Source organism: Lathyrus oleraceus, chromosome 6 (genome assembly GCF_024323335.1).
Source record: "Lathyrus oleraceus cultivar Zhongwan6 chromosome 6, CAAS_Psat_ZW6_1.0, whole genome shotgun sequence".
Classification (NCBI taxonomy): domain Eukaryota; kingdom Viridiplantae; phylum Streptophyta; class Magnoliopsida; order Fabales; family Fabaceae; genus Lathyrus; species Lathyrus oleraceus.
This window is the reverse complement of record NC_066584.1, coordinates 198,825,264-198,897,352: the sequence shown is the minus strand read 5'-3', so window position 1 is coordinate 198,897,352 and position 72,089 is coordinate 198,825,264. Positions and strand designations below refer to the sequence as shown.

The 72,089-nt window shown below is 36.9% G+C and overlaps 1 protein-coding gene and 1 long non-coding RNA gene across 7 annotated transcripts; one reads left to right on the top strand and one right to left on the bottom strand.

Annotated features, from left to right (window-relative positions):
* Window positions 1–19,985: 19,985 nt before the first annotated feature.
* LOC127091404 (amino acid transporter AVT1A) lies at window positions 19,986–50,029 on the top strand. 6 transcript variants are annotated; one of them, XM_051030037.1, is made up of 12 exons: window positions 19,999–20,407; window positions 20,510–20,733; window positions 20,843–21,057; window positions 21,197–21,220; window positions 21,321–21,501; window positions 21,589–21,802; window positions 21,893–22,028; window positions 22,115–22,138; window positions 22,250–22,391; window positions 39,280–39,323; window positions 46,575–46,637; window positions 49,671–50,029. In XM_051030037.1, exons 1-12 carry the CDS (start codon window positions 20,217–20,219, stop codon window positions 49,761–49,763), a joined length of 1,551 nt encoding a protein of 516 aa, XP_050885994.1. In that variant the 5' UTR covers window positions 19,999–20,216; the 3' UTR covers window positions 49,764–50,029. The 6 variants fall into 6 exon arrangements, with proteins under 6 accessions (XP_050885995.1, XP_050885996.1, XP_050885993.1 ...); XM_051030034.1 differs by having other exon boundaries at window positions 19,991–20,733; XM_051030036.1 differs by lacking the exon at window positions 22,115–22,138 and having other exon boundaries at window positions 19,990–20,733; window positions 22,276–22,391.
* Window positions 39,941–46,082, bottom strand: LOC127091406 (uncharacterized). The gene is made up of 3 exons (XR_007791919.1): window positions 45,876–46,082; window positions 45,657–45,772; window positions 39,941–40,452 (listed from the first exon to the last, which is right to left on the bottom strand). It is a non-coding gene; the product is annotated as an uncharacterized LOC127091406 (long non-coding RNA).
* Window positions 50,030–72,089: the final 22,060 nt, after the last annotated feature.

Below are 72,089 nucleotides of genomic sequence, written 5' to 3'. Positions count from 1 at the left end.
AAATGTATCAAGATTTGAAGAAGTTGTTTTGGTGGGCTGGTATGAAAAGAGATGTTGCTAAGTTTGTGTATGCCTGTTTGACTTGTCAGAAGTCAAAGATTGAACATCAGAAACCGGCAGGTATGATGCAACCTTTGAAGATTCCTGAATGGAAGTGGGATAGCATTTCCATGGATTTTGTGACGGGATTGCCGAGGACGGTGAAAGGTAATGAATCTATTTGGGTGATTGTGGATCGGTTGACTAAGTCGGCGCATTTCTTGCCGATGAAGATTAATCACTCTTTAGAGAAGTTGGCAGAGTTGTATATTGAGGAGATAGTGAGGCTGCATGGTATTCCATCCAGTATTGTGTCTGATAGAGATCCCAGATTTACTTCTAGATTTTGGGAAAGTTTGCAGAAAGCGTTGGGAACTAAGTTGAGGTTGAGTTCAGCTTATCATCCTCAGACTGATGGTCAGACCGAAAGAACTATCCAATCCTTGGAGGATTTGTTGAGAGCTTGTGTGTTGGAGCAAAGTGGTTCTTGGGATAGTTACTTGCCGTTGGTGGAGTTTACTTATAATAATAGTTTTCATGCTAGTATTGGTATGGCTCCATATGAAGCATTGTATGGTAGGAGGTGTAGAACTCCATTGTGTTGGTATGAATCAGGTGAGAGTGTTGTACTCGGACCTGAGATTGTGCAGCAGACGACTGAAAGGGTTAAGATGATTCAGGAGAAAATGAAGATTTCTCAGAGTCGTCAGAAGAGTTATCATGATAACAGGAGAAAGGCACTTGAGTTCCAAGAGGGAGATCATGTGTTCTTGAGAGTTACTCCGACGACAGGTGTGGGTAGAGCTTTAAAGTCTAAAAAGCTTACTCCGAGGTTTGTGGGTCCGTATCAGATTTTGAAGAGGGTTGGGGAAGTGGCGTATCGGATAGCTTTACCGCCGTCGCTTTCTAATCTGCATGATGTGTTTCATGTATCTCAGTTGAGAAAATATATTGCGGATCCTTCGCATGTTGTTCAGTTGGATGATATCCAGGTGAGGGATAATTTGACCGTTGAGGTGTTGCCAATTCGGATAGATGACCGAGAAGAGAAGACCCTGAGAGGTAAGAAGATTGCTCTAGTGAAAGTTGTTTGGGGAGGTCCAGCTGGTGAGAGCTTGACTTGGGAGCGTGAAGATCAGATGAAGGAGTCGTATCCGGCTCTATTTGCTTGAGGTATGTTTTCGAGGACGAAAACTTCTAAAGTGGGGGAGAGTTGTAACACCCCAAATATTGTTAGAGTAATTTAAATATTATTTAATATGATTATTGGAAGGTAAAAGGAATTATTAAATAATATCGGGAATTATTATTATTATTATTATTATAGGTGTTATTTATTTTAATAATAATTAAATAATAAAATAAATGGAATATGAAGAGTGGAAGGGTAAAAGTGAAAATTTGATAAGAGGCCAAAGGGAGAACTCAGAGTGTTTTCACGTATTTTGCCTCAGAGTCAGAGAAAGGGGGAAACGCTGAAGAGGAAGAGAAGAAAGAGGAAAAAGGCCAAAGATTGCTCAGAACTTCCTTCAATCCAAAGAGGTAAGGGGTCTGAACCTTATTAAACAATAATATGCTGAAAATGGTGAAATATTGGATGAACGAAATTGGGATTTTAATCGAAGGAATTCGTAGAAATTATATGCAATGATGTTAGGATTTGTGAAATCGAATAGGAGACTAATTGTATTAGATGATATGAGTGATTTTGTGCGAAATTTGGACTGTAGAATGATGAATTTGGATAGATCTCGTAGCAGAGAAAGCCATTGCAGATCTGGAAATCTGGTTTCTGGTCATACGCGTATGGCACTAGGCAATACGCGTATGGGATGGCTGGTACGCGTATGGCACTAGGCAATACGCGTATGGATGAGGAAGATGATGTTTTGAACGTGTTTTGGTCTCTGTTGGTACGCGTATGGGAATGTGGTACGCGTAGCATACGCGTATGGACATGGCAATACGCGTATGGAATTGGTCAGGCGTGGGCAATACGCGTATGGGCATAGGCAATACGCGTATGGGCAGAATTGTGGTCTTTCCTGGACTGTTGTTGAGCAGTTTTTATTGTTTAGGCTGAGCGAGGTAACTTAGCTGATGCATGGTATACGAGGGATCATTTCCCGTTGCTTTGAGTGGTATAGATATTAGTAGAGTGTGATAATACTGTGTTTGATTATGTGGCATGATGTGATATGCTTTTGTGATAGAATGTGTTAATGATGATGATAACATGACTATATGATGCTGTTGTTGCTATGTTGATTATGATGCATGCTTGGTGTGCATGCATTCATGAAAGGCCGATGCCTAGTGATGAACGGACTGAGTTCCAATGATGTTGTTGACTCCGGGCTTGTTGAGAGGCTTGGTTCCTTGCGGGGAACTCGGATTCTATGGTGATGAATCTGGGAGTGGTGATCCTGCAGTTGGTCACAAAATGGGTATACCGAGTCGTGTTGAGTCATGCATGGGTGTGTGCATTGCAATTGATATGTTGTTTTGTTGATGTTCATGAATATGTTGATTATGATGATTATGATGAGCTGTGTTAGCATCTGTGAAATATATTTATGTTTATACTTCTGTCGTTATATTATTATTTAATAATGAAATTCTCACCCCTTCTGCATGTGTTTATGTTCATCTATGATGAGCAATGTGCAGATAAAGAGGAATAGCTATTGTTGAGGTTTGAAGAATAAGTGTAGAGTTATTCTACAGGGTCGAGTCAAATGCTCTGGTCATGTGACACCGGGGTTATGGGATTCGATAGATAATTGATTATTATTTAAGTTGTTTATGATGACTAACATGTTGAGATGTTTTGTTGAGATAATGTTGAACCATTATTATGAATTGTTATATGATGAATGATAATATTAATATTGTTGTCCGCTGCGAAGTTTTAATAAAATAAATAATATGTTTTATGTTGTGATGCGATAATTGTTATGTTATAAGAAATGTAAACTCTTCTACATGTTGAACTCTGATAATCTATTTAAATATGTCGTTTGGGTAGAAGGGTGTTACAAACGAGACAGTAGCTGACTTTTCTATTCTGTTTTTTTTTTATGTTTTATCATAGCCATGCATTATTCATCCTATCCTATTTATTGTTGTGATATTTCTCCGGTGTAATCTTCGATTGCACCCTGATTTGGTGTTCTGACATGTTTCTTTTTTTGAGTTTCGTAAAGGTTCACATATCCCAGGAAAAGGTTATTGGCTAGGTATTCCACTTTATTTGTGGGATACCCTTGTGGAGTTTCACCCTAAATTAATTTTTTAATGTATTAATTTCTAATGTATTAATTTTTTAATATATTATTTTTAATAATTTTAATGTGGAGTTTCATCCTAATTATATAATTAATTGTAAAACTTTGCCTTTGAATAAGTGATCTTGGACCTCTCTTTGTTGCCTTACGATTACGATATTACGGTCATGTCCCGCGAACGTGGGGATACCCTTAGCAAAGACCCTTCGGTTAAATCATCATAAAATAAATTATAGTCCCTCGGATGTTGCCTTCGAATATACAACTTTGTCCCTCGATGACCCTCCGATGTTGCCTACGGTTAAATGATGATAGTCCCTTCGAATGCTAAGGTATCCTCATAACTGTTGCCTTCAATGACCAATCGATGACCCTACGATGACCCTTTTACATCCAAAGGATAAAACTACTTATTTCTCAATAATAAGGACAGTTTTACCCTCATAAGGATAGGAAATGTCCGTAAAGACCTTGGGTCGGTATAACTCTTAATTGCTGGCTCACAACCTAAAACATTTTTCACACCTCACACCTTTCAAAATACCTTCAGAAAATCACCACTTGGTATACATTCATACTAGAATCATTACCGAGTTATATTTTTCTAAACAATTTTCAAAACTAAACGAGATAATCACTTTGTATACATTCATACAAGAATCATTACAAAGTTAAATTCTCTTTTCAAAACAATTTTTTTAAACAATTCACAAACGCTTTTTTTTAGACAAAAATAATATAAGTGATCGAGCAATTAAGAGCCCATGGATAACCATGGATACAAAGGGTGCTAACACCTTCCCTTTGTATAATGTACCTCCCGAACCCAAAATCTAAATTAAGGTCTTTCCTGTTCTTTTCCACCTTTCCTTATTGGATAAAAGAAAAGTCGGTGGCGACTCTTGCTAACCGCGACATTGCGATAAAAAACACAAAAAGTCCAGTTCACCGTATGACAGAACTGGCGACTCTGCTGGGGACCCTAAATATTTAAAAAGAGAGGTTACCTTAAAAACAAGATCACTTATTCAATTTGTCTGATTTATTTTTAAGGGATTGCTTGGGTATGTTATGCTTGAGTGAAAGATCCTACACCCGGATCTAGTGTACCTTAGGTAAGTAGCAAGAGATCATCGCGACTGTCCGGCGTATACTGGAATGGTCAAAATGATGGCTACGGTTAATGTGACACTTTGGATGTCCTGATGTTCCTCATGTTAGTTGAGGAAATATTTGGCATTCGCGTGGTGTCATAAAAGCATTAACCAGACCTTTAGAACCCTAATTGACTCATCCTGGCCATTAGAAAGTAGTGAGATAACTGGCTTCGGTTCCGACTGGAGTTGGTTGAGACTCGATACTACACTCTTTGAGATTGGACTTTAGGGAAGCTTCGGTCAACCACTTGGTGTTGCACTGAAGTGGACTTAAGGAAAGGTCAATGATTTGAGATCCTTCTAGAACCCGGTTACTATTCTAAGACAGGTTGAACCAACCAAACTTCAGTGGGGAGGGTATTTACCTATGAAACTCACGCAAGCCTTAAAACCTAGGAATGATTGTTGTGTGACTTGCTTGTGCTTGTTATTTATCTGACATCATAACAACATAACATCATAACATCATGGCATTGTACTAACCATTTCAAGGATTTAGGGATTTAACTCTGCTAAAAAAAAAAACAGAAAAAACAAAAACAAAAGCAAAAACAAAAGAGAAAAGAAAAAAAAAAGCTCTTTTTGTTAGTTTATGCAAAGTTAAATCCCGAAAGTCCTTGAAAACATTTCATACATTGCATTGCATCGCATAACAGGTATTCTAAAGGATCAGTGTTCTCACGATTTTCCTGGCAAACAGATTCCAGCAGATTCAAACAGATTGAACAATGGCTCTCGAACAAACTGTCAAAGATCTCCAGGCCCAGAATGCTCAATTCCAGGAAATGATGCTGAGCTTATCTAAGGGGCAGGAAGAACTGAAAGCTCTTTTGATGGAGAAGAAGAAGGACCAGAAACCTGTGGGTTACATCAACCCGGGGAGAAGGCTTAAGGGACAGGTTACAGGAGTCAAGATGAGAATTCCGAAGGATTCAGAAGAAGAGACCGAGAATGATTCGGAAGATGAGAATCCTAATCTCGTCAATTCTGAGGACGACGACGAAGATTATGAACATGAACAGTACTCTCCGAAGGATGATAAGTACAAGTTGCTGGAAGAACGTATGCTAGCTATGGAGGGGCAGAAAGTGCCCGGTCTGGATTTCGAAAACTTGGGTCTGGTCTCTGATGTGGTCATTCCCCGCAAATTCAAGGTTCCCATTTTCACTAAGTATGATGGTGCCTCTTGTCCTCAGATGCATCTAAGGGCTTATGTGAGAAAGATTCAGCCGCACACTACTGATAAGAAACTGTGGATCCATTTCTTCCAAGAGAGTCTGTCTGGCACACAGTTAGAGTGGTATTATCAGCTTGAGAGCTCTAACATCCGCACATGGACTGATTTAGCAACAGCTTTCTACAAGCACTACCAGTATAATTCTGAGTTAGCGCCTACTCGGCTACAGCTACAAAATATGACTATGGGCTCTAAAGAAAGTTTCAAAGAATATGCTCAAAAGTGGAGAGATTTGGCTGGCAGAGTCAAACCCCCTATGACTGATCGAGAGTTAGTGGACATGTTCATGGGTACACTGACTTGCCCATTCTACAGCCATCTACTGGGAAGTTCCTCGTCAGGTTTCACTGAACTTATCTTGACAGGTGAACGGGTTGAAAGCGGCATTCGAAGTGGAAAGATACAGGCAGCTACTTCTGCAAGCACCAAAAAGTCCTATCAGGGAAAGAATGAATCAAATGCTGTGTACAGTGAGAGGAAGCATAACAAGAAGAATCGTGACCATACTGTTGGGGCAGTTACAATTGCCGCACCGCCATCTCAGAACTTCCAACACAGACAAGACAGGTCGAGAAGACAGTTTACCAAGATCAATATGACTTTAACCCAAGCACTGCAGAGTATGTTAAAGGCCAATTTGATTACCCTCAGAGGCCCTCCTGCAAATCCCAACACTACTTCTCCTCGTTATAATCCCAACGCCAGGTGTGCCTATCACTCCGATAGCCCCGGGCATGATACGAATGATTGCTGGTTGTTGAAGAACAAGATTCAGGATATGATCGACGCTGGAGAAATTGAACTTGATCCTCCGGCGACCCCCAATGTCATCACAGCACCTATGCCTAATCATGACCAGAATGTTAATGTTGTGGACGACAATTCTCACGTTACTGACGTTGCTGATTTAGCATCTCCTCTCCTGATCGTTAAGAAGAATTTATTGCAAGCTGGTTTATTTCCAGGTTGTGCTGAAGATTGCGATCTCTGTGTACTCCGACCCAATGATTGTTTGAAGTTGAAGAACGGCATTCAACGGCTGATGGATGATCGTACAATTCTATTTGAAAGGGTTCCTAAGGTGGACAACTCTATTGAAGAGGTATCTGTGATTGCTAGGTCCAAAGCTCCAGTGAAGATTACCGCTACTAGAGTGCCTGTGAAGATTACCGCTGAGCCCAAAGTGGCTCCCCTGATTATTACCGCACCTGGCCCCGTGCCATATTCCTCCAGCAAAGCTATTCCGTGGAACTATGGAGGCGACGTTTACATCCATGGCATAAAGCAAGTTGGTAGTTCTGCTAATCCTAATGATATTGTGGGGACTAGTAAAGTTACTCGAAGTGGAAGGATCTACTCCCCAGAAATCTCACCTCCCGCTCCCGAAATTCGAGGAAAAAGACCAGTCAATCCTCCTCAGTCAGAGACATCGGTCGAAGTTACTTCTGAAGATGTTGCCAAACAGGAAATGGAAGAGATGCTGAAAATCATCCGTAAGAGCGATTTTGATGTAGTGGAACAATTGGGGCATACTCCGTCTAAAATCTCAATGTTGTCTTTATTGTTATCTTCTGAATCCCATGCCAATGCGTTGATGAAATTCTTGAAGACCGCTCATGTGCCTCAAGAAACATCCGTCGATCAATTCGAACATTATGTTGCTAATTTGACTGTTGACAATGGCCTAGGCTTTTCCGATGCTGACCTGACACCAGCAGGAAAGAATCACAATAAAGCTCTGCATATCTCCATCGAGTGTGAGGGGATCACCCTGGCTCACGTGTTGATCGACAACGGCTCTTCCTTGAATGTGCTCCCGAAAGCTGTACTCGATAAATTTGACTACAAAGGCATTGAACTGAAACCTAGTGATGTTGTGGTGCGTGCTTACGATGGTGCGAAGAGTGTTGTCTATGGTGAAGTGGTTCTCCCTATCAAGATAGGACCTCAAGTCTTCAACACTACCTTTCACGTGATGGACATTCGTCCCGCCTACTCCTGCTTGTTGGGGCGCCCTTGGATCCATGGGGCAGGTGCGGTAGCTTCGTCACTTCATCAAAAGCTGAAGTATCCAATAGCAGGCATGGTTGTCACTGTATGTGGAGAAGAAGAGTATATTGTCAGTAGTGTGCAAGCCTTCAAATACGTCGAGATGGATGGTGAATTCTTTGAGACTCCTTCTCAGTCATTTGAAGTGGTTCCTCCACCCAGTCCTGTCCTTAAGCCAACTCCCCTTGTGCCCAAGGTTGTTCGTGCTCCCCCTGTCATGATCTCTCTGAAAGATGCTCAAGCCGCGATTGAAAATGGTGATCGTGCTGGTTGGGGTCAACTGATCAATGTACCGTACAAGTCTGATAAAGCTGGCCTGGGGTTTAACTCTGGAAAGATAGTCAAAAATCAGATTAATGCTGTAGAAGATGCTGATAGCGATTGCGACTTGGATAGCTGGATTTTCCCAACAATTGGTGACGGACTCAACAATTGGAAGACTGAAGACATTATCCCGATTTCCTTTAGTCAGGAGTAATTGTTATTGTTTATTCTAGAATTGCAAATTTTAATCAAACTTCTTAAAGCATTGTGTCTATGCCCGAGGCACAATGGCTAATTTGTTAGGGGTTTGTCATTTTCATAAGCATATTTATATTCAATAGATCAATGGACTTTTTGCATTCAAATATTGCGCTCTTTATCTTTCCTGTCATTTTTCAAACAAGCTATGTTTCTTGCACACACTCACGTAACAATTTGCCGATCCATATCCACTCTGGATCCTGTTGGTAATGACTCTGCTACTGTTCATTATGACTTTGAAAATCCGATCTACCAAGCCGAGGATGGAAGCGAGGAAGATTGTGAAGTCCCTGGAGAACTTGCCCGACTACTGCAAGAAGAAAAAACTATACAGCCGCATGAGGAATCAATTGAAATTGTAAATCTGGGTACTGAAATAAACAAGAAAGAAGTCAGAGGTTTCTTGGGGCACTCGAATTACATTGCCCGATTCACTCCACACTTGACTGCTACCTGCAAACCCATCTTCAAATTACTGAGACAAAATCAAGAGATGGTATGGAATGATGAATGCCAAGAAGCTTATGACAAAATCAGGAAATATCGCCAAGAACCTCCAGTTCCGATGCCACCAGTTGAAGGAAGACCTTTAATTATGTATTTGACCGTGTTAGAAAATTCAATGAGGTGTGTTGGGGCAACATGACGAGTCTGGTCGAAAAGAGCATGCCATATACTGCCTTAGCAAAAGGTACCGACTGTGAAACAAGATACTCACAGCCCGAGAAAGCTTGCTGTGCTTTGGCCTGGGCTGCTCGCCGACTAAGACAGTATATGTTGAATCATACCACCTTATTGACTTCTAAGATGGATTCTATCAAATACCTATTTGAGAAACCTGCTGTCTCCTGAAAGAGTTATCACTGACAATGGTACTAATTTGAACAACAAGATGATTACTGAACTCTGCACGCAGTTCAAAATAAAACACCATAACTCTTCTCCGTACCGGCCAAAGATGAACGGCGCCGTGGGGACTACTAACAATATCAAGAAGGTCATGCAAGAAATGACAGTAACATACAAAGACTGGCATGAGATGTTACCATTTGCTCTTCATGGTTATCGTACTTCCGTGCGAACTTCGACAGGGGCAACTCCTTTCTCTTTAGTCTACGGAATGGAAGCCGTTTTACCCGTGGAAGTTCAGATTCCCTCTCTAAGAATCATGAAAGAGGCGGGCTTAGATGAAGATGAATGGATTCCGACTCGACTCGATCAGATAAATCTGATTGATGAGAAGAGACTTGCGGCTGTTTGTCATGGGCAGATATATCAGAAATGCATGACCCAGGCATTTAACAAAAGAGTTAAGAGACAGGTGTACCAACTTGGCGACTTGGTAATCAAACGTATCATTCTACCACAAACTGATCCCAGAGGCAAATGGACTCCCACATACGAAGGGCCATTTGTGGTTAAGAAGGTATTCTCAGGTGGAGCCATGATACTCGCTACAATGGATGGTGAAGACTTCCCACATCCCGTGAACGCGGACATAGTTAAAAAATACTACGCATAAAAGAGACCCGCTAGATCGACGTATCTAGGCAAAAGTAAGGGCATCCCGGCGAACCAAAAGGGTTCGGGCAAAAATTAGGGATATATAAAAAAAAAATGTACACCCGGCAAGTCGAAAACCTGAAAAGGCGGCTTGGGCAAAAAAGGGTATCCTGGTGGACTGAAAACCTGAAAAGGCGGTCCAGGAAAAAATTAGGGATTAAAGCGTATGACTATGTCCCGTTCTCAGTCAACTTTCATCCAAGTTCGAGGGACTGACCAAGCCAATCACTTCTATCCGACAGCAAGGGATGAGATGCTCGAAGACATAATGACAGTAGTAGGCTTAAAATCAATAGGACTTCTTCCACATAGCTTTCTCTTTGTTTTCGACAATTTCCTCTTACTAGGATTTCTGTCTCCTTGTACACAAATTGCCTGTTTATAGGCCTCCTTTCAAATTCAATACAACCCTCTTTCAAAAAAAAGATACTTTTGTTTTTACTTTTCTGTTTTGGTTGCGTAAATGTCCATTGATTTAATTTGAATTAATATGTGCATTTGAATATGACTGATGTTTACCAAAAATACATGCATAGAATAGCAATAGCAATTACTACCCGACTTCAGGATCAAGGAAAAGGTCTAATCATGCTTCCAATGAATCCGCTACCAATTCTCTTCCCCAGCAAGCCTTTTTTTTTTCCTCAGAAAATGGCAGTATCCCCAGGCACAGCCAGTTACTCCCCAACAGAGGTCGGCGTCACCAGACAGATTGATCATCTCATCCATCCCCAGCCAGGCTCTGTTGAATATTTCCACCATCAGACAGAAATCAAGCATCCCCAGCCGAGAAAGGGTCATCGACACAAATGTCTCAAATCAGTAGATGGGGATTTATTTTCCCCAGTAGAGTCCCCAAGCAGAACTTCTCATACGCATAACTCATTCATTACATCCTTTCACAGCATACGCATGCATACAACATTCACATTTATTTTAGCATAACACGAAACATCTCATGCATCATGACATAGCATGAAGCTAACTTTTTCTTTGCAGGTTAATTATCCTCCTGATATAGTCAAAGTAGAAGGTTCATTCAGACAGACACCTTTATCAATCACATTCAAGATTCAGATACATATTTCAAATACAGTTCATGGGAACATTCATTCTGACAACACTTCGATATCCTCCTAACGATGGCATCTTTAAGCCCATCCCAGACATTTATTGCAAGTACAACATATACAGGTTATCAGATACAGCCTAACGTACGGTTCATTCTGATTCAGCCCAACATATGACTTCTTCAGCAACTCCAATGCGGTCTAACGTACGACCCATTTGGACCTTCAAATCCTCAGATGCTGCCTAGCGTACGGTACATTCAGGGGTGTAGTCTAGCGTACGACTACTTTCTTTTTCAGATGCAGCCTAACGGACGGCTCATTCTACAACTCGGATACGATCTAACGTACGATCCATTCTGAACTTCAACAACCCCAACGCGGTCTAACGTACAACCCGTTTGGATCTTACAACCCTCAGATGCTACCTAACGTACGGTACATTTCTGAAGTGTAGTCTGGCGTACGACTACCGCTTTCATCATCAGATGCGGCCTAACAGACGACTCATTCTGCGACGGTCTAACGTACGACCCGTTCGGATGTCCATCCTCTCAGATGCTACCTAACATACGGTACATTTCTGAAGTGTAGTCTAACGTACGACTACCCCTTTCATCATCAGATCCTACCTAACATACGGTACATTTCTGAAGTGTAGTCTAACGTACGACTACCCCTTTCGTCATCAGATTCAGCCTAACGTACGGCTCATTCTGCAACTCAGATACGATCTAGCGTATGGTCCATTCTGATCCTTTATCCCCAACAGCATATGACACACTCCGACTCCCCAGCGAAGTCGGCAGCCTAATGGATGACTCATTATACGGTCTAACGTACGACCCAGTGTGGCACCCATGTCTTCAAATTGGCCTAATATACGGCGCGATCTGAAGCTTTCGTCATCAAACCTCCCGGATGGCATCTTTAAGCCCATCTCCATCAAGACCAACTGTCGATTCTCAAGTGCAAATTTTTGGGGCATTCTAGTGTTCAATAATCTTCCACCTCCAGACCACAAATGGCATACACGCCATCCTAACTCTCTCGGTTCAAGAATACTGAACAGGGGCAGCTGTCATACCCCAAAAATTACCCACCATTTTTCCTAAAAAAAAAAAAAAAAAAAAAAAAAAAAAAAAAAAAAAAAAAACGAAAGAAAAAAAAAAAAAAGAGATTTTTTTTTTAATTAATTAATTAATTAAATAATTAAAATAAATAAATAAATAAAATATAACAAATTATTTTGGACTTGGGTCTCCCTCATTCCAAGCCCATTACCCACGAAATTAGTCTATAAATACTGAAGTTTCAGTAGGGGGAGTTACACTTGGAGTTTACACTGGGAGATTCACTGGAGAAAGAAGGAAGAGAAGCAAAACACTCTGAGGTTTCCTTGGAACAAAACCTTGAGGAAAAAGAAAGAGAGAGAACAGAGAAGGACGGATAGAAACTTTGGCATAGGAACCCTGCCTACCCGGAGAATTCAGAGTAAAGAAACCCTGAAGGCAGCCCATCTGCACCGAAGCCATCGCCGTCCAATTCCCGCTGCCTAACTTATTCCGATACTACAAGTGGTCAATCCCTTCAACCTTGAATTGGCAAACAGGTTTGCGTATCTCTATTGTTTATACTTTCAATTGGCCATATCTACATATATAATGCATCATGATTAAATGTTGATATATAATTTGCTTTCGTATGGGAATTTAAATATGCCTGACTACCCTGAATGTTTGACCATGTTATTCCTGTGATAAAATGCCATAAAATTCAAAGTTCCTAACATGGGGCTGTTTTCAAATTCAAAATCCTGGCCTTCGCTAGGCGAGGCAGAGGCGAACGAGACAGTAGCTGACTTTTCTATTCTGTTTTTTTTTATGTTTTATCATAGCCATGCATTATTCATCCTATCCTATTTATTGTTGTGATATTTCTCCGGTGTAATCTTCGATTGCACCCTGATTTGGTGTTCTGACATGTTTCTTTTTTTGAGTTTCGTAAAGGTTCACATATCCCAGGAAAAGGTTATTGGCTAGGTATTCCACTTTATTTGTGGGATACCCTTGTGGAGTTTCACCCTAAATTAATTTTTTAATGTATTAATTTCTAATGTATTAATTTTTTAATATATTATTTTTAATAATTTTAATGTGGAGTTTCATCCTAATTATATAATTAATTGTAAAACTTTGCCTTTGAATAAGTGATCTTGGACCTCTCTTTGTTGCCTTACGATTACGATATTACGGTCATGTCCCGCGAACGTGGGGATACCCTTAGCAAAGACCCTTCGGTTAAATCATCATAAAATAAATTATAGTCCCTCGGATGTTGCCTTCGAATATACAACTTTGTCCCTCGATGACCCTCCGATGTTGCCTACGGTTAAATGATGATAGTCCCTTCGAATGCTAAGGTATCCTCATAACTGTTGCCTTCAATGACCAATCGATGACCCTACGATGACCCTTTTACATCCAAAGGATAAAACTACTTATTTCTCAATAATAAGGACAGTTTTACCCTCATAAGGATAGGAAATGTCCGTAAAGACCTTGGGTCGGTATAACTCTTAATTGCTGGCTCACAACCTAAAACATTTTTCACACCTCACACCTTTCAAAATACCTTCAGAAAATCACCACTTGGTATACATTCATACTAGAATCATTACCGAGTTATATTTTTCTAAACAATTTTCAAAACTAAACGAGATAATCACTTTGTATACATTCATACAAGAATCATTACAAAGTTAAATTCTCTTTTCAAAACAATTTTTTTAAACAATTCACAAACGCTTTTTTTTAGACAAAAATAATATAAGTGATCGAGCAATTAAGAGCCCATGGATAACCATGGATACAAAGGGTGCTAACACCTTCCCTTTGTATAATGTACCTCCCGAACCCAAAATCTAAATTAAGGTCTTTCCTGTTCTTTTCCACCTTTCCTTATTGGATAAAAGAAAAGTCGGTGGCGACTCTTGCTAACCGCGACATTGCGATAAAAAACACAAAAAGTCCAGTTCACCGTATGACACCTGGGTATTGGGCCTTTTACCTCGAGTAACTCCCACCCCCAAATCAGAGAAACACAGCCAGCACAGCAGATGAATGAATGAATGCAAACATTAATGCACACATTGAATGCAAACAGTAAATGAAATGAATGCAATAAACAACAGCAAATAGCAACCAAAGCCCTAACCTAGAGAGCGCTAGGAGAGACTCGCTTAGGAAAGAAGGACCAGCACAGGTCAACTTCTCTATCCCCAGCAGAGTCGCCAGCTGTCGCATTACGCGAAAAACCGGCGGGAAACAAGAACAACAGAGCCGCCACCGTGCGTTATTTATCCCAAAAGAGGGAAAGGAAACGCTCAGAGTAAACCTGGAAAAAGCATGGTCTCGCGACCAAAGAGAATGGGATCGGGAGTCGGTTATGCGAAGGGAAGGTATTAGCACCCCTACGCATCCGTCGTACTCGACGGGATCCACGCACAATAGGAAGGAAAATGGTTGCTAAAACACTGCTCATAAACAATCATCTATACCGACTGAAAGAGACACAAGAGACAAACAAGACTGACTCGGCAGGACATCGCATCCTGGGCCTACTTAGTCTATCAAGCATAGACATCAGAGTCAAAGTAGTTCGGACTGGGGAAACGACACATGCTCGCTAGGATGTCTCATCCTATGCATACGTATCTCCTCGAACGAAAGAGAATCAGAGCATTCGTAGCTCGGCTAAGACGCACCAGACAAAACAACACAAACACGGGAAAACATGGAACCCGAATGCCAATCGCTGGACTTACATCAACTTCCAAACCAAACACACACAAGAAGGCAAACGTGGAGCCCAAATGCCAATCACTGGACTTACATCAGCATCCGAACCAAAACACACACAAACACTGGAACCCGAATGCCACTCGATGGACTTACATCAGCTTCCAAGCACACAACAAGACAAAACAAAGACACAGGCGCCCAGAGAGATCTGCTCATCTCCTGCCTACGTACCTCATCTGGTATGAGGATCAGGGCGACGTAGTTCCCCTACGGAGGGACACAGGATTAGCCTAACCAGATGATAGGGGGAAACACAACTAGGGAGACTACGACTCGAGCCTAGCTGTTATCATGCAAAGTTGTCCCTAAGTCAAGGTTTCTAGCTAACTTGCACAGGAAGCAAGCCTATCCTATTCAACAGAAGCAGTAAATCAAGCATTCACAAGTAGCACACACTATATGCACACCAAAGGGGCTCAATCAAAGGGTAAGACTGCAAGAGCAAGTCATCTGTACAGGGGTAGTATTAGCTCTTAACCTTGCCATTGAGGGGCTAAGGTGAAGTTGATGAAAGGAGAGTGAAGATAAGACTTCACAGCTCTTATCCCTGGTCAGGGAGAGCTTCAGACAAAGGAGCGTGGGTTCAGAATGTGGGAACCCTTCTACACTCGAGACTCTGACACAACTGTACATTGTACAAGATCTTGGGTTTGTGTCCCAATGCATCAACACAGTGGTGTGAGCAGAGGGACGACTCAACAGAATAGTGGGAGATAGATTGCATATCTCTTTGATCCACCAATTGCCTTAATCAAGGTCTTTACCTGCTTGGCACAAAAAGTAAACAATCACAAACATTGCCTCTTAAGGAGGACTTCAGACAGGTGCCTGGCCAAGTAACAGGCCAGGTCTTCCAGACTACATGGAGACAAGAATGTTATACCTCAGTGCAAATTGCTTATCAAGCAAAGCAAAGCAATATTAGCAACTAATGTACCTGAAATCAATCAAATATCATCAGTATACCAATCACAGAACTAAACAGCAAATGGTTCACAATTGACTATAAACAGACAAACACAAGCCAATGCACCAAAGTGCAAGTCAACTCAAAGGATCCAAACATCCTACAAAACAAAACAAGTTAGTGTACAATGTCAAATGATATCTCAATCAAAAGTGAATCCACCTCCTTAAGGTATTTGGCCTCTTAACCTGAAAATCACATTCAAACATGAGATACAAGACCACTAGGACAAGCCTAGGGTCAAAAGGAAGGAAAAAAGTCAAAACAGCAAGTGAAACATGATAAAAATCAACATTAATCAAATACAAAGAGAATCCAATTGGTCTCACATCTAAACTATGCACTAAATTTATTTCATGCACAATTTAAGTCAAGCTAGGCAAATGTGAATCATATATGAGCAAACAGAATGATCTCACTCAAACAAATACCTAAACAGCTCAATAAATTCCACAAAAATTCCAGCCTAAACAGGACACATTCAATGAACTACATATCAATTTTCATGCCATTTGGACAACAGGAAGTAGGTCAATGAAAATCATAAAGTCAGCAGAAATCCAAACAAGTCAACACATGGTAGCAAAATGAGCATCAACTTCAATCAAGTGTAAAACAGTGAGAAGAATTAAGAAATGAATGGGACCAAAGCCAAATTAACAAGGAACATGTTATGAATCACTCCATCAAATTTCACATTCATATGACATGGTATGAGCATTTCACAAGACATAGAAGACAAACACTCAAACAAAGACCAAAAATGTCTAAACAGCAAACAAAAATCTCAATTAAATGGAAAATGAATCAACAATTCATACAAAATTTCATGGTGAAACTAGACATATACAAGACACAGCATGCAAAATTTGAGATCGATTGGAGAAGCATAGGCATGTCAAATAAATTCATGAAATTGACCTAACCTAGTGTGACACAAATTGTCACACTCAACTTGCACACATCATAACTACCAAACCAGAGATCCAAAATTCACAAACTATACATCAAAATAACCAGCAAGGAGTCAAGAATTAGCATGTGAAATTTCATTCAATTTGGATAATGTATGAGTATTTCATGTTAAAAATGGTGAAACATGCACAAAATGCACACAAGTCAAAGATCAATAGGCAAAGTCAAAAATCCACCAAGCACAACTTGAGTTATCATACCTATAAAAAACTAGAGAAAATTATGAATCTAACAAAAAAACTCCCACTAAATTTGGATGAAAAATGGATTTTATATGATTTTTTGAAGTTTTATGAAATTATTGAATGTTTATTTAAGTTTTTAATAAATTAAATGGATTCTGGTGGCAGTTTCGTAATTACGTGAGCCAAGGTCCAAAACGACACAGCATCATTTATTCGCTGGCAGCGTGGGATTGGTCCACTTGAGCGGTAAACAGAAAATTTGAAATGGCAAGCGCATGAACGGATCAAACAGCATTTTTCCAGAAAATTCTTCGTGTTCATCCGCGTGCTTCAACTGTTCTTGAGTCCAGAATTGGTTACGAACGATTTGACACCAAAACACGCAAACGATATACCGTTGGAACCGTATGAGTGCGTACATCACAAATATGCAAACGAAATTGTCCAGAAGTTCATATACAGCAAGAATCGATTGAAGGAAGTTTTGACATACAATCTTTAATCCTAGATTTCTCTCTCAATAATTGATTAAAATCAAAACTACAAGCATCTTAGCACTCTACAACGAACGATCTACAAGAAGCACATCACAATTTGGCAAACGGTTAGATTCGAATTCCAACCTTGATCGATGGCAGTTGATGAATCTTTGCTCCTTTTGATCTAATTCGCGAAAACAGAAGTAGTGTTAAGCTGTAGGAGGTGAATGACGAAGAAACTTCAGCTCAAACGTGCAAGAATCCACATAAATTCTCAACTGCCATTGGAGATGATGCTTTCAACAGTTGGAACTGGCCTTGATTCTTGCTCCAAATGCTTCAAACAGAAGTTATACAAGACCTGCACATGAAGAATTCACCAAGCAATTGCAACAACATTCACGAATTATTGATGAATTTGGAAAAAAATGTGAAAGTTCAAAGTGAAAAAAGTGAGAGAATTGTGAAAGTTTTCTGTTTGGATCTGAAGAAAATGATTAGTGCTGATACAAAACAGTTGTAATTATCAATATATACCAAGGCTTAATCCCAAAATTAATCCCAATTAGCAAAATGGAAGGATTAGTGTTAAGTGCAATTTTCAAGTGTGTGGCCAAAATGCCCTTTCATGATGCAGCTGATTTTCTGTCCAAACTTGGTTCAAACAAGTCACAAATGACATTTGGAAGGTGTTGCAAAAAGTCCCATTTCAAAATTCCATGTATTTCTCAAATTGGACCATTTTGCCCTTGGATTTTAATTGTTGCACTTGAAAATTGACCTTTTTATGTGAAGGATTTTGGCAAAATGTGATGATGGATTATGAAAGTACACATCAAACGTGGTTTGCTCAAAGAAAAACCATCCAATTTGGCCATTCCATGTGAGAGTTATGCCACTTTGATTTCGGGCATTTTTGGAAAATGACTGGACCATATCTTGCCAACCACACATGGGAATTTCAAGTTCTTTGACTTTTTGGAATGGTAAGATCAAGATCTTCAACTTTCATGTTGGACAAAATTCCATTTGAAGCTTGTATGATGAAGTAATTTTGAGGAGAAAAACTTTCCATTTTGGGCAGCTGAAATTACAGGTCACCTGCTATTTTAGGAAACTTCTTGTCTGACCTCCAAATCTTCAACCTTGGTCTTTGATATGTCAAATGAGACTTATATGGACATGAGTGAGGCCCTTCAAGCCATCTCACACCTTCCAATCCATAAAATCAGGCACAGTTGACCACAATTGACCTTCTATGGTTCCAGCTGAAATTCAGCTTGACTGATGACTTCTGAGCATCCAATCTTTGTCCAAATCACTTCACAATGATCCTTAGACCATATGAGCTTGATAAATCAATCCCAGGGCTTTGTCTCAATGAAAATAGCACTTGCTTGCTTGCTTGACTGATTCTCCTGACCAGTTTGACCTAATTTGTCAACTGAGCTTGCACTTGGGCAAATGGACAATGCAATGTTATGCAGTGGACCATGTTATGTTAATGACCTAATGTGAAATGAATGTACAAAAGGTAGGGTGCAAATTTGAGGTGCTACACAACCATGAGCATCCTACTGTTATATATAATGGTAAAAAAAATGAACTTATAATTAGAGAAAATTGCTAACTAACTTAACGTAGTTATTACTAATTAAATAGTTCATATGGATTCACTAAAAAAAAATTTAAATAATAATTTTTTACAAAAATAATACGAAAATGACTATAATTTTAAAATATTTATCAATATAACCACTTTAAAAAAAACACAATTTACTATGACAACATGCATCAATCACTTTGTACTTAGACGTCACTGCAATTGACACATGCATATAAAATGTAGGAGCATGCGTCATTGCAATTGATGCATTTATGTGGCTATTTTTTTTTTACATGCATGCGTCATTTACAATGACACATATTTCTATCGTTTATATGAATACGTCAATTGCAATGATGGATGTTGTTACATTTTGCAGGTATGCACCAATTGATGTATACTTCCACAAACATGATTAGTTTGATAAATAAATTAAAAAACAATTATTTTAGTATATAATTTAAGAAATTGATTATTTTAAAAAAATGGATTAACTAACTCCAATAAAAGAAACATAAAGTAAATTATTTGTTGTTATTTCTTGTTATAAAAAAGAGAGAGAGAGCGCGCGCGCTCTCCCCAGTGAAACATACTGGGAGTACCTTTGAAGGTCAAAAAGCAACTTCATTCAGTAAGAAAAATAAATAAATTATTAAAATAATAAAATCTGACATTAACATTTATTTGACACATTTTGTGACTTGTAAATAATATTTTGATGAATATTTGAGGAATAAATGTCTTTGTTCTTGTTGTCCTGGAATAATTTTTCTATCCTCGACATATAGATTCATATTTGATGCAGAGATACTGTCGAGATAGTATGTCCAAGTAACCAAGCTGTCGCATAAAGTAATAGGAATTTAAAACTATAAAATTGAAAAACTTTTGATAATAATAATAGATCCAATGAATCAATACAATTAGAATACGCAAGTGTCACGTTGTGCATATATTTCCAATCTTGTTCTGTCACCTTCATCTCATCCCCATTCTGGATATTTCTGTGATTTCATATACGATAACAACCCATTCACTATCTTTTCCTTTTCCTTTTATTGGCCTTCTCTTCTCTCACATGCTTATGTCCCACTCACATCATGCCATTGCCGCATCATCAACAGTTTACCAATATAATACTAATAAAACCATACGTATAGACATTATTGCACTCACTTTCTTGTATTCTCTTTCAGTTTTTCTTGTGCAAAACCATGGCTAGCAGCAATAAAGAGAAGGAGGAGAAAGACATTGAGTTTATGTTTAATGAGGAGGATGTAGAGGAGGAACATGATATTGAAACTGACGGTGGTAGCAGTGATGATAATTATGATGACGATGATGACGGAAATCATGCATTTCAACCTCACTCTTTCACTTCCAACCAATGGCCTCAAAGTTACAAGTATAATCTTCTTCTACCATTTTCTTTTTTTTTTGTTTTTGTTTTTGTTTTGTTTGCCTTAACTTTGAAAACTTACTACTGCATGCTTCTTAATTATGTCAGAGAGACTACAGATTCTTACACAATTGCTACAGCTCCAAGTTTTGGATCCATTCTAAAAGGACCAAGTTTTATTTATTCAAGTTTTGGCAATCGTTCAAAGAGTAACTCAGACATAGATGGAAAATCTCCCTTTCTATCAGCTTATGAGAAAGATTCCATGCAAAATCTTGCTGGAGAAATGCCTCTTGGTCATGGTTGCAGCTTCACTCAAACAATTTTCAATGGTATGTAATTTTATTTGACATGTGCATGTTCATTCGCTATGAACATTGTAAACTCATTTGCTTGAATAGTTGCTTATTTCAATTTTAAGGTGATGCTATGACTTTTCAGGGATTAATGTGATGGTTGGAGTTGGCCTTATATCTGCTCCTTATACAGTGAAACAAGCTGGTTGGGCGAGCATGTTGGTGATGACACTTTTTGCAGTTGTTTGTTGTTATACAGCCATGCTTATGAGACAATGCTTTGAAAGTAGAGAAGGACTCACTAGCTACCCAGATATAGGAGAAGCTGCGTTTGGTAGATATGGCCGTGTCTTTGTATCTGTGAGTTTTTCTATTTCTTTACTGAGAATGTGTATGCACGGCTGTTTGTTGGCTGGTAGAAAAGACAATAGAGTTTTACTGAGAATGTTTTGCTATCAATGAATTATTAATGATTGTTTATTATTGATGTTTTTTGCAGATCATTTTGTACACTGAGTTATATGTAAGTGCTGAAACTAATTTTATTTTTTTTACATTTCCTTTGGATCCACTTTGTTTTGTAACTCTGCGCTGCATGTTTAAGAATCTTTTCGCGAGTGCAGTCATATTGTGTGGAATTCATCACCTTGGAAGGAGATAACCTCACTAGTCTGTTTCCTGGAACATCCTTAGATTTAGGTGGTCTCCATTTAGATTCCATGCACTTATTTGGAGTTCTTACTGCACTTATTGTTCTCCCTACTGTTTGGTTGAAGGATCTCCGAATAATCTCGTATCTATCAGGTTCTCTAAATTCTAAAGGAGATTATTTCTGTTTTCAAATTTTACAACTTGCATTATCCTCATTAGAACTTCAATTTTGATTTTCAGTTGGAGGGATTGTAGCAACAATATTGATTATTATTTGCGTGGTATCGGTTGGGACAACCGTTGGATTCCATCATACTGGTCAAGTGGTGAATTGGAGTAGCATTCCATTTTCTATTGGTGTCTATGGGTTTTGCTTTGCAGGACATTCAGTTTTTCCAAATATATACCAGTCTATGGCTGACAAAAAACAGTATACCAGAGCATTGATAACATGGTTTGACACCTAACTTAGATGTTATTGTAACAATATATCAATTTGTTCTTTGTGAATCTCTGATTGCTGAACAGATTTCTTTCTGTACAGTTTTGCTTTGTGTATATTGATATACGGAAGCGTTGCAGTCATGGGATTTCTCACATTTGGCGACAACACTTTGTCTCAGATAACATTGAATATGCCAGCAGGTGCATTTGCTTCCAAAGTTGCATTGTGGACAACAGTAAGTTTCAAATTTTGTTGGTCTCAATTTCATTCTAGAGAACAAATTATTTATCCCTGGCGTTGTTTTCCTTGATGTTTTTTCAGGTAATTAACCCATTCACTAAATATCCTTTTTGCATAGAATGAATGTTTACTATATAGCAAACAATTAGAGATGGTTTAATCCAATTAATTTAGCAATAAGTTGAGGTTAAATTTTCCTTAATAATTAACAAATATGCTTTGTTGATGAATCCACTGGCAAGGAGTCTGGAAGAATTGCTGCCAGAAAGAATTTCAAGTACTTATTGGTGTTTCCTTCTTCTAAGAACAGTACTTGTTGCATCTACGGTTTGTGCGGCTTTTTTGATTCCGTTTTTTGGTAAGTCTTAGCCTTCTTTACTCTGAAATACATTGACTATATTGTTTCTCATTTATAGTGGTTTTTAGGCAGGGATATTATGATATTACGTGTTCATATTCATATATATAGTTTTATCAGAATATCATTTTGTTTTGCCTTATTTCATGAAGCTCTTTTGTTTTGCATATTTAAAACCAAAACTGTCAACCCAGTAAAATTTCTTCCTTACAAAATGGGAATCTAGCTATTATGGATTAGAGGCAATATGCAATGCGCATGATTATCATAGATTAGTGATATGTGTGTTAGCTTCATCTATTTGAGAAACTGAGAAGTCACTAGTGTCAAAGCCCTTTTTTCCAGTTTCAGCACTAGATTTTGTAACTGTGCTCCAATTCAAATTCTTCCTAGATACTAAGTTTCCTACACCGAGTACATTATAATCATAATAAGTCCTTTGCACGGCCAGCCTCATATCAATGGTCAGCATGCCCAATCCTTATTTGAATAACTAACTTTTGCTCTTACAAATTAGACATTTTCCTGGAGCACATTTAATATATTTGTACAATAAAACCCTGTGTTCCTTGCAAGGAGAGTGTATTAAGAGATGGTGAGGCACATTTCCTGTATTTCATGATATATATAAAAGTAGGATATTACAAATTTCCTAAATCAATTTCATTAAATATTGTGAGATTTTCCACACTCTTCCTCAAGGTAGTGAATAGGTGTTCTACATTTTTAATTTGGACAAACACATTCAAAATTGTTGGTGATTTTAGTATCACCCATGATTTTAGTAGTAATGAGATTTACTCTAGGCCGATGCAATTATGCGTTAAAGCTTGGAAACGAGTTAGGAGTAGTGCGGAGTGCACGCTCGTAGAGCCAACGTGTAATTGACTGCAAGTAATTGAAAACTGGGTTCCAAGGGGCGAAGCCGTTATTACCGTTTTTGTTGAAAAGGTATGACTTTTGAACGTTTGAACCTTCCCAACCGTTATTACCGTTTTCTTGAAAAGGTATGACTTTTGAACGTTTGAACCTTCCCAACCGTTATTACCGTTTTCTTGAAAAGGTATGACTTTTCGTTTTCAGTTTTCGTTCTCCTATAAAAGGGGGAAATCTGGCCTCGGTTTAGGGTTACACACAAAAACCATTCTACGTTCCAGAATCTTTCTTTTGCCAGAAACATTCTTTCTTCAAGAATTATCCCCACAAAGATTTCGTGAACCCAGGCATAAATAGGGTCGAAATACTTTGTTCGGAAAGTGAACGAACACGATTCTTCGAAGATTATCCAGGATTATCAATTAATTATCTAACAAACGAACAAAGTATTCATCTGATAATCATGGCTGGAGGAAACACCGTCAAGGAGATGACCAGAAATTTCGGAAAATTGGACAAGTTTCAAGGACAAGATTTCAGGCGTTGGCAGAAGAAGATGCATTTCATGTTGACAACGTTGAAGGTGGTGCATGTCCTATCTACACCGATTCCAGAAATTCGGGAAGATGACACAGTTGAAAATCTGAGACGCAGATCAAAGTGGGAGAACGACGACTACATATGCAGAGGGCACATTCTTAACGGTATGTCTGATCCCTTATTTGATATTTACCAAAACATAGAATCTGCAAAGGAATTGTGGGATTGTCTCGAATCCAAGTACATGGCAGAGGACTCATCCAGTAAAAAGTTTCTGGTGACTGATTTCAACAACTACAAAATGGTTGAATCAAGGTCTGTCATGGAACAATTCAATGAACTCCTCCGAATCCTTGGACAGTTCACACTACACGGATTAAATATGGATGAAACAATATCTGTCTCAAGCATCATAGACAAGTTGCCTCCTTCGTGGAAAGATTTCAAACACAATCTGAAACATGGAAAAGACGAACTGTCTTTGATCCAACTTGGAAGTCACTTGCGCATAGAAGAATCTCTAAGAGCGCAGGAGGATAACAAAGGAAAAGGCAAAGAAATTGTTGGACCCTCGGTTAATATGATCGAAGAGGGTGGTAGGAACGGTAACAACAAAAACAAAGGAAAGAAGCGTGCTTTCAAGGACAATAAGGGCAGTTTCGGTGCTAACAAGAAACCGAAATTAGAATGCTGGAAGTGTGGTAAAACAGGCCACTTCAAGAGGGATTGTCGCTTCGTTAAAAAGCACGATAACGAGAATGCAAGTGGTTCAGGAAAGGGGTCTAAGGACCAATCCGAAAACCAAGGATGATGCTACCGCATGGTGGATTGATTCTGGCGCCACTACACATGTTTGCAAGGATCGTTTCTGGTTCAAGACTTTTGTTCCAGTGGAAGATGGTTCTGTCCTCTACATGGGAGATGATCACTTCGCTCCCGTTGAAGGCAAAGGAAACGTGGTGTTAGAATTCAGTTCCGGAAAAACTATTACTTTGTTTAATGTTTTGTATGTTCCTAAATTACGAAAGAATTTAATTTCTGGCCCTGTATTAAATAAGCTTGGATACAAGCAAGTGTGTGAATCAGATAAATATGTATTATCAAAGTCTGGTGTGTTTGTAGGATTTGGATATTATAATAATGGTATGTTTATGATGAATTTGAATGGAGTTCCTAATGATTCTGGTTCTGTATTTATGTCCTCTTCGAATATTATCAATTCTTCGTTATGGCATGCTCGCCTAGGACATGTACATTATAAAAGAATGCATGAAATGTCTAAAGATAAATTAATTCCTAATCTTGATAAAAATGTAGAAAAGTGTAAAACTTGCATGTTAACTAAGATAACTAGGCAACCATTTAAAAGTATAACAAGGAAATCTGTCATTCTTGAGTTGATACATAGTGATTTATGTGATTTGCATGCTACTCCATCATTAGGGCATAAAAAATATTTTGTCACTTTCATAGATGACACATCTAGATTCTGCTATGTCTATTTGTTGCACGCTAAGGACGAAGCCTTAGATAAATTCAAAATTTATAAAACTGAAGTTGAAGTGCAACAAAATGTGTTGATTAAAACATTACGCACAGATAGAGGTGGTGAATATTATGATCCTGTGTTTTTCCAATCCGTAGGAATCATTCATGAGACTACGGCTCCTTACACACCTCAACAAAATGGTGTGGCTGAAAGGAAAAATAGAGTGCTAAAAGAAATGGTGAATGCCATGTTATCTTACTCTGGTCTGAGTGAAGGATTTTGGGGAGAAGCCATGTTAACGGCATGCTATTTGTTAAATAGAGTTCCCAATAAAAGGAACAAAACTACCCCATATGAACTTTGGTATAAGAAACGACCCAACCTGACATTTCTACGTGTTTGGGGTTGTAGGGCCGTGGTTAGACTCCCGGACCCAAAAAGGAAAACTTTGGGTGAAAAGGGTGTAGCTTGCATCTTTGTTGGATATGCCGAGCACTCCAAGGCCTATAGGTTCTATGTTATAGAGCCTAATGACTCGATCTCTATTAACACAATTATAGAATCGAGAGATGCCATATTTGATGAGAACTGTTTCTCCTCTGTACCTAGACCAAAGGACTCTATACCTATTTCAGATGAATCTCTAAGAGATGATCATTCAAATGATGTGCCAAGTCAAGCACTTGAACCCCGTAGGAGCAAAAGAGCTAGAAAAACTAAATCTTATGGATCTGATTTCCAACTATATTTAGTTGAGGGATCAAATGATCAGATTGACACTCAATATTATTATTGCTATAGTATTGAAGAGGATCCAAGAACGTATGATGAAGCTATCAAGTCTCGAGATTCTGCTTTTTGGAAAGAAGCAATTGATGAAGAGATTGGCTCTATCATGGAAAATAATACTTGGATACTATCTGATTTACCACCAGGTTGCAAACCATTGGGTTGCAAATGGATCTTCAAAAAGAAGATGAAAGTCGATGGTACAATTGACAAGTTTAAAGCTAGACTAGTTATCCAAGGCTTCAGACAAAAGGAAGGGATTGATTATTTCGATACCTATGCTCCTGTTGCCCGTATCACTACTATTAGATTGTTGATTGCCTTGGCGGCTATTCATAATCTAGTGATTCACCAAATGGATGTCAAAACAGCATTTCTGAATGGTCATTTGGAAGAAGAAGTGTATATGAAGCAACCTGAAGGTTTTGTAATGCCTGGTAATGAACATAAAGTGTGTAAACTAATTAAGTCATTATATGGGCTAAAACAAGCTCCGAAGCAGTGGCATCAAAAGTTTGATGAGGTTGTTTTGTCCAATGGTTTCATTCTAAACCAAGCTGACAAATGTGTATATAGCAAATTTGATACATCCGGTAAAGGAGTTTTCATTTGCTTATATGTTGATGACATGTTGATCTTTGGCACCGACCAAAATCAAATTGATATAACAAAGAATTTCTTGTCATCAAAGTTCTCCATGAAAGATATGGGAGAAGCGGACGTTATTCTAGGAATTAAGATTAAACGGGAAAATAAAGGGATTGTAATTACGCAATCTCATTACATTGAGAAAATGCTCAAGAAGTTCAATTGTGAAAGTTGTTCTCCAGTAAGTACTCCAATGGATCCGGGAGAAAAACTTATGCCAAATACAGGTAAACCTGTAGATCAACTCGAATATTCAAGAGCTATAGGCTCTTTGATGTATGCTATGATTAGCACTCGACCGGATATTGCTTATGCGGTTGGAAAGTTGAGCAGATTTACGAGTAATCCTAGCCGGCATCATTGGCATGCGATAACTAGGGTATTCAAGTACTTGAAGGGTACAATGAATTATGGATTGTCATATATGGGATTTCCTTCGGTGTTAGAGGGTTATTCGGATGCTAGTTGGATAAATAATGCTGAAGATTCATCCTCTACAAGTGGATGGGTGTTCTTGCTTGGGGGAGGTGCTATCTCATGGGCTTCCAAGAAGCAAACATGTATAACTAGTTCCACAATGGAATCTGAGTTTGTAGCATTAGCTGCTGCTGGTAAAGAAGCAGAATGGCTAAGGAACTTGGTATACGAGATTCCGATATGGCCTAAACCGATATCACCAATTTCTATCCGTTGTGATAGTACTGCCACATTGGCTAAAGCTTATAGTCAAATATACAATGGAAAGTCTAGACATTTGGGTGTCAGACATAGTATGATTAGAGAATTAATCATGAATGGGGTGATATCTATAGAGTTTGTTCGGTCGCAACAAAACTTAGCTGACCACTTGACGAAGGGGTTAGCTAGAGACTTAGTAAAGAAGTCGGTAATTGGGATGGGATTAAAGTCCATTTAAATCTATTAGCTTTGATATACCCAATTCCCTTCTAATATGACGTTAGAAGCAGAATTCAATGTGGAAAGATCATAGTTAAAGATTGGAGCAATTATATTTATCTTCCCAGGGTATGTGCTCAGACCTGCAAGTGATGGTTAGGTTGAAGTATATCTTCTTAATGGTTCTTTTGAAAAATTGTAAATGCAGGTACAAGATTAAAAGAATCACCTATGTAAGCATGAAGTTTTGCCGCTTCAAGAAGTTTGGACTTGGCTTCCTATATGCTTATTAATGGATAAGGACACATGGCTTGTAAAGTGTCAAGTATGAATAGTAGAGTATTGTAAGAAACATATGTGTACTATATCTTCTGACATTCAAATGGATTGACGGGTTCAATCGCTATGACACCCAGATTTTCGAGTGTTTGAAATGTGTATTTGTACTAAAATGAAAATTCAATCGCAAGACATTTTCGTTTATGCATCTGTTTGATTGTAATATACCCTTATATATTTTATTGTATATATTAAGTAAATCAAGGATTACACTAAAATGGGGGGGATTTGTTGGTGATTTTAGTATCACCCATGATTTTAGTAGTAATGAGATTTACTCTAGGCCGATGCAATTATGCGTTAAAGCTTGGAAACGAGTTAGGAGTAGTGCGGAGTGCACGCTCGTAGAGCCAACGTGTAATTGACTGCAAGTAATTGAAAACTGGGTTCCAAGGGGCGAAGCCGTTATTACCGTTTTTGTTGAAAAGGTATGACTTTTGAACGTTTGAACCTTCCCAACCGTTATTACCGTTTTCTTGAAAAGGTATGACTTTTGAACGTTTGAACCTTCCCAACCGTTATTACCGTTTTCTTGAAAAGGTATGACTTTTCGTTTTCAGTTTTCGTTCTCCTATAAAAGGGGGAAATCTGGCCTCGGTTTAGGGTTACACACAAAAACCATTCTACGTTCCAGAATCTTTCTTTTGCCAGAAACATTCTTTCTTCAAGAATTATCCCCACAAAGATTTCGTGAACCCAGGCATAAATAGGGTCGAAATACTTTGTTCGGAAAGTGAACGAACACGATTCTTCGAAGATTATCCAGGATTATCAATTAATTATCTAACAAAAATTAGGGTTGTTGAGTCTCTTTATCATGATATATGCAAGTGTATTTTGGGATGACACGTACGTGTTGTGCATATCACGCAATTGTCAAGTTTTTATTTGATCAAGTGTTTGTCAACTTCAATATATTTGATTTTATCGTATTTCACTAGGTTATGAGTTATACTAATTATTGATTTATTTTCATACTAAAGCTTCATTGGCTCTTCCCATTTTATCATTAAATATTCTAGGATAGTTTTTAGTCAGGAGATTTCACATATACCTTGTATCGTTGCTCGAAATTCTACTTTAGCATCAGAGCTCGCTACAACACTTTGATGTTATACTTTTTCAAGTTGCAAAATTTCTTCCAAAAAAGGTACAAAGTCGTATTGTTGACGTTCTATAAGACCTTCTATCTATAATTGATTCTGCATATTCAACATTTGTATAGGTTTCAAGCCTAACATTTGCATTACATTTGAATTGAATTCCTCTTTCAAGGATTCCTTTAAGATACTGAAGATGAACACTTATGAGTTCAACTTGTAAACGATTCTCTTTCGAGCTATGCATAATCTGACTGGAAAACTTACTATATAGATAATATCTAGTATGATGTGAGATAAGTATATAATCCATCCCACTAACTTTTGATACATCTCTTTGTCTACTTCAACATCTTCTTTTGCATTCCCAAACTTTTGGTTCAGATCGTCTGGAATGTTGTCAGGCTTACGGGCTAATTTTCTAGTCTATTTAAGTAGATATGTGACATACTTTTGTTGAGATATGAAAAAACCCCTTCTTGGAATGAGCTACCTCAATTCACAAAACTATATTTTGACTTACCAAAAGCCTTGATTTCAAATTCATTTGGATGGAGGATGATAATATTTATATCTTTTTCAAGTGAAAGAGTATCCTACAAAGACACACTTAAAAGCTCTAGGGTTAAGTTTTCCCCTATCTAAATTATGGGTGTGAACAAAGGAAACACGCCCAACTATTCTTGGTTTAAGATCATTTTTTGTTGACAAATTTGTATAAAATGAGGATAGGACATTTATGAGATTTTTTTATCTCTAGGTAGCCTATTAATGAGGAAGGTTGTATTGATGACAACTTCTCCCTAGAAGATTTTTGGGACATTATTTTGAAATAAAAAAGCTCGATTTTGATTAAGAAGCTGCCTATTTTTTCTTGCCACATAACTTTGTTACGGTATTTAAATACAAGAAGAATCATGGATAATCCCCTCTTAAAAACTAAAAGAATAAAGAGAGTGGAAAAACTGGAATTTTCATACAATCATGGAAAATATAGTTACCCTTTGAATGATTCTACGTGCCACATACCTCGTTAGTTGAACCAATAGAAAATGTAGTTTAGTTTAGGCGAATGGGCCTAGGCCTAACACGGAGAATGATTCGGGTGCTTTAAGCTCCCATTTGATTCAAGAAACTTATGGCGCCTTGTTGGGCACTCACACCCTCTTGGTACCATCGTCTTTCTTGTGTCCTTTGAACTATTCCTTATAGGGCCCAATAAGATTACCCCAGTCCCTCAAGCATGATGTCATGGAAATGGCGAAGGGATTAATAAGTATGGTTCCAACCTCTAAAAAAGAGGGGGGGGGGGTGCTAGACGATTCACCCGAATGGGATGATGACAAATGCCTTAAGCACGCTTGGGGCGAGTCCCTCAAGTGAGGCTTTGGGCTAGTCTCTCAAGCGGGGCATAGGGCGAGTCCCTTAAACAAGGTTTTTTATGAGTCCCTTAAGATTCATTTTTGGTAGCACGTGCAACATTAAATAACTTTAGTGATGTGATTGCATCGAAAAAATAAACGGTTGAGGACCCTACATACATCGGGGAAGTGGAGAGCAATCATTGGTGTGACTAATGATGTCACCATTACTTAATCTTCATAGTTCGTGCTTCTATAAAAGAGGTAATTTCGTCCCATTTTCAAGCACACTTTCATATTCTCATTTATCAGAGCAAGTTGTTGGTTTTCTCCAAACTCAGAGTTCTTTTTTCTACTCGCCCACATGTATACACCATTTCCCTTCTCTTCATACTTTTCCTTTTCAATCATGGCTACTATTATGGAATTAGACGATAGTGGTAAGACGATAGAACCATCTAATGGTAAATAATGGGCTGAGATGTATTTGCATTGCATGAAGAACTCTATGTGAGTGGATGAATCAATCAACGATAAGCCTTTAGAAATGGGGTGTTTGGGAGTTATAAGAGAACTTTTAGTCTTGATAGCCATATTGCAAGTGCAAGTGATAGTATATTGTTTCTCTTTTCCCTTATGCTTTCTTAGGCACCACAAAGCTACTGATAACGTCTAACTCTTCCAAGAAATCAGGGGTTAAAGACTATGATTTGACGTACAATAAGCAAGGAAAGGTGGATGCCTTCCGTGAAGGACTGAATTTATCTGAAATAGACGATAAAGAAGACGTCACCTTGGAGCTTTTCTCCAAGGGTGAATGAGTGTTCATTGCGCCCCGTAAGGACTTAGAGGGAAATTTCTTCTACATGTGCATTCCTATTGTCCAGGACTTATGGGTAATAATCATGTTTACTGCATGAAGACATTGAGATACTCACCACAATCAACGTCACCCATACTTCTTTTTTGTATGAAAATTTCCAGCAAGGATGGATGGATCATCGTGTGCTCCTACCTCGTAGGGTTCTTTGCACCCCCACTCGAACCACTATAATAAATGAAAGGAAATGTTCATGAGAGTGAGGGGAAAGGATGATCGCTTCATAGTGATGTATGATGAACATAAGGCGTCATTGAGCAGGAGAAGACCCTTCACGCGCGAAAAAATGTCGCTTGTAGCGAGATGTGTTCAAATGATCCCAAGAGCCATGTTGGTGGGCTGTTGAGAAATAGTAAAAGGAAAAGAGATAGAGGACCCATTAAATTCGTTCGCACGACCAAAGGTTATAAAGTCTTCCATGGATGACCAGATGGGAACTCCTACTTCATTCCTCCCTTCTAAAAAAACTTTAATATCTACCTACTATTGACGTTGATACACAATAGGATTTTATTGATTTATAGGGGACACCCAAGAAAGAGGAATCTTCCTCTACTCTCAATGTATATTCCCTCTAGGATGCTGACTTGAATGCCATTTGACTCGTGGAGACGCACCTAAAGTTTTATGCCCACTTATGGCAGAGCACATTGGAAATACTCAGATGGAGAACTCGTTAGAGACCCATATGTCGAGGGAATTTGCTAGAGTGGGAGATGTTAAATTCCTACTCCTAATCCGACAAGAAAGTCGGCAAACATAAAGTCCAACTGAGCACTAAAAAAAGAGACTAGTGAGGCCAAAATCTCAATGAAGTGTGTTACTAAGGAACAAGATAAGATGAAAGAGTTTGAGAAGGCTAATGGTAATGAAGTTAAAAAGCTGGAAGAGAAGCTTGCCCAAGTGACGACCACAATAGCCATTTTGAAGGATTCTACTCAAGTGGAAATCACTACAAGAAATCGCTCCTTGAATATTTGACGGATGCTTAAAATGAAATCTTAGCCTTTAAATACGAGGCCTTTGAAAAGGAAAAGTCTCAGGTGGAGGTTTTGAACCCCAATCTAGATCTTAGTGCATTTGATCTTTTCTCGTTAAGGATTTCCATCTTGTGGACAATGAGTATAGGGAACCTTAAGAGATTACCTAGTAGCCAAAGGATAATTTAGGTTCTCTAGTTCATGTCAAGGAGAAAACTCCAGGGAAAGAGAATAACTAGGCCTTTGGTTTTGTTTTGGTAATGTTTCCCATAGTGGGTATTGTGTTTGCTCCCTTAGTGGATTTTGTAACCCCGCCCGCCTAGGCTTTTAGTTGTTTCGTCCTTTGAGTTTTATGTAACTCTCTCCCTTTAGGATCTTATTATTACAACATTTTATGCCCTTGGGCGACTTTCTTATATTTGCATTTGTTGCATATCTTGTTCATGTGTGTTACTCGAGAGAGCCTTTAAGGCGATCGAGTCCTCTTAGAAATAACTTAGTAAGAATTTCTTGTTTATAGCTCACTATGACACGACCTTAAAGGGAGAGCATAACTCCCTTTTGAGGATCCGACACATAACTGCCACATGGGCCGCAAGGATACTTCATCGAAGTTATAATATTTGATAGCCTTGTGGGCGACAAGGACATTTGATCTAAGTTTTAGCATTCAATAGCCTTGTGTGTGGAAAGGAAACATCATTGAATTTTTAGCATTCAATGGCCTCATGGGTGGCAAGGACACTTCATTGAAGTTCCAATATTAAATATCCTCGTGGGTGACAAGTCCATTTTATTGAAGTTCCCGCATTCAATAACATCATGGATGGGAAAGATACTTCACCGAAGTTCTAACATTCAATAGCCTCGTGGGCAGCAAGGACACTTTATTGAAGTTCAAGTATTCAATAGCCTCGCGGGCGGAAAAGATACTACATCGAAGTTTAAGTATTCAATAGTCTCGTGGTCGACAATGATACTTCATTGAAAGTTCCAACATTCAATAGCCTTGTGGGCAGCAAGGACACTTCATTGAAGTTCCAACATTGAATAGCCTTGTGGATGGCAAAGACACCTCACTGAAGTTCCAACATACAATAGCCTCGTGGGTGACAAGGGAAGTTTATTGAATTTCCTACGTTCAATAGCCTCATGGAAGGCAAGGATACTTTATTGAAGTTACAACATTAAATATCCTCATGGACGGCTAGGACACTTCATTCAAGTTCCATCAGTTTGTATATATCATGTCAAATTCAAACAAAGATGTACACGAATTCATAAAGAAGATGAGGTGCCTCCTTAGAAACCATTTTCCCGTGGAGGGGAAAGAGTGTTACACATTATAACAAACAAATCACGTCCTTAAATAAATTATACAGCCGACGAAGATGAGATCCCGTTTTAATCAACCAAATTTATATCATAATTAACAAAAATATGATATTAAATCTAACATGCTCCAAAGGATCACTTCTGCACCTTTACCTAATAAGTCCTTGCTCTTCTGAAACAATGTCAACAACTTCTCCTCTTCAGCTCTTGTAGCGTGATTTCACCCAGAGACATCATCTTCTTTCTCCTAATGGTGTTCCTGCAGTTGGTGAAGATGCAACTGACGTACAGAGAACCGCTCACAAGGATGCCAAGAAGAAGGATTGCAATGAGGAATTTTACATCGGCGGTTGATGCGACTAATTTTGACATAATCACTCATGTTGAATTAACAAAGGAGGCATGCGATATTCTTATCAAGTACTATGAAGAAGGTGAGAAAGTCAAGGTTGTCAAGTTAAAAACATTGCAACGATAATATGAAGTATTGTTGATGGAAGAAGACAAAAAGATTGTAGGCTATGTGTCGAAGGTGCAGAAACTCGTCCATCTCATGATGGGTTATGGTGAAACCCTAACTTATAAGATGTTACTTGAGAAGGTAATGCGTACGTTAATTTCTCACTTTGATCATGTTATCGTAGCTATTCAAGAATCCAACAATCTTGAAAGCTGGAAGATTTGGTTGGTTCGTTGGAGGCGCACAAGATTAGTATTTTCTAAAGGAAATGAGTTCAATACTCGATACAAGCACTACAGGCTCAGTCATGGAAGAAGAATGGTGGTTCCAACAAGTTCAAAGGCAAAATGACTAAGGGCAAGAATTATTGGTTGAATCCTCACAAGAATAAGGTCGATGATAGAGCTTCTGAATCCTCGAAAAGCTCAATGAAGGTTGTTTTGTCGAAAAGAAATCCAGGAAGTCTTCCGTTTCAACTATACCAATGAGATCCTCCTCCATACTTGAAGTTGTACATTCAGACGTATGAGGTCCTTTTGAGGAGCATACCATTGGTGGAAACAATTATTTTATTTCGTTTGTCAATGAGTTTACTCAAAAGCTGTGTATCTATGTGATCAACAGAAAGGATGAAGCATCTGAAATCTTTAAGAGATTCAAGATGCTTGTCAAAAACCAAAGTGAAAAGAAGATCAAGGTGCTGCAAACAGATGGAGGTGGCGAATACACATCCAAGATATTTGAAGCATTTTATGCATAACATGGTGTTGATCATGACGTAACTACTCCCTATACTCCTCAACATAATGGAATAGTAGAAAGAAGAAGCAGGACCATATTGGACATGGCGAGATGCATGTTGAAGCAGAAAAATTTGGCAAAATCCTTATGGGGTGAAGCTGTTGCGACTGTTGTTTATATACTGAACATGTTCCTTACCAAGAAGCTGAAGAACAAGGTTCCTGAAGAAGTGTGGAGTGGTAAACGATCATCAGTGAGTCATCTGAAGGCTTTTGACTCTATGTGTTACAAACATGTTCCTGATGCAAAAAGAAGGAAGCTTGATGACAATAGTGAACCTATGATTCTGGTAGCATATCATAAGACTGGAGCATACAGTCTATTTAATCCAATTAATCAGAAGATTATGATTAGTCGAGATATTGTGATTGATGAAAATTCTGCCTGGGATTAAAATTCTAGTCATGCAATTGACAAGCCATTGATGAGCTATGATTTCGTGAAGCAAGTAATGATGTCGAAGTCAAATATATTGTCGATATTCAAGTTGAACTCGAAGTTATTGCTGACATACCTGACACAGACGAAGTCAGAGAGATTATAGTCAGCATAAGTCAGAGACCTCAAAGAACTAGAGCTTGTCCAACAAGACTTCAAGACTATGAAGTGGTTGGTGATGATGAAGTCACAACAGATGGAGAACTAGTTTATTTTGTTTTACTCGTAGGTGCTAAAACAATCAACTATAGAGAGGATTTAAATAATATGAATTGGAAGTTTGCTATGGTCAAAGAGTTACAAACAATCGAAATAAACAACACATGGGAGTTGGTTGAATTGCCAACACCTATAAAAGCTATCAAAGTGAGGTGGGTGTTCAAGTTGAAACATAATGTTGATGGGTCGATAGAAATACATAAGGAAGGATTTATAGCTCGAGGATTTCTTCAGCGAGAAGGACTTAACTACTCTGAAGTCTTTGCACCTGTCGCAAGATTGGAAATTATTCGACTAGTGGTGGCCTTGGCATGTGAGCAAGGCTGGTCGAAATTTTACTTAGATGTGAAATAGGAATTTTTTAATGGACCTTTAGATGAAGAGGTGTATGTCACACGACCTCATGGTTTTGCAATTTATGAGGAAGCAAAGAAAGTATACAAGTTGCACAAAACACTATATGGTCTCAAGCAGGCACCTAGAGCATGGAACAAGATATAACAATTATTTTCTTATATGTTGACGACTTGCTAGTAATTGAAAATAGCTTGAAGAACTTGTTAAAGTTCAAAGAGCTGATGAAGAAGGAATTTGAAATCTCAGATCTAGGAAAGTTATCGTACTTCCTGGGCATGGAATTTCAAATGTCGAAGAAAGGTATTATGCTACATCAAAGAAAGTATGTCAAAGAGATACTCAAGAGATTTAGGATGGATGATTCCACTCCTGCATCTTCTCCTATCGAATCAAATTTGAAGTTGGAGAAGCATGGAGAGGAAGACAAAGTCGATGCAACTTTGTCAAACAAATTTTCGAATCTCTGAGATATGTGTGCAACAGTCGCCCTGATATATGTTTCTCAGTCGAATTAGTAAGCAGATATATGAGTGAACCAAGGGTGTCACACATGAAGGCTGCAAGAAGAATCTTGAGATGCTTAAAAGGATCGACAAACTATGGAATTTTATTTCGATGAGACTCTTAAAGCAAAGAAGTTATGGTTACTTTTTATCCAGATGCTTATTGGTATGGAGATAAGGAAGATCAAAGAAGCACTACTGGATATTTCTTTCAAGTATTTGGTTCCTCAATCTCATGGTGCTCGAGAAAGCAACCTGTGGTGACATTATCATCGTGTGAGGCTGAATATATAGCAGGATCCTATGTTGCATGTCAAGTAATTTGGATAAGATCTATGTTGGAAGAGATCGAGATCGAAGTGAAAAAACTTATGGTATTGCAAATCGACAACAAGTCAGCCATAAATCTTGCGAAGAATCCAGTTTTACATGGAAGAAGTAAGCACATAGAAGCTAGATTTCACTTCTTAAGGGAGAAGGTGAATCAAGGTAAACTTGAAGTAAGACATTGCTTAAGTGAAGCACAATTCACCGACATTTTCACCAAAGGATTAAAGATCGACAAGTTCCTAATATTCAGAAAGAAATTAGCAATAGTTCAAATCGACAATGATTAGTGTGTTTCAACAACTTGGATTATCAGGGGGTATGTTGAGATATTATATATAATCCAAGTTGAGTTGTGTGGCCCAAACCCAAAGCTAATAAGGGTTTAGGGTTTGTTACTTAGTTTTTTATTTTACTTAGTAGTTAAGTCACTTAGATATATATAAATGACACTTTGTAATTCAGTTTTATTATTCATTCAATTCAGTAATATAATCCTTATTTTTCTTATTCTCTCTCTTTCTCTTCTCACTAAAAGTGTCTCACGCACTAACAATTTTGAGGTTTCCCATGTAGTTTCCAACTTTCCTCTCTGGAATGGTGAGACTTATTACACAAAGTACACCAAATCTCAGAACCACTTATATATTTGTTGATTATCCGTTCCTATTATCAACACTCTTAGTCTCCTCTTCTCCTTCTACTCTTTTTGCTTCTCACGATAGATATAACTTCATTAAAGTTTGGACCATTTTACTTCCCTAAGATTTGAATTCTTTGCCAATTTCAGAGTTTAAAACCACCAAAAAATCATATGACATTGTTCAATTAACTCATTCCGAGTTACTGCATCTGGAAAACACTTGAATTTTATGACCCTATAATGGTCAAGTTCCATCCCCTGTGTCTTGAGTTGGAATATGAATTATCGTTTGGGAGTGTGTTTCATTTACAACATCTTTGGTATTGGTGTATATTTTATTTACAACATCTCAAATCTCCTTTGATGTACTAAGAAAGATATTGGTGTCACTTATCTTTAGAACCATGGAACTCCACAACCATGCCATATCATGGATTTTTCATCATCCCATTTGGTGAAGTAGGGATTTTCCTCCTTAGGTGCAAGATTTGTTTAGTACTTCACTTTTCCCTTTTCTTTCAGAATTGTATGAATGAGTTGAGACCATTTGAGATAATTTTTCTCATTTAGTTGGCAAAATGAATATTATGCAGTTTTGAGGCTTGACATCTCCTGTGTCAGTCTTAGAGGGTTTATTAGAGTAAGTATTAGATCCAAACATTGTATGATCAGAAAAAATATAGTTACAAACTCAATTCAACCACTGGAAACAACAATAATAGTCAAAGAAAAATGTGTTATACATGCACAAGAAATCACACCAGCAAAGAAGATTGGTGTCTAAGTATTTAGGTTGTGCCGCAATGCAGGCTTCCATTTTTAGGTTTCACAATAGACAGAGGCACCTAGAACAGATGCCCTAATACCATATACATAAATTATTTTGCATGTTATAAACATTGAAAAAATACAAGGAATATATACAGTATTTTTATGATAATTAGGAAAGTCAGTATACTCATGTGTTAGAGTGTTGTGAAATGTAGTTAAATATTTGTTTTAAAGAGAGTGAGTGTTTGGGAGGTCATACGACAAAAAATGTTAGTGTCTTTTGCAACACTTTGAGATCAGAAGACTAAATTCTTACCTCAGAGATAACAACAACAAGTGCTAGTATCACTTCCCTTAGTTCTTACCTTATTTGTATCTGTCAAAACTATATTATAGGCTCATTTGCAGTACTACGTTATTTTTTATTAAGAGATCCACATCAAACAATATTTGACTTGCATATATGTTTATAAGTAGTAGTCGATTTTGTAGGAATGAGATAGATATGACTTAAAACTTTAAGATGATATAAGAGCTTGAATATATGTCTATAAGTAGGGGCAATAATATTGAATATAGTAGAGCTTTGTTACAAAAAACATTTGATGTATATATCTTAAAGTCGGGTGGCTGAAATCGAGGAATGTCTAAGGGATTTTATGTGACACAAAAGTACCGCTTATGTTGAAGGGAAAATTTTATCAAACAATGGTAAGACTTGCAATGTTGTATGTGACATAATGTTGGACAGTTAATAATTAACACGATAATAAAGTGAGTAGCATATATGGAGATGTTGTGTTAGATGTGTGGTTAGACTAAATGTGATAAAATTAAAAATAACAATATTAAAAAGAGGGTTAGAATAACACATATAATTGAAAAGATAGTGGAAAATAAACTTAGATCGTTTGAACATATAGAAAGAAGGTCAAAAAATTTGTTGTAAGGAAAGATTTTAATAATAATAAATTATATAGAAACACGATATTAACTTAGATTATGACCGAATCTGACCCAGGTAATTGATCAATTTAATGGGATAAGACTTTATTTGTACTTGAGTTGAATTGTGCCAAGTCATTGAGAATAATATGACTTGAATGCCTAATCCAATATTTTTTGATAATTTCAGGACTTGTGATGGCTTTGATCGGCTCTCTCTTCAGTATGCTTGTGGTAAGCAATTAGAATTTTGTCATGTCTCTTTTTATTATAAAATTATAACGTGTCTTCACCTACCAACTTTGCATTCATAGGATAGTTGCTTTATGACCCGGTATATTAGAGTTTGTGGTCTAAAGTTTGGCGTACCAAAATGTAACATTAAGCCACCGTCCTTCTTTGCTAGAACTACTATTATGTGATTATTCGTCCTTCCCAACAGTCGCCGATAGAATGATTTTTATAATGACAAAAATAAAATATATAATCATGAAAAAGGGAAATTAAAGGTCAACCAAGATATAAAATAGCGTATAATCAGTTAATACAAGATGTATCGAGTTCATACTGCTGAAAACAAAAAGTATAATAACAAAGCAAACAAATAAAGAAAAAATCTCAAATATATGAGATACACCAACCAATAAATATGCAATAGAAAAGAGAAGAAATCAAAGCAATAAAATTCCACTCCCAATCAAGAGAACACATACTAGATCTCACCACACAAGAAACCATCATAAAAGAGAAAACCAAAGAAATAAAATCTCACTCTCAATCACGATGTTGGTGTTATTACATCTTACGAATGCAGAAGTTTAATTAAGAGAAAAATAGAAAGAATGGTGGAGTGAAAGGGAAGAAAAAAGAGAGTAATGAATATTGAATGAGAAGACTAGTATGTTATTTATAAGAAAATTAACATACTAAACTATTAGACTTTTACACACAGACTCATTACACAAGCTAACTTAGAGAATAATCTAACTTAAATAATTGAGCATAACAAACAGACTCAATTCGACGTGCTAACAATCCTAGCATACTCCAACTACAACATGTGAACAAACTTCGACGACATGCTAAGATCCTGTCAATTCTCGAACCAAGAAGCTATCATTCGACCATACTAGAGTTTGATCCAATATCTCACAAGTCTCCATATTGGAACAAATTCTATAACATCAAGGGAACAAACTAGCTTTCTTTTTTCTATGTCGGTTAAAGCAGTGTCCATGCCTTCGGCTCCCTTCAACGCTTCTAAGCAACCTTGCTGAACCAGTAAGATTTTCATCTTCAAGTGCCACAGACCGAAATCGTTCACTCCAGTGAACTTTTCAATATCATACTTTGTTGACGACATCTTTTCCACGTTCACCGCACCAATTTGTTGTGAAAAAGAATGTCAGAATTACGAAGTATGATTGGTTTCTTGATCAGAAAGAAACCCACAAGGATAAAAAAGAAGAAAACAATTAGAACACAATGAAATTTATTATAAATTGTTATCTTTACTTTCTCTTTGAAACAAGATTACAAGTGTTACAAAATGGAAAATAACCTCTTTCATCCTAATTAGGATTTGTGTTATGCAATGATGAGAGACTAGTATGTTATTTATAAGAAAACCAACGTACTAAATTAATGGGCTTTTACACACATGCCCATTACACAAGTTAACTTAAACAATTGAGCATAACAAACACACACAATTCGACATGCTAATAATTCTAACATGCTTCGACTATAACATGTGAACAGAGTTCGACGACATGCTAAGGTCCTGTCGAATTGTCAAACAAAGAAGCTACTCGTCGACCATACTAGAGTTCGATCTAATATCTCATAATATATATATATATATATATATATATATATATATATATATATATATATATATATATATATATATATATATATATATATATATATATATATATATATATATATATATATAATATATATATATATATATATATATATATATATATATATATATATATATATATATATATATATAAACACATTTGAGTAACTAACTAACTAACTAACTAAACTTGAATTAATATACACCATATTCCCTTAATTCAAACTTTCACCAAGTGATACACATGAGAAGCTTATACTTCAGACTCTACGCCTTTTTTCAGACTCCAACCACTCTTCAGAATGTGTTTCAGACTCCAACCATGCTTCAGAAGCTGCTTCAGAGGCTAGAGGTTCAGAAGTAGTTCCCACCTCTGACTCCTTCAAAGGCTGATAGTTCAGAAGCCATCAAAGCTTCTGGGGCCAAAATGCTTTATCCTCAGAATCCTTTAGAGGTTATCACTTCAGAGGCTAGGTTGTTCCAGCCTCTGACATCTTCAGAGGATGATGATTCAGAAGCCATCAGAGCTTCAGAGGCTAGTAATCCAGAAGTTGTTCCAACCTCTAAATCAAATGCCACCATTCCCATGTCTATATTCAGCTGAGAAAAGTGTTCGCCTTTTACAGTCTTAGTCAAGATATCTGCAATTTGGTCCTTGGTAGGACAATATCTAATTGCCAATAATCCTTAGTTCACTTTCTCTCTTATGTAATGAAACCTTGTTTCAATATATGCTTGGATCTTCCATGAGAGACTCGATTCTTTGCTAAGTTTATTGTAGATTTTTTATCACAATGAGCTTGATTGATACTTGAATGTTTACTCCAAGTTCATTCAATACAACTTCAATCCAAGCATCTTCACAAGAAGCTGAACAACTAGAAATATATCCTGCCTCACAGCTAGACAGAGTCACAATAGGTTACTTCTTGGAGATCCAAGAGATTGGAGCTCCTTGAAACTCGAAGACATAACATGTGGTACTTCTCATGTTCAATCTATCACCACATCACTCTATATCAGAAAATTCTATCACCTATTCTTTGCTTCCCTTTCTTCCATACGAGAAAAATACACCATGCCTCAAGGTTCCTTTGGTGTATTCTAGGATTCTTTTTCCAGCCAGCAGATGAGACTTTCTTGGATCATGCATGAATCTGCTCAGTACTCCTACAACAAATTTGATATTCGGTCAACTATTGCATAGGTAACTCAATGATCCAATCATTTGCTTGTACAGAGAGACATCTACCCTTTCTTAATCATTATCTTCTTTCAACTTCTGACCTGATTCAAGATGAGTCACAACAGTATTGCAGTTCAACATGTTGAATCTTTTCAGCAAGTCGGTAGCATACTTTGCTTGATGTAAGATTATTCCACCTTATTTATATAAAAACTCCATACCAAGGAAGTAGGACAAGTTACCCAGATCTAACATCTCAAATTATGACTTTATTATACCATTGAGGTCTTCAATTTTCAGTTGAGATTCTCCAGTTATCAAAAGGTCATCCATATACAAACATACGGGCAATAATATTTCACCTTGCTTGTATTTTGCATACACACCATACTCAATGAACATTTTTTAAAGCCATGTCTGATGAAGAAAACATCAACTCTCTAGTTCCATGCTCTTAGTGCTTGCTTCAAACTATACAAAGTCTTGAATAGTCTATACATTATATTCTCTTTTCCCTTTACTTCAAATCCCGGAGGTTGAGACACATATACCTCTTCATTAAGAGGACCATTTAGAATGAAGATTTTACATCCATGTGTAATAAATTCCACCTTCTACTGCAAGCTAATTCTACTAGAAGTCTTAAAGTCTCATGCCTTGTCACTAGTGTCAATACCTCGGAGTAATCCAGACCTTGTCTTTGAAGGAAATCTCTTGCCACAAGTCTTGCTTTGTGTTTCACTATTGTTCCTTTTGGACTCAACTTAACTTTGAAGATCCACTTCACATCAATTGACTTTTTTCTTTTTGGCAGTTGAGTTAGTTTCCATGTGCCAAAATTTTCAATTGAATTGAGCTCCTCCTTCATTGCATCTTTCCATAATTTGTCTTACATTGCATCCTGATAATTCAGTGATTCTGCACCTGCTAACATTGTGAAGTGTATTATTTCTCATTCCTCATCCACTGTATTGTCAGGCACAATTTCATAATCATTTAGCCTTGAAGGTATCTTTCTGTTTCTGGTTGGTCTTGCCCTTTGAGTAGAATCCACTGCATCAATTGGAGTCTCAGTTAAGTTTGGATTCATTTCATCATAATCAAACTACATTGGAGCCTGCATTGGAACCAATATTATTCTTTCTCCACCTTGGTTCGAATCCCAAGATTTTGCTTCTTTGATGATTACATCTCTACTAACCACCAATCTCTTAGTAACTGGATTATATAACCTATATGCTCTAGTTGATCGATAACCAACTAAGATCATAGGTTCACTTTTATCTTCAAGTTTGATTCTTCATTCATCTGGCACATGTCTATAGCATAAGTTTAATTGAGAGAAAGATAGAGAGGATCTTGGAGTGGAAGGGAAGAAAAAAAAGAGTAATGAATATTGAATAAGGAGAGATGATTATTATTGAAAGAGAGATGTTATGAAATTAAACTAATTAACTAAGCTTCAATTAATATACAACACATGAGAGCACATACTAGATCTCAGCATTCAAGAAGCCACCATCAACATAAATAGAGTTCTCTAGGATAAATACCAAGAACACTCCGTGACAAGAACAAGGTCAAAACTATCAACAACTATTGATTTAGACTAATGATATAACTTTCAAGTCAATCAGAGAAAGTACAATATTTGGTCATATATCTACCAAGATACCATTTCGAAGCCAATAATTACTTTTTCCTTCCACATACTTCACATTAGTTGACGAACAATAAAAAATCATTTTTCGGATTTCCAAATCGACCAAACAACGAAATGAAATATCATGGCAATTCCATCCTAACCCTAGAACTAGCCCAAAGATCCTTAGGAAGAATCAACAACCACTTAAAAATCTTATACCACACATTTGAAGTCACATCACAAGTTACACACAAATGATATACTGATTCTACCAACCCCATACATATAAAACAAGAAACCCTAAATAGTTAAATTAAAACCATAGGCTTAAATAAATTCTCTTTAGTAGTGATCTTATCTTGTAGAAGTTGCCAAGAAAAAATTACCATTTTAAAAGGAGCTCAGCATACTCAGATGAGAAAGAAGTCATGTCGACGTATTGGAAAGAGAGAGCAGTATGGTGATTTAGCTTTAATAGGGCATAAAAATCCGAGGCTACCAAAAACACATCATTTTTAACATGTCTTCATCAACACATATCACTATCCAAAGAGAGAGTTGAATCCCAGATAACTGAAAGCAGGTTAGTAATCATCTCATGTTCATAAACAAAAAGAGATCTCCTCCGTCTCAGATCCCAAACTAGAACCCCATCCTCTCACATAACTACCTAACCCACAAACCGATCATGTTGATTAGAGATATTAATAAGCCTAAGAAACATGATATTGAGGGAGTTGGACCCAGAAGCACCTGAGATCATCACCCTTCACCTCCATTTTCTCAAAAGTGCCAAATTTACTAAGCGGGGATCCTAAACACCATCCCACCTTTTTGCTTAGGTTTGTAGGCATCTAACCACTTAACTCAAAAACAATAGATTCAATCTTCCACCACCTTCAAAAGAACCTTCTTTGTATTCTAACTAACTTCTTCTAAACCATAGTAGGCATTTTCGTTGATATAACGTATGTGTTACTGTAACTGATCTCATCTCTATCAATGATAAACAACTCCATCACACTAGCATGCAGGTTGGCAAGTCCATGCTCCACAACCTTGATACTCTAATAGAGAAACATGCACAAATGACTACGAAAAAAACTCTCAGCCTCGCTCGTGTTAAGGATAGGCAACAAACAATTTTGGATATTGAGGAATAGGTAGCGCGACTGTTCAGTTGCAGAACTAGAACTGTTGGTGCAAGTCTTTAAGGTGGTGATGCACGTTGCTTTGGTGCGATTGCACGGGGTGAACCTATAAAATTAGCACTCCAACGTCCAAATTAACTTTTAAATAATAAAAATATAGTTAGTTATGAATTGAGAATCATACTGCTCGAATTGTGGTATTTATATTGTGGGCGAATTTGAGTCTCTCTTGCATTGGGCCTAGGGCCGACAGAAAACAAATATCATTGTGATGTCGTTGAATTGCGGCAAAGAGATGCCAATCATTTTTCAACCTCTTTCTCAACGAAAGGAGATTCAGTGTGTCTAACGGAAACATAAATCGAGACAAGCTGGTTCTTTGGATTGCCACCGTTTTTCACTACCAAGAAGTCATCCCTATCCTCCAAGATTAGTATGTCGCCAACATCATCACGATGATGGAGTTGATTCAGCTCCTTATCAAGATGGAGTTTCCAGAGACAATTCCCCATGTCCTCATTACAGGACAAACATTTTTCTCAATTTCTATCATGTGGTTACTCTAACAATGATGAAGATATTTCTTATCGTAGCCCGTTTAATAACATGATCAACAACTACTAAAGTCATTTTAAAAACCTCAACAAATATAATCAAGCAAAATATCTTATCCTAACGAACAGGTCAAGAATGTTGAAACTGAAAAGACTGTTATAACCTGGTTTAAAGGCCTCAAGAAGATCTCCATAAGTTCTTGAAGATAGTTGGATCGCCAGTTAAAATGGAACTTCATTGCCTCAACGAAATAACCTTAGTATAGGGCGACTTTAGGTGCTATCACTCAAGAAAAGGGTGAATTTCTAAGAAAGTACGTACATAAAAAGATTTAATAAGGTAATGCTTGTGAAAAGACATCGATGGTAGAATGAAGATGTACCTCTTAGAATCGTGACTCCTGGAAGGAAGAAAATTTGTTGAGAATATTTTCTTGTTAGAGCCAAGAAGCCTCAACGACTTCCTGGACAAAGCATGGTTCTACATCAAACGAGGAGAAACTTATATATGCCAAAGCTTATAGAAGTAAACTACAAGAAGAAAGGTTCTGAAAATGCAAGGAAGATAAGCCAAGAAAGGACAAAGACTCCCAAAGTCCACCGACATGATTCAGATAATAAACTCCACTTAAAATATATATTTATGTCAGAGTTTTGGAAGATTCAGATAATAAACTCCACTTAAAATATATATTTATGTCAGAGTTTTGGAAGCACTTATACTGGTGAAGAAGAACCTATGATTCATCACCCCATTTCAAATTCTGCCAGTGGCGTCTGTCTCTTCAAATAATACCGCTTACATCCCCAATGAGATAAAGGCAAACTCTTAAATTCTGCATATTTAGTATAAGGATAATACTTGTTTGGAATAACATAAGCATATTTCTTTCTTGACTCTTTTGCCGTATATATAATAAAACTATTATCTATCTTTATAATATAACGGTATTAGGAACAAATTTGACATGAACTAGATTTGTCTATAGTCCATTGTGCTTTCTTTTATTCTACCTGCTCCAGTTTGTTACATGGAAATTCTATGAAACTCGTCTAATTTGGAGAATGGATAACTTTTGCAGTCAGTGATTATGCCCAGTTTATGCTTTTTAAAAATTGTGGGGAAGAAGGCTACAAATACACAGGTAATAATTCTGCTAAATACATCCTTTAATATTCATATCACTGAACTGTACTATATATCATGAAGCTTTTCTTATAACATTTAATAGAAGTATAACTTTAGATGGGTGATACTACTGAAAAACTCATAGCATAGATTATAAGCTTATGACGAAAATTCTTAGATTGAAATAACTATAACAGATAGGTCAATCATAATTTATTTATTAATTAAAATATAAACTTTTCTCTCTCCTTAGTATCACAACGACCACATGAATTCAATAAAAAGAAAATTAAATTTTAAAATAATTTTTTTTTCTTTTTTATTGAATATTTTTAAAAATATAAATTTAGATGTGTTTCTATAGAAGTATTTATCTGAATAAATAAGATTGTGTCTTATAAAATCATTACCTTTATAGTATGGTTCATGGTATCATAACAGAACGATGAATTTGGATTTTCCAGAGATAACTATAGAGACAAAATAAAATGAGAAAAGGAAAATTTGATTTTTGAGGGGGAAGAAAAAACAAACTAGAAAAGGAAAAGAAAATGACAATAAAAAAAAAAATTGAGTCAATTTTTTATAAAAAATAATTAGAATTGAGCTTAGATTTCATCTTAAAAGCTAGTTTGTAAGATAAGGTTCTTCAACCATATTTATATATAATTCAAATTTTAAGATGATATCAAAATCTATTAAAAAACATATCGATTTTTAGAGATCCTCTACACATTTCAACATTAAACGTTAGACAATCTTGACAATTTCTAACCATCTGACTTGTGGTAAACCAGGACACTTATATACATAAGCAACACTTTAATGCACACAATGTTGTGCGTAACATCTAGCTCCCAATCCACTCCTCCTGTTTTTTTTAAGTAATCTCGACATCACTCTAAAGAGGGGCCTCCTCGATACTCGAGATAAGTGAAGTGGAATGTCATAAGTCATACAATATTTTTAATGCCCATCAGCTTAATCTAAAATGAATACATGTTGTGAAATTGAAAGGTTCAATCACACCAAAAACTTTGATGTGTAGGGAGACAAAGAACAATGACAATCAAAATAAATGACCTTCAACAAAAATTATTCTCTGTGCAATAAGACATCAACTTAATTTGACAAAGGAAGATAGAAGACAAGAAACACAATAAATTGTTTATTCAATTCGATCAAACGATCTACTCTGAGGAAGATAGCAGATATGTGATCCATTATGCTTGCAAGAGTTGTTACAAAAGATTACAACTGAGTTATAAGAAAATAGTCACTGAAGTTCCTAAGATCAAACCTTTTTTTCTATCCCAAATGTTTCTCAATCTTTCTAATTCTCTCTATATGAATCGCACAAGCTCAAGGTTCATAGAAGTGTTTACCAATCCCCTTATAATGCATTATTATAAACTATCCACACTCATTTGGATCATCGCACGAAGCTTTTTTTATTTTGCAATGTCCTCAAACTGAAGAATAAAAGATGGTGTAGATAGTACTCCTTATGCAAGTGGGTTTGAAGCATCTTATATGGCATGGTTTGTAGTAAATCGGACTTAGCATATGGAGTTAGTATAGTAAGTTGGTTTATGGTAAATCATGAGAAGATTTGAATTGGGTGATGAAATATATGAATGGTTCATTAAAGGATGGATTAAAATACACAAAGTCAGCTTAAGAGAAAGACGCTTCAAAGGGCTTTGTTGATGCAAACTATTCAGGTAATATGGACACTAGAAGATTCTTATCAGATTTTGTGTTTACGTTATTTAGAACAACTATAAGTTGAAAGGCAAATCAATAATAAGTGGTTACGTTATTCATTGCTCAAGCATAGTATATTACCCTTGTTATTCATTGCTCAAGCATAGTATATTACCCTTGTTTAAGGTGGTAGAGAATGTATAGGGTTTAAAGGCGTGATTGAGGAGTTAGGAATTATTCAAAAATGTATAAAGACACGTTATTATAGTAAGTTGGTTTATGGTAAATCTTGATCATAAGAAGATTTGAATTGGGTGATGAAATATATGAATGGTTCATTAAAGGATGGTTTAAAACAAAGTCAGCTTAAGAGGAAGACGCTTCAAAGGGCTTTGTTGATGCAAACTATTCAAGTAATATGGACAGTAGAAGATTCTTATCAGATTTTGTGTTTATGTTATTTAGAACAACTATAAACTGAAAGACAAATCAATAATAAGTGGTTATGTTATCCATTGCTCAAGCATAGTATATTATCCTTGTTTAAGGTGGCAGAGAAGGTATAGAGTTTAAAGGCGTGATTGAGGAGTTAGCGATGACTCAAAAATGTATAAAGACATATTGTGATAGTCAAAATGACATTCACTTAGTCAATTATCAAGTGTATCATGAAAGAAAAAAATACGTTGGCATTCGGTTGCATTTCATAAGGGATGTGCTTGAGTCGAAGGAGATTATGGTTCAGAAGGTGGCTTTAGAAGATAATTCGACAGATGTGTTTACCAAATCATTGCCTAGATCAAGGTTCAAGTATTGTTTGAACTCGATAAATTTATTTGAAGAGTGATTCAAATTTTGGAGAGAACAACAAAGTGGTTGGTGGTTAAAATAGCATCACTGTCCATTTTTAGTCAAAGTGGAGAATTGTGGAAGTATGACTCAAAATCTCAAGTGATTTAACATATTTTACCAATTTGTACGTATGACACTGGATCAAGCGTTGAGCGTATTTCGGATCCTCAAATCGAGTTTCTAAAATTTAAGATCTTTATAAATGTTCTCCATCACTTTTGTTGTATGTGGGAAAATCCTAGTAAAAAAGAAAAACACTTCTAAAATGCATGAATGTGTTTAATTCTTTTGGGGGAAAAGTTTCACTTATATTGCATATTAGACCTTCCTAAATCTGTATTACTATTACTTTTTACTATTAGATTAGATTTAAGTCTTTGTATTATCCTTCATCTTTCACTTGACAACAACAAATGGAAATGTATGTCCAACTTGTTTTCCTACTCCTTCAATTTACTCAATTTGTTTTTTCTTATTCTGAGACTATCAGGTTACCGTGAGCGTCATAATTGCTGCAGCCGGAATGGTTGGTGGACTCCTTGGAACATATTCCTCTTTGTTGAATATTGCCAATAGTTACTAAAACAGATAACATCTTCATGATAGAGAGTGTTTATGCTTAAGGTTTTTTAATTTTTTTTGTTTCATTTTAAATTCTGTCAAATTTAAATTAGCACCACCACTGACATATAATTGATTGATTTGACTCTTTTATTTATTATTTTTGGCAGAGTAAAATTAGTTAAATTCGTTGTTATCCTAGCATGAATACTTGTAAGTTTACTTGAGAATTGATGTCTTTGAACAATCAATGGCCTACTCTCATTAGAGCTTGTTTCTTTAAGAATATTTAGCTAGTTTATTAATATATAAAACCCTCTACGTGCTCTTACATCTAAACTGTATATGAAAAATTATAGAATGAGTACAATAAGTATCCGAAGTTGACATTGAGTACAGTCAAATATTCAATATGATACTATTTATAATAGAAAATTGAATTTTTAAATTTAATAAATAATTAATGTATCTATCTGATCTATTATATAAATTATATTACAAGAAAAAATATTTTTAGTTAGAAATTAAACCCCTCACTAGTGCGAAATTCTATCACAAAATAAAAATATGTGAGGGGATATGACATCTAGTTAAATAGGGCATCACAAATAGATAATTAGAGAATAAATCCCTCGTAAAATCGACGAGGGGATAAGTCCCTCACTAATATAATTCATAAATTTCAATATGCTGCATTGCATGCATAGGAGTAGATTAATGACATATATATGTCAGTATTTTGCAAGAAGATAAACCCCTAACAAATACGTCTACTTTTGCTTTTTGTGAGGGGCAAAATCCATAACTCAGTGTGTCAGATACTTGCTTTGGGCTAAACGCATACCAAATACATATACGTTTTAGAATTTATGAAGTGATTAACCCTTGCATTAATCTCTAGCTAATATTTATAGTAATACATAAAAAATATTTTAATTTTATTATTATAAATATAATAAAATGATTATCATTAATAATATCATTATTATAATAAAATACTATTAATATAATTATCATACTATTAATACCACTAATATCATTAATATATTTATATATAATACCATTAAATATACACTTACAATATTTATTATTTCTAAATTTTTGAAAAGGAAGATAATAAAATTAATTACACACTTCATTAAATATATACTTTTAAGTATATACACTTCAAATATATTATTAAATAATTTATATCACACAATTCTAAATAATACTAAATACATATAACATAATACTTAATATTTCTAAAATAATTTATAAGTGTTAATTATGTTTATTAAAATAATACTAAAATATATCACTAAATAATAATAAATCTATAACTATTTTTTATATTATTTTTTATTTATTCTCAAAATATAATTTATACTATTTTTTAAAATATTATTTCAAAATTAATAAATAAAAATAGTATATAGTATTAAAATAAAATATTATTTTATTAAAATATTATTTATCAAATAATACTTAATATTTTTAAAATAATTAAGTGTTATGTTTACTAAAATAATACCAAAATATATTATTAAATAATAATAAATATATACTATTTTTTATATTGGTATTTTTTACTTTTTATTATTTATAATATTTTAAAAGGTATTATTTCGAATATAATATTATATAAAATATAATAATATATTTAAGTATCATTTCTAAAGTAATATATAAAAGTATTATATAATACATAAATAAAATATTATTTCTAAAATAATTTTAACATAATACATAATATATAATATATAATATATTATTAATTAATAAGTAAGACTAAATAATATTTAATATATAAAAGTATTATGTTATATAATAATAGTAGGTTATAAAACCATTATAAAAAAATACATAAAAATAGTATGATATTTAATACTAAATAATACTAAACAAATATAGAAAAAACAGTATGTTAAAAAATACATAAATATTATTTCTAAAATAATATTATCATAATACATAATATATTTTATTATTCAGAAAATAATCCTAAATAATATATTATTTATATCAAATATCAATTAATATTCAACAAATATCAACTAATATTCAACAAATATCAATAAATAACAACAAATATTCAGATTTAAATAAAATAGAGAAAAAATATGTACCTTGGATAAAAAATTAAACTATTTTAAACCTTTAATTTTATTCTCCTTGCAAAAGTTAAAACCTTTATAAAAAAATAAATAGAAAATGAACAAAATAAATTAAAATTAGGGATTTCGTATATTCCGAAAATTAGAAGAAAAAAAAGAAAAAAAATAAAAAAGTTATAGAACTATCTTTCAAAAGACAAGTTTGTTGAAGATTTTTTGATGAAAAATCTGAGTTTGAAGGTGGAAGAGTGAAGTTAATCGAGTGAATTTGGGAGAAATGAAAAACTAGAGAAAGAGAAAGAGATAGTCGAATGTGAAAATAGAAAGTGTGGTGCAAATATATGGAAATATTTCGTGAGGGGGCACCCTACACTAATTAAATGTCATAATTAGCTAGGGACAATCCCTCACAAATTGCATTTATTTTAATAAAGCGGCCGACAAGCGCTCAGGTGATGGGACAGTGTGTAGAAAATATATGGTTAGGGGTGCCCCTCGCAAACGTAATGGAAATATTTAGCCGGGGTGTCCTTCACAAATGTTATCACATTTATTTAAGCGACTGACACGAGGTAGGTGTGACGGGACAAATGATGGACTGGTCTCAAAATCTATGTGTGGTTGCCCCTCACAAAATTTATTGAATCTATTAACTGTTGGTGCAAAGGTAGAATAAATGATGAACGGAAATATTCTATTAAGAGAATGACGGCTACGAAACATGATAAAAGTTACAATGATTTCCACCCTATTTATAAGCTAAAACTAGGGTTACTAGAATAGGATAAAATACTAAAATACCCTCTAACAAACTTAGGGGCTAAGAAAATAGTACAACTAATAAATATGAATTATTTCTAATACCATCCCTTAATTCATATTCCATCAAAACTTGTAACACCAATTCCATCCCTTAATCTGAGAAATTGATCAGTCTTGATAGCTTTCGTCAGAACATCTGTCAACTGTTTCTGAGTGCTGCAGTGTACAACTTCTAACACTCCCCTCTGAACTTGATGTCTCAGAAAATGATACTTGGTCTCAATGTGCTTGCTTCTCCCATGCAACACTGGGTTTCTGGCAAGATTGATTGCAGACTTGTTGTCAATCATCAGCTTCAGAGGTTTGTTTACTTTAATCTTCAGATCCTGTAATAGATTCAGAATCCACACAGCTTGGCATGCAGTAACAGCACCTGCAATGTATTCAGCTTCACAAGTTGACAACGCCACAACAAGTTGCTTCTTGGAACACCAAGAAATGGGACCTCCCAGAAATTTGAATAAGTACCCAGACGTACTTCTTCTGTCAACTCTGTCTCCACACCAATCAGAATCTGAATAACTCAGAAGTTCTGACTCATCCTTTCTTCCAAAAGGAAATAATACTCCATACTTCAGAGTTCCCTTGATATACCTCAGAATCCTGACAGCAGCTTGGTAATGGGACCACTTAGGTTTACTCATGAATCTACTAACCATCCCAACTGAATAGCAAATATCAGGTCTGGTATTGCACAAATACCTCAGAGAACCAACCAACTGTTTGAAGGTTGTAGCGTCCACATCCTTTCCATCAGAGTCAGAATCCAGTTTCTGATTTGTATCAGAAGGTGTGACAGCAATCTTACAATTCTTCAGATTAAATCTCTTTAGAAGTTCTAATTCATACTTGAGCTGATGCAAAATAATACCTTTCTCAGAGTATCTGAACTCCATCCCTAGAAAGTATGTCATTTTGCCTAGATCAGTCATTTCGAATTCATTCATCAGAACTTTCTTGAACTTGGCTATCTCCTGTTCAGAACTTCCAGTCAGCAGTATATCATCAACATATAAACATACCAAAGTCATATTTCCTTCAGAAGTATGCTGAACATAGACACTGTACTCCATCTCACATTTCTGAAAGCCTTGCTTCTTGAAAAATGAATCAATCTTCTGATTCCAAGCTCTGGGCGCTTGTTTCAATCCATATAGAGCTTTGTATAATCTGTACACCATCCCTTCCTGATTCTTTTTCACAAATCCAGGAGGTTGTGACACGTAAACTTCTTCTTCTAATGGACCGTTTAGAAATGCAGATTTTACATCTAAATGCATCAGAGGCCAATTCCTGTTAGCAGCTATTGCAATCACCATTCTGATTGTTTCATGTCTTGCTACAGGTGCAAACACTTCAGAGTAATCCAGCCCAGGTTTCTATAGAAATCCTCTGGCTACCAACCTTGCTTTATGTTTGCCAATTGAACCATCTGGCTTTAACTTCTGCTTGAAAACCCATCTGACGCTGATGGCTTTCTTGTCTTTTGGAAGTTCTGTCAGCTTCCAAGTCTTGTTTCTCTCTAAAGCATCAAGTTCTTCTTTCATGGCCTTCAGCCAGAGCTTCTGCTTAAGAGCCTCTTCTGTACTTATGAGTTCAAAGTCTACTAACATGACACACTGAATAACTTCTCTTTCAGAGTCTACTTCAGTGTCTTGCAGCATGTCAAATTCTGCATATCTTTTGGGGATGTTTCTGATTCTTTGTGGTCTCTGAACTTGTTCAGAGTCTTGAGCTTTAGAGTTTCTAGCTTCAGATGGTTGACTTCCTCCAGAGCTTTGACCATCTTCAGGGGCTGGCATATTTCCAGAGTCTGAATTGCCACCAGAATCTGGATTACCATCAGAGTCTGGGTCATCAGAGTCTGGATCATCAGAGTCACCTTCATCTTCTGAGTCTTCTCCAGAGTCAGAATCACTATCAGAATCAGAACCAACGTCAGAGTTTACTCCAACTTCATAAATTCTTAACTCTGACCTTTCTTCAGAAGTTCTAACATCATAATCAGATTGAGACTTATCCCAATTCCAAAATTCTGATTCCTTCACAATCACATCTCTGCTGAATTCAATTTTGTTGGTTTCTGGACAATAGAGCTTGTATGCACCTGTACTGTGGTACCCTATCAGAATCATCACTTTGCTTCTATCATCCAACTTTTGTCTTCTGGCTTCTGGAACATGTTTATAGCAAACAGAACCAAACACCTTCAGATGACTAACACTTTGCTTATCTCCAGTCCACTTCTGTATTGGAACTATTTCCTTCAACTTCTTCGTAGGACATCGGTTGAGTACATACGTTGCAGTGGCAACAGCTTCTCCCCAGAGCTTCTGAGGAAGCTTCTTCTCCTTTAGCATGCTTCTCACCATATCAAGCAAAGTGCGGTTTCTTCTTTCAGCAAGACCATTGTGTTGAGGGGTATAAGGAGCAGTAACCTCATGCTCAATTCCATTCTCCTCACAGAACTTCTGGAACTCTTTGGAGTTATACTCACCTCCACCGTCAGTTCTAAGAATCTTCAACTTCTGACCACTCTGATTCTCAGCCTTCATTCTGAACTTCTTGAATTCATCAAACACCTCGTGTTTAAACTTAATAAGGGATACCCATGTCATTCTTGTGAATTCATCAACAAATAACACAAAGTATTTATTCCCTCCAATCGATGCTACTGGAAATGGACCACACACATCAGAATGTACAACTCCCAAGGCATGTTTTGCTTTTGGAGCAGTTTCTGACGCAAATGGCAATCGTGGTTGTTTTCCTTCCATGCAAACTTTGCATGACTTTTCAGGCTTCTTAATTGCAGGAATTCCATGTACCAACTTCTTTGAATTCAGATGTTTTAAGCTTCTGAAATTCAAATGACCAAATCTTCTGTGCCACAACTCACTCTCCTTCTCAGCACTTGTTGCACTAAGACATTCTGAGTCTGCAGTTCTGACATTCACCTTGAATGTTCTATTCCTTCCCTGTTCTGACTCCATAATCAACTTCTGATTGCAGTCATACAGCTTCAGAAGATTGTCCTTCATGGTAACTGAAAAACCTTTCTCAATTAATTGTCCCACACTCATCAGATTGCTTCTGATGCCAGGTACATACCACACGTTCTGAATCAATGCTGTTTTCCCATTGTTCAGAATCACTCTGACATTTCCCATACCTTCTGCATTAAGATATTTGTCATCAGCACATCTGATCTTTGTCCTCTTTTCAGAGTCAAAGTCAACCAGCCATTTCTTGTTTCCAGTAAGATGATTTGAACAGCCAGTGTCCATATACCACCAGACTATCAAATCCATATCATCAGATTCAGAGGCCATCAATAGCACAGATTCGTCATCAGAACTTCTGACTATATTTGCTTCTTCTGATTTTCTCTCCTTGTTTGACCAACAGTCTCTAGCAAAGTGACCAAACTTCTTACAACAGTAACATTGGATCTTCTTCTTGTCATACTTCTCTTTTCCCTTCTGAGCATTCTTTTGTCTATCAGAGGTTGAGCTTTCTGACTTCTGACCACCATCAGATCTTCTCCTGACTTCTGACTGCTTCTGATACCTCCTATCAGAAGTTGCTTTCAGAGCCTACTGCTCTACTTCCCTTTCAGAAGTTCTCTCAGTCAAACGCAACTCTTGCGCTTCTAGACTGCTCTGCAGCTCTTCAATTCTCATGGTGCTCAGATCTTTGGAATGTTCTATTGCTACCACAATATAATCAAATTGAGAGGTAAGGGATCTCAATACCTTCTCCATGATTGTTTCTTCAGAAAGAGTTTCTCCACACGCCTTCATCTCATTAGTGATCAGAATCACTCTGGAGATGTATTCAGAAACTTTCTCATTATTCTTCATGTTGAGATTCTCATATTGCTTTCTCAAGGACCGAAGCTTCACCTTCTTCACTGATGCGTCACCACCATAACATCTAACCAGTGTGTCCCACGCAGCCTTTGCTGTCGTTGAATCTGCAATCTTCTCAAACATATTTACATCAACACATTGATGAATGAAGAACAATGCTTTCTGATCCTTCTTCCTTACTTCCTTCTGCGCGTTTTTCTGTTCATCCGTCGCATCTGCTGCTACCGGAACATAACCATCAGTGACAAGATCTAGAACATCTTGAGCACCGAACAGTACACACATTTGGATCATCCAACGATTCCAGTTTTTACCGTCAAATACTGGAAGTTTGGTGTTCATGTTGCCGTTTCCGTTCATCTTTCTACCTTGCACAGTACACTCAGATTTCTCACAGTGTTTCCCAACCCACAAAATTAAAATTCTGATCAGATTTTGTTCAAGATTCAACACGAATCTAAGAATCAAAATCAAACACACAAGACCTCACGTTCACTCGTGTTTCCCGTGTTTCCCAATGAATCCGAACCGGGGCTCTAGATACCAATTGTTGGTGCAAAGGTAGAATAAATGATGAACGGAAATATTCTATTAAGAGAATGACGGCTACGAAACATGATAAAAGTTACAATGATTTTCATCCTATTTATAAGCTAAAACTAGGGTTACTAGAATAGGATAAAATACTAAAATACCCTCTAACAAACTTAGGGGCTAAGAAAATAGTACAACTAATAAATATGAATTACTTCTAATATTAACTAGGGGTGTCCCATCGCAAATGGTCAATTCCAAAATTCAAAATCACTTTCCTTAACATTTGCGAGGGGTTGTCCCACGCCATTTTTTATTAATTTTATTTTTAATATTATGCATTGCGAGGGGATAAATCTCAAGCAATGTAGAAATTTAGTGACAAGTTTTTCACCTTGTAAGTGTCTCTAACTAATCAAATAATTTCTTATAGTACTAAACCAGATATATTGATTATTTAGTAAATGTAAAAATAATTTTTTTCTTATAAATAGAATTAAAGAGAGTAACTTTTTTTGGATTAAACTAATAAAAAAAATTATGCGTACGCACGGATTCTACTCTGATATACGTATTTGTTTACAATTATAAATTGAAGTTAAAAAATAAAATAAAAACATAGATGTAGCTGGATAGATACATGTATTATAGAAAATACATATAAAAGAAAGAAAGAAAGAAGTACAATCGGGTCACCATATTACCATTATTTTGTATCTATGGATATACTAATTAAGATATATAAAGTAATTATTGACATAATAAAAGAAAGTGATATCGTAGAATATATTAATTTTTTTAACATGGAATAGTCTTAATAAAGTAATATATAGAGTAAAAAAAATAAAAGGTTGAGTTGGTGAATGGCAAATCAGAAGAAATAAAGTAGTATATAATTTAATTAGAATTTTTTTTAAATAATTATTTTTTTCAAAATAATTTTTAAAATAATTAATATTTTAAAAAAATTATCGAAATAACCACCTTTCAAAATAGATGCGCCAGATCAACTGGCGCATCCATTTAAAATCAAGAGGAGACACCACTAGTATTGGCGCATGCTTTAAAAGCAATGCATGGAGGCGCCAACAACCATTGTTTATTTAATAAATAATGAAATAGAATATTATAAAAAGAATTTATTCATGATATAATAAAAGTTACATGGGATTGACAAATATTTAATGACCGGCCCGATGGAAACGTCTCCCTGTTCCACATTCAGGTGCGTTAGTTTGCCTTCGAGGTCTCCCACGATTTTCCTGAGGTGTTTGGGGTATTTGTGTGTTGACCTGATCCAATGATGGCTGGTGTGAAGGTCTGGCGGAAGTTCTGTCGGTATTTGATAGATGTGTCATCATTTGTTCCCAATAGTCGGGGGGCTCTGGCCAACGGCGCTTCCTAATGTAGTTCGGTGTCCATGCTGTCGTAGTTGGATCGATGTGGTTGGGTGAATTGTGGACGGTATAGTTGCCCGAGTTGGGACCTTGAATCGTTTTGGAAACGAAGCAATGGTTCCTTGGGTGTACTATAGTTAAACAATGGTTAGGTGTTTTGGTGATGGGATGTTTGGGTGGTCATTGGTGGGGGGCTACGATGAAGTGGCCTATATGAATCATCTGGGCTATATACGATTGTGGTTGATGCGTATGGTTATTGGTGGGTAAGGTTTGATTCTTAGTTTTGTGGTTGGGTGGGTGACATGAATGGATTGTGAGGTTGAGCGTTTGGTTGTTGGGTGGGTGACATGAATGGGTTGCGAAGTTGGGTGTTTGGTTGTTGGGTGTATGTGGTAGGGAGACGGTGTGAGGTTGGTTGTTGAGTTTGGATGGTTTGACATTGGTGTTGGACGGGGACTTGTTGTTGGGTGTATGATGACGAAGCTAGTTGCATGGATCAATCAAATACCGTGGCCCGGACATAAATTGTTGCGTTGTTACCGACCTAAACCATGCCATATATTGTTGAGTTGGTCTAGCACTATGTATGACTGGTTCGTTTAAGATGTGTTGTCGCCGATTCCTCCAATGACGACACGTCTCTTTTGCGAAGTCTCTCCAGTCGGAATAATCTCATTGGGCGTCAATTCTTTTTTGATGTCAATCTCCTAAACATGTCGGAGGTTCTGGAATTTGTTGCTGCATGCCGAACTGCAATTTTACCCGGTCACTCTAGTGCATCTCCACAGTAGTGAACCGGATAATTGGTTTCTTTGTTGTCCAAACTGCAGCATCATCATGGTTAACCTGATGATCAAGACCCAGATATGGCCACCAGATAAACTATACAACAATACGACACGATTAGATGATAAATAATTTGATAAGTATGTTTAAATTAAAATAGAGTTGTGTAGGAGTATTACATCGTCTGGTCCAATGTGATCCAATAGATTGCGATAGACTACTATAGCGTATTTCAGACACCTATTGTGGTTCATCCCTCTAACTGACCATCTAGATCATAAACAATTGAAAAATATTATGTACAGTTAATAGTAATATAAAGTTTAATTAATTATATGGTAAAGTTTTAAACTTACTTTGTTGCAAACGGGAATATGAATAGCTTCTCGTTTACCGGGGCGAGTGACGGCATTCTTGACCAACCTCATGCTTGTAGAAAATACGCACATGAATAAAAAGTATAAGTATTTTTTTTGGCATTTTTACACATTGCACTATATAGATGGACCAATACAGTTGAACCCCAACTATATTTGCTTACCTTATTAATGTTGTGTAACAACGGTAAATACATAATATTTACCGTATTACCAGTACTTTCTGGAAATAAAAAATTATCAAATAAAATCATAATATAACACCGAGCATTAATTATTTTTTTGTACTCGGTTGAAATTCTTCGTACAATATTATACTCGCATAATATTGTTTAAGATATTTTAAATTTATGTCTTGCCCTCTAGCTTGACCGGATGACTCTCCCTCAGCTTGGTCGTCACACATAGGGGCACCCAATAATTCATTGAAGATAGAGTTGTCCTTGTTAACTCTACCATTCACATCCTTACCATCTATACATAGACCCAACAACATGTAGACGTCCTCAAGTGTGACGGTACACTCACCGAAAGAAAGGTGAAATGTGTGGGTCTCGGGTCTCCATCTCTCCAACAGAGCAAGAATAAATTTGTAGTCAACCGAGTACGAGACTATGTTGAGGAGATTTCTAAAACCACATCCTCTAATATATGGTTCTATCAACGGATCGTGGGGTACATTCATGTACACGACATCGAAATCGCTTTGGGTCCTAATAAAACATAAGTAATAAATAAATTAAGAAGAAGTAATATATAATAAAAAAAATAGATAAGAAAGATATACGAAATAAGTAAAAAGAGAGTAATAACATACAAATGTCGAGATATTGTCGATTGTTCCTCTGTGTTCATCACCCATAGTCAACAGAGACATAATGCTGCAGATATTGAGTGTTGCAGAGGTTGAGTCTGGTAAAGATGGAGTGTTGTAGAGATTGAATGTTAGTGTTGGAGATGATGAGATATTGTGAGTTGATGCCCTATTTATAGGTGAGGAAGTCTTTACTAGGTTGAATAGTTATGCAGTATGTGATTGGATGCATGCATGGCATAATAGAGTAGGTGACATAGCCTTAGGTGCATGCTTGTCTTAGGCGCCATAGCCTTAGGCGCATGCTTGCTTTTATCACATGCATGGTCACATGCGCCAATGCTAGTGGCGCATGCATGTGTTTTTTTCCATGCAATGAAGAGGCGCCAATGACATGGGCGCCTAGGTAGCTTTATGCGCCATTGGAATGGGCGCCTGCTTTGGACTATTAGGGAAGAGATTCTTGTGAGGTTCCTTGTGTGAGGCGTATGCTTCGTGTGTGCAGAGATTCTACCAGGCGCATGCATTGTATTATCTAGTCTCTGCATGGATTCTTTTCATTGCATTGTCTTGTCTTTGCAGATGAATTGCGTGATCAATGCATTCAACGTTTACCCTATTTAATTGCATGAGAATAACATATCAATGCATTTACCATCAGTACCCATAAAGATCAATAGAAATACTAAAGTTAGATTTAAAAAAATGTCTTCCTCACCACATTACATGATCAGTGCCCATACCGAAGGTGAAATATTTGAGCATCAATTATTCGGTTTTTGTTTTCACAAAACAGAGGTAACTTGGTTTACAATAAATCGAAGATTAAATTTTTCACATCTGAAACAAAGAATAGAAAAGAAATTGTAGTGCAGTCCTGTGGGCCAAATCATCCACAAAAATTCGGTGTGGTTTGCAGAAAACCAGGTGAAGTTTTATCAGAAGAAGATTCAAGATGATGACGATGTTCATCATATGTTTGTCAGTCACGAGCAATCTGGGTATAACGATATAGAGTTGTATATATTACCACAACAACAACAAGTATCTCAGTTCATTGATCAGTCACAGGTGTTTTTTGAAACTGATGACGACGAACAAGTTGAGGTGAATGTTGTAGATGACGAAGAAGAAGCCGAGATTTTGGTTGATTCAATGGTGAATGATGATGAAGAAGAAGAGTCATTACCAGCTAGTCATGTATATTGTCCACCTCAACACATGACAAGCTTGAATTTGGGTTCCGATGAACCTTCATCAGATATATGGTACAATCTTTATGTGCAAATGCAAGGATCTTTGAAACAAGGAGACACATTTCGCACAAAAGAAGATTGTGTAAAAGCCATTAAAAAGTTTCACATGGAACTATCAGCTGATTTCAGAGTTGATAGAACTAATGCATTGAGGTACAAAATTTATTGTCCAAATGAGCACTGCCTTTTCAGGTTGTCAGCTTCGTATCGGAAGAGGAGTGATTCTTGGGAGATTAGATCCATGGGTCCAGTTCACACATGCATGCTCACAAACCCAATGCAAGACCATCGGAAACTTAGCTCTCAGTTAATATATGATGAAATTTTGTTTGTCATTGGCGACAATCTGTCGTTAAAGGTGAATACAATAATCTCGCATATTGTAGCACAATACCACTACACTCCATCATATAGGAAGGCTTTGATAGCTAGGACAAAGGCAGTTGATAAAGATTATGGAAATTGGAAGGAGTATTACAAACAACTTTCAAAATACCTGTTGGCTCTTAAACAGTATGCTCCAGAGACTATTGTCAAGTTAGCATGCTCCAGGGATGGAGTTTTTTTCTAAGAAATCTCCGATTTCATGTTGCACCTCAACCTAACTTATGTTTGATCTCCGACAGACACACTTCAATCATCAGTGCATATAATAATAATGATAATGGCTGGCGGGATCCTCCTTCGATGAATGTCTTATGTATTAAACATATTGCTCAGAATTTTAGGCGGGAGATCAAAGACAAAACATTGCGGAAGAAGGTTGTCAATGCAGGTTACACATTATCATAACCTTCTTTCAAACATTGCCGCAAAGAAATAAGATTGGCAAACGCAGATGCAGTATGGTGGATCGACAATATTCCATAGGAGAAGTGGACTATGGCATATGACAACGGTCAACGTTGGAGCCACATGACAACAAATCTTGTGGAATCAATGAACTCTGTCTTCAAAGGCATCAGAAACCTACCTATAACTGCTTTGGTGCAGACAATATATTTCAGGCTAGGGGCACTATTTGAGACCAGACGTTCCAAATGGAGTTCAGTGTTGCAATCTGGGCCGTTGTTCAGTGATGCTTCAATGAACATCATTAGACACGAAGCTACCAAAGCAAACACAGACGTGGTCACAGTGTTTGACCATTCTAAAGGTTGGTATAGTGTTGTCAAGTCCATGGATCATAATGAGGGCATGCCGATGGGACAATACAGAGTCGAACTAGATAGAGGTTAGTGTGACTGCGGAAAGTTCCAAGACTTTCGTATGCCCTGCTCCCATGTCATTGTGGCATGTTCAAATGTTAGAAGGGATCCATCCTACTTATTATCTGAAGTTTACAAAGTCACCAGCCTATCAAATGTTTACAAAATTAGTTTTCCATAGTGGCAAAAGAGGATTACTGGCCAGAATATCAATGGGACATTCTCTGACACAACGAAGTTATGCGAAGGAAGAAAAAGGATCACCCAAACAACACCCGTATTTGAACCGAAATGGATATGGCGAACAAAATGGTTAGATTATGTAGTTCATGTCATCAGCCAGGTCACAATCGTACTAACTGTCCTAGTGTTGGAACGAGCACAACAAGATAAATTCACATGTACCTCTGTTGCAATATATAAAAAACTAAATTAATTTCATATTATAGGTTTGTGATGAAATACCATTACATAAACAATAACACAAACAACTATAACAATTAAAATACTATGACAATAACTAAGCGATTACAACCATCAAAACAATTTTGAACATATAATGCATCATCCTATGAACGTCTCTGTCAGTCTTAATATCCATCCATTCACGCACTTCTCCATTTTGGTTGAACATGGACACAAGCCATTAGATTCTTCTAAGCCTTTCACCATCGCCAGTTTCTCTATATAACCAATTGTTCAACGTCCGATTAAGATGTTCAAACAAATCTATATTCCAAAGTCGAATCTTTATCGGAGATGCAACGACGAAAAAGATTAAATCGGCATTTCTCTTGTGAATGTATTCAGACATGGTTAAAACTCGAAAACTTGAAGGAGATTGAAGTTGAATGAAAGAAAATGTGGTTGTAGGGTAAAAGTTGTATGAAAAACATGGCTGAAGGGCGACCTATTTATAGAAGAAGTATGAAAATGCATGTGCCAAAGGGCTAGGCGCCACACATGTCAACACATGTATGCGCCAGAAGCATGGGTGCAAGCACATGCATGCGCCAGCACCCTTGACGCCTCCATGCATTTCTTGTAAAGTATGCGCCAATGGTGTCGGTGCCTCCTCTTAGTTTTAAATGGATGTGTCAGTTCATCTGGCGCATCTGTTTTGAAAGCTGGTTATTTCGGTAATTTTTTTGAAATATTGGTTATTTTAGAAATTATTTTGAAAAAAGTGGTTATTTTAAATAAAAAAAATCATTTAATTGAGTTGGACCAGAGTAGTGAAAAATCAAAACCCATAATAGAAAAGAAAGAATAATATTAAAGGAGGTAGGGTTTGTGTTGAAATGGCATTATTATTCACCATGAGTCGTCAAAACAGGAAACATATTTGACATATCACGATATCATCAGGCAAATATATGTGTTTCTTCTGATTTGCATGTCTTTATATGGTGTGAGATTTCAAACGTTTGGTTCCATTGATGACATACATGATTAAGATTTTGTTGCACGAATGAAGCTGTAAGTTTTTAAAGTTAATGAAGGTGAGAAATACACAAGAAGGGGAGGTTGAATTGTGTTGGCTTTTTCTCCTTTAAAGTTTTTTCAACTTCTGCTTCTGATGGTTCTTAATCATATTTTGCACACTCGATTCAGAGTCTGACTTCAGAATCACTCAGAGTCTGAACTCTTTAAATGTCTTTATCAGATTCTGCAATAGAATCTAAATTAGAGGTAAACAAATGATAGCAACAAAATATAGTTCAGAAGCAAGTAAAGTAAAGCAAGAGACACAAGCAGTTATCCTGGTTCTTATCACAGCTTGAGAGTAGTCTAGTCTCCTTGTATTTCCAAGGGATTTCCATTATAATCAAACTGATTACAAATGCTCAAGCACACAAGCAATAGACTTCTTTGCTTACACACATAAGTATAAGAATTCCTTACTCAAACACACAAGTTTGAGACTTATTTTCTCAAACACGCAAGCTCAAGACCTCCTTGCTCAAACACATAAGTTTGAGACTTCCTTGCTCTAACACACAAGCTAAAGACTTCAAATCCTTAAGCACTAAAGGAAGAAACTTTTGACTTTATCACAAACTGTTAAGAGATTTGGGTAACAACTATGATTGATATACAATCAGAGGTGTAGATAAAATACAACTTAGAAAGACTCCAAGACTTAAGAACTTCTAAAATAAACAAATGTTAAGATGTTCTAAGTCTAGTAAATTTGACAAAGTGATTCCTCTTTGATTGTCAATGTTCAGGGTTTGTATAACAGTGTGTTGTATTGAAGCTTTATAATATTCTTCTTTACGTCTGCAGCTCCTTATATAGAGAGGAGAGAAATTATACATTAATGACTTTCACCAAAAGGTTGGTTAATGATCGGTCACCATTTGCACTTAGTTTTCATCATCCATCCAGCATGAATCTTCAAGAATCTGTAACACTTTGTCCTTTCTTTTAGTTGATTTCTTAAGTTTACCGCATTTATAAATTTCTGCTTTATTTTATGTTGTATTAGTAGTTCATCTCTTTTTGTCGCATTTTATGTGTTTCCGTGGTAGTGCTATTTGGTTTCCAGGTCTAACAATAAGCCAGAAAGATGCGTACCGGAAGAATGGAAGTCAAAGACATCGTGCAACGCAAGAAAAGGCAAAAACAGGGGGCTGACACGGGTGCCCGTGTCAGCTGACACAGCCCGTGTTAGCATGTGCACAATAGAGATTGTAGAATCAAGAAACCAGGGGGCTGACACGGGTGCCCATGTCAGCTAACACGGTCCGTATCAGCAAGAGCTGAAGAATTTAAGTTGACAGAGAGCCAACACTGGCACCCGTGTCACCTGACACGGCCCGTGTTGGCCAATTCGCCCTATTTGCTGATTTTTATTGTTTTGATCCCTGTGTATGTCCGGAGAGCAGTCTGGGTATTTCACGAGGTTTTTAGTTGATTAGAAACTATTTAGTCTGTATTTTGGTGAAGAGAGAGGACACTTTTTGATCGTAGAAGAAAAAGACAAAAAGGAGAAGAGAGCTTTCAAGGTGTTTAGAGAAGAAGAGATCTTCAAGATCGGAAGAGATTGAAGATCAACCTTCATCAACAACAAATTGTAATGTCTCTATTTTGTAATTTACTGTCTTTGAATATTATGAGAAGCTAAACCCCCCAATTCTAGGGGGTGTCCCTGGATTGCTACTGTATGAACACTTTTTCTATGTTTTTATGATCATCGACGTTTTCTTTATTCAAATTATTATACAATGTTCTTAATGCTTTATTTTATCGGACAAATGGAATTTTGATCTCTGGTTAAGGTTTAGGTCGGACAAACCACCTTATTGCTTGTTGTATAATAATACTTCGTTTTAATCACTTAGGAATAAGGATCAAACTGTAGTAGCCGTTAATTCTTGATCAATTGCATATTTCGTAACGTCAATTTGAATAACTAAGGAATTAGGATTGAAATTGACTGTTAATGGTTTTCGGCTAAGGAATTAGAGAAAATAATTCTTGAGAATCGGTTTTGAATAATTACAACTAGATGTTATATAATATGGAAGTAGTGTAGTACAAAGCAATTCACACATCTTGCCTTAGCATGCTTTCTCATATCGGTTAAAAGTTTTTTATACGCTTTATATAATTTATTCTCGTTCTTATTATTTTGAAAACAATCATCAAACCCCCTATGATCTTTTGTTCAATAGAATTATTGTAAAGATTTGTACTTATTACGCAGTCCTCGAGATCGATACTCGAGATAACTCCCCTTTTATTACTACATTGGTGCAAATAGTACGCTTGCTATTTTATCGATCAAGTTTTTGGCGCCGTTGTCGGGGACTGCCAAAGTATAAGTTGAAAAATAATTTAATTGAAATTTTGTTGCTCTGCAACCAAAAAATTTCTGTACTATTGTTTATTTTTATAAATTCTAATAATTGTCTAATCTGTGTATGCGAGGTAAGGCCTCAGCTGAATTTCTTTTTGACGCAGAACCAGAAAGACTATTGCGTGCAAGACGACGAAAAGCTAGGATGGAACTTTCAGAAGCAACCCCCATTGTTTCTAAGTCTGAAAAAGAAGAAGCTGTTTCAGTTCATTCGGAAGACTCTGAAACCGTTTCTGAACCAATGGCTGAGCTCCACCTTCCGTGGAAAGACTTCTGGGTGACTATGGAGGTGCAAATGATCCTACTGGAAGGTTAACAATTGTGAACCAACCGGTAAATGTTGATCATTTTCAGCTACACCCTTCAACGATTCGTCAACTCGAAAGGAGACCGTTCTCCGAAAAAGTCAATGAAGATGCCAACAAGCATTTACAAAGATTTCTGACCATGACAACATCGTTGAAAATTGAGGGACACTCAGAGGAAGCTAAAAAGTTGGTGATGTTTCCGTTTACACTACCAAAAGATACCGAAGAGTGGTTTTACTCTTTACCCGCGGGAAGTATAACAGCTTGGCAACAAATGGAGACAACATTTTTGAATGAGTACTTCCCTACTTCTGTGTATATCCGTAAGAGATATTATATTGTTAATTTCAAACAGAAGGAAGGAGAGTCACTCGGAGACGCTTACAAGATGTTCAAGCGATTGTTGGTTGCATGTCCTACTCATAACATGGACGCAACTGAACAGATGCAAAATTTTGTGAATGGCCTTAGAATGAAGACTAAGCAACTCATAAACACAGCTGTCGGTGGCTCAACAAATTTTACAACAGCCACTGGAATAAAGAAAATCATTGAAGCCATTGCAGTAAATGAGCATTTGGAGCTCTATGACCACAGTGTAAGTCAGCCTGCAGGTATCATTGATCTCAAGCTAGAAAATCAAGTGGTGAAGATGGAAGATCAAATAACAGCCGAAGTAGAGCGAAGAATCAAGAAAGTGGCTCTTGACACTCAAACGGTGGTACAAGTTCAACCGGTTTAACCTATTCAAGCAGTTAGTTATGAAATTTGTGGGGGACCTCACTTCGCCATGCATTGTGTGGCAACTGCACAACAGGTAGAAGAGATTAATTTTCTGAAGCAGAACAACCCTTACTCCAATACTTATAATCCTGGGTGGAAAAATCATCCAAATTTTTCCTAGAAGGACCAACAAGGAAATGCTCAGAAGCAAGCGCCCACCCAATATCAAAGCCAACCACAACAACAACAACCTTACCAGCAATAGTTTCACCAATCCCAACAACAATTTCAACAACAGGTTCCGAGAAAAGCAGATTGGGAAATTGCCATTGAAAAAATGGCGGCTCAAAGTTCACAATTTCAAGAGGAGACTAGAAGTAATCTGAGAAACACTGGTGCTTCAATAAAAAATCTGGAAGTGCAAATGAGTCAGATTGCTCAACAACTGCGGGTTCTCAAATACCGGGTGCATTACCGAGTGCTACAGTTACAAATCCACGAGAGCATAATAATGTGAGTGTTGTAACCACGAGGAGTGGTAAATCTAAAGAAGTCCCTGAGAAAGATGATGACCAAGAAGACCAATTGATTTAAGTTGAGTTGGAAATAAAATAAAATGAGGTTGTGAGTGAAGAGGTGGTGGTGAAGGTGAGAAAAACAAGAAAGGGGGGTTTGAATTGTTTGGAAAAATAAGCGCTTTTTCAAAATGAAAACCACACAATGATTTTATACTGGTTCGCTTATAACACAAAGCTACTCCAGTCCACCCGGCCAAGGTGATTTCGCCTTCAACAAGGACTTAATCCACTAATCTTGAAAGATTACAAACAACGTCTAAGAGAAAGATCTCTTAGTCCTCTCAAGTATACAGACTTCACAGAGTCACTTGAGGAAATAAACAAACAATAGATAAAAGATTTATGTAATCTAGAGTGCTTCTAAGAAAGCAAATATTACAGTATTAAGAACAAGAGTTTTTTCACGTTATAAGCAAAAGCTTCGTGAAGATCTTTAGAGAGCAAAAGTGTTTTTCTTGAGCGTTGATGTTTCAGTATAATTTTGGCTTGTTGGCTTGCTGATAGTTCAAAGTTGATTGCAGCCCATTTTATATATCAGTTGAAGTAGTAGTTGAAACTGGTGGATATTAAAATGAATTTACGCCATCACTTAAATAGCTTCTGCAGGATAACTTTCTCTCCTTGAAATGACTACTTACCACAAGTAGTATCTTCTTTATTGAAATTGGAGATTAACGTCTCTTTCTTAATTAGGAAAACCATTTGCAAATCTTTACTTGACTTTAACGTTACTCTTTCATGATTAGCAATTCCATGCTCAGAGTATTTGTGTTTCTGGAGAATCTTGGAATCTTGCTTCTGATGTTAATCTCTTGTGAGTTCAGATAGTTTCTTCAGATAGCGCTGATAACTTCTGGAAGTTAGAGATAGCGTTGTTCAGAGTCAGAACATCTAGAGCTTACTTCTTGTTCAGATGCTTCTGATACTTTGCTGTTTTGCTCAGAGTTAGACTTTCTTGAACGTGTTTCCACTTCAGATGCTTCTGATCATATGATAATATGCTTCTGATCTGGTTCTGTATCTGATGACATCATCAGATTTCTTCCTTCTTTCTTTAGAATCCCGCACACTTAGAAACTTTTCGTTAGGGTGCCATTTTTGGTTTCATCATTTGTTATCATCAAAATCAAGGAATCTGTTGTAGAACAATTTTTGTTCTTACAATCTCCCCCTTTTTGATGATGACAAAACAAACTTAATTAGCAGATGAAACATGAATAATATCAGATCAGATAGACAGAAGCTCCCCCTGAGATAGTGCTAGGGAGTTCAGAAGTTCTTACCAGAGCTTCTAAGTAAAGAGATTTCTTGATACCTTCTGCAATTTCTTAAGTCCAGGTTAGATAAATTTATTTTTAAGAAAAATATGTTGCAGAATGCTTAAGGTATTAGACAATATTTTCATCAGAGCTATTAATGACTTCTCCCCCTTTTTGTCAGAATCAAAAAGACATAGCAAAAAAAAAAAATTAATAGAAAAACTTGTATTCAGATAAAAGCACAGAGGCAACAAGAACTAGAAAACATCAGATTCAGAGAAAATAAAACAACAGGCAAGCAAAATAAATCCTAAGTGCCTAAGGGTTCGGAGGCGGAGGTATTCTCTGAAGCAACATTGCAAGCATGTTCTGGATGTTGTCGTTGACAGTATCTTGCTTGTCCATTCTGGCCCGGAGTTCATTCTGATCTTGCTTAAGTTCTTTCAGAGTCTGAAGAACCATAGGGATAACAGAAGAGGACTCTCCCAGAGTCAGAGCCTGCTGTGCTTCAGCTTCAGCAGCAACTTGTGCTTCTGCATCCGCCAGAGCCTTAGCTTCAACTTCCTTAATCCTTAGGATTTCAGCTTCCCTTGCTTTTTCTTCTTCAAGTCTTCTTGCTTCTTCAGCTTCTCGCGCAAGTCTCTCTTCCTCTAGCCTTCTGGCTTCTTCAGCAGCTTCTCTGGCAAGTCTTTCATGGAGTCTTGCCTCAGCATCTCTGATGTAGCCATTTCTGACTTGTTCAGAGATGTTCTTCAGTCTAAAAGCCTCAGAGGTCATCCAGCCAATGACTCTGTTCCAGTGTGTCCTTACAGATTCAGGATCATCACTGGCTTCAAAGTTAGTGGTCAGAGACTTGACCTTTTGTACTGAAGCCCCTGCTACCAGCATGATGGCTTCCTCAAGGGTAGGTACAGAAAGGTTTGGTTCAGAGGTTTGAGGTGAAGATGTTGGAGGGCTGAGATTTAGTGTGAGAGGTTCAGATTCTGCTTCAGGTTCAGATCTTTGGGGTGAAGCGTAAAGAGGGTTTAAGTCTAAAGGTTCAGTTTCAGTTTCTGATTCAGGTGCAGCAGAGGTGTTTGGTGGGTTGATATCAGAGGTGGGAAGGTTAGAGGGTTGGTCTTCAGAAGGTTGGTTTTCAGAAGGGATGGTGGTTGTTTGTTGTGGTGGTGAAGTTATTTCAGGTTCTGTTGGTTGTTGTGAAGCGTGGTTTAGAGCATAAATTTGGGCTAGGGTTGGAGAGTTATGGTCTGAGAGTTCTGGGTCAGAAGAAATGTTGAGGTATGGTGGTGATTCTGGGGCTGTGGAAGATGAAGAAGAGGAAGTGCTTTAGTTCATTTGTTCAGGTTCAGAAGGAGGTATTAATGTACGGGCGATATTTAAAACTGGTGAAGGCTGAGAGGTTCTGATGGTTGAAGGTGGGATTTCAGAGGTTGTATAAATTGGTGGTGTTGGGAGAGGATTAGAGGAAGGGGTAGAGGAAACCATCGGAGGTACAGAGGAAAGAGGAGGAACAGACATACCAGTAGAGATTTTCAGAGGAGCTGGAGATCTGCTTCCAGAAGATTCTCCAATTCTGGCCTTCTTTGCTTGTGATGCAATCTTCTTCTCAGAGAGACCTCTCTTGTATCTGACGAAGGCTTCTTCTGAATCCAGAAAATCGTCGAGGCTGAAGTCAGATATGTCAACACCTTCATCCAGCAGACGCTGAAGATAGATGGCAACCGCATCTCTGGGTTCATTTTTGAAGAACCTTGCAAGACCATGGGGCAGCTTCCTCTGATCTTTCAAGGCATCCCAGGATGTATCCATAGTGGGTCTGACTTGAATCTTCTTGATTATTCCCATACTCTTGAGATTTCTGGCATTCAGAGGCTTCCCAGTGTCTATTGCCAGATCATCCATCAGTTTGGTCTTTTCCAGATGATCTACCAGTCCGTTCTCGATGAAAACATCAGATAGCAATCTTTCCAGAGGGATGTAGGATCTGGGCTTCATGTTATTTCTGGTTTCCTTGACAGAATCTCTGAGGTATCTGAAAAGGAGAGCAGGGAGGCAGATCTTCACACCCTTCTGAATACAATACAGAATGCATTTCTGATCTGCATTGATGTAGTCAGAGGAGTTAGAGGCTGGACGGTGGTGAATAGTTCCCAGAATGATCTTCAGCCACACTCTGAGGTTCTGATGCAGCTCTTTGTTCTTTGAAGGATTTCCTTCAGTGTTGGGTTTGAAGATTGTTGGATTGATTACATCAGTAATGCGCTTTGACCTAGGAGGGATGTTGTAAATCCTTTTTCCTCCAGCTCTCTCCATGTTCAGTAAAGAGGCAATTGACCCTTCAGTAATTACAATCTTTACCCCCAGAACATAGGAGACGATGAAATGGTCATCTGCATCTGCAAATCTCCAGAACTCCTTGATGAGAAGAGGGTAAACAGGACCATAAAGCC

What these genes read in the sequence shown, in the direction of transcription:
- LOC127091404 (XM_051030034.1), top strand. Translation starts at nt 20,217, where the DNA reads ATGGCTAGCAGCAATAAAGAGAAGGAGGAGAAAGACATTGAGTTTATG. An exon ending in AAGTTGCATTGTGGACAACA is followed by an intron (nt 22,029 to 22,114) that starts GTAAGTTTCAAA and finishes ATGTTTTTTCAG; the next exon opens with GTAATTAACCCATTCACTAA. An exon ending in AGAAGGCTACAAATACACAG is followed by an intron (nt 46,638 to 49,670) that starts GTAATAATTCTG and finishes TGAGACTATCAG; the next exon opens with GTTACCGTGAGCGTCATAAT.